The sequence below is a fragment of the Mizuhopecten yessoensis genome, unplaced genomic scaffold (genome assembly GCF_002113885.1).
Source record: "Mizuhopecten yessoensis strain PY_sf001 unplaced genomic scaffold, ASM211388v2 scaffold8393, whole genome shotgun sequence".
Taxonomy (NCBI): Eukaryota; Metazoa; Mollusca; class Bivalvia; order Pectinida; family Pectinidae; genus Mizuhopecten; species Mizuhopecten yessoensis.
The window spans coordinates 532,494-601,725 of record NW_018407525.1 but is presented as its reverse complement, the minus strand read 5'-3'; the positions used below and the strand labels follow the sequence as shown (position 1 = coordinate 601,725).

General features: G+C 36.5%; 3 protein-coding genes across 8 annotated transcripts; 2 read left to right on the top strand and 1 right to left on the bottom strand.

The window, feature by feature from the left end:
- Positions 1-12,569: 12,569 nt before the first annotated feature.
- On the top strand, positions 12,570-26,792 carry LOC110455884 (cholesterol 25-hydroxylase-like). 4 transcript variants are annotated; one of them, XM_021506303.1, is made up of 3 exons: positions 12,570-12,666; positions 23,028-23,126; positions 24,573-26,792. In XM_021506303.1, the coding sequence occupies exon 3, from the start codon at positions 24,576-24,578 to the stop codon at positions 25,557-25,559; it is 984 nt and encodes a 327-aa protein (XP_021361978.1). In that variant the 5' UTR covers positions 12,570-12,666; positions 23,028-23,126; positions 24,573-24,575; the 3' UTR covers positions 25,560-26,792. The 4 variants fall into 4 exon arrangements, with proteins under 4 accessions (XP_021361978.1, XP_021361976.1, XP_021361975.1 ...); XM_021506301.1 differs by lacking the exon at positions 12,570-12,666 and adding an exon at positions 13,096-13,357; XM_021506300.1 differs by lacking the exon at positions 12,570-12,666 and adding an exon at positions 14,738-15,043.
- An 8,897-nt stretch (positions 26,793-35,689) lies between these two features.
- LOC110455882 (neurogenic locus notch homolog protein 2-like) lies at positions 35,690-53,809 on the bottom strand. Of its 2 annotated transcripts, XM_021506296.1 has the most exons (17): positions 53,689-53,808; positions 50,541-50,647; positions 49,984-50,085; positions 48,131-48,207; positions 47,485-47,644; positions 46,741-46,887; positions 46,004-46,144; positions 44,400-44,606; positions 42,451-44,022; positions 41,966-42,199; positions 41,425-41,538; positions 40,865-40,978; positions 40,246-40,380; positions 39,605-39,693; positions 39,209-39,356; positions 36,572-36,781; positions 35,690-35,830 (listed from the first exon to the last, which is right to left on the bottom strand). In XM_021506296.1, exons 2-17 carry the CDS (start codon positions 50,611-50,613, stop codon positions 35,793-35,795), a joined length of 3,561 nt encoding a protein of 1,186 aa, XP_021361971.1. In that variant the 5' UTR covers positions 50,614-50,647; positions 53,689-53,808; the 3' UTR covers positions 35,690-35,792. The 2 variants fall into 2 exon arrangements, with proteins under 2 accessions (XP_021361971.1, XP_021361972.1); XM_021506297.1 differs by lacking the exon at positions 36,572-36,781 and having other exon boundaries at positions 53,689-53,809.
- Positions 53,810-53,864: 55 nt separating this feature from the next.
- On the top strand, positions 53,865-64,273 carry LOC110455883 (ATP synthase mitochondrial F1 complex assembly factor 1-like). Of its 2 annotated transcripts, none has more exons than XM_021506298.1 (10): positions 53,865-53,964; positions 55,194-55,544; positions 56,347-56,503; positions 57,781-57,843; positions 58,312-58,362; positions 59,541-59,588; positions 60,454-60,549; positions 60,971-61,037; positions 61,566-61,606; positions 63,825-64,273. In XM_021506298.1, exons 2-10 carry the CDS (start codon positions 55,228-55,230, stop codon positions 63,996-63,998), a joined length of 1,014 nt encoding a protein of 337 aa, XP_021361973.1. In that variant the 5' UTR covers positions 53,865-53,964; positions 55,194-55,227; the 3' UTR covers positions 63,999-64,273. The 2 variants fall into 2 exon arrangements, with proteins under 2 accessions (XP_021361973.1, XP_021361974.1); XM_021506299.1 differs by having other exon boundaries at positions 53,945-54,028.
- Positions 64,274-69,232: the final 4,959 nt, after the last annotated feature.

Here is a 69,232-nt window from a genome sequence, read left to right as displayed (position 1 = left end):
GGGTGCGACGTTGAGACAAGACTTCCCAACCAGTTTCGAAGTAAAGAGACGCTCTACTAGCAAAAGATGGCAGGCCGGTGACAATACGCGCCGCTTCTAACTGGAGTTTTTCAAGTTTATTTGCATCGGCAGTTGTACAACCGTCCCAAACTTCGCAACAGTATTCAAGCAGAGGGAGTATAAAAGTAAGATAAATTCTGTTTAATGTCTTGCGATTTAAAGTATATTTTAACTTGCGGAGAATTCCTATTTGTTTCGTAACAGTTTTACAAATGTTATCAATATGGTGAGTCCATTTACAGTTAGCATCTAGGAAAATGCCTAGATGTTTATGATGTTCGATAAAATCAATATTAACATTATTAAAAATGAGATTGACATCAAGCTCAGCATTGGTATTTGAAATTAGTAGCGCTTCAGTTTTATTAGGATTAAATTTAACAAGCCAATTTTCTGCCCAGTTATGAATTTTTTCAAGATCTCGGTTAGTAGTAGTTTCTAGTTCAATTGCGGAAGGAGAAGAGACGGATAGGGAAGTATCATCAGCAAAAAGACGGGAAGGGCTGACAAGGTTATCAGTTATATCGTTGATATACAAGAGAAAAAGAAGCGGACCTAAGACAGAGCCCTGGGGTACACCAGCATTAGTTGTTTTAGTATGAGAAGTAACATTGTGGATGAAGACTTGTTGATGGCGATTCTGTACATAATCGGATAGCCAGTCTAAAAGATTTCCATTTATTCCATAGCTTTTTAATTTGTGTACAAGACCTGCATGCCAAACCCGATCAAAAGCTTTGGAAATGTCGCAAAAAACAAGACAGGTATGATGACGGTTTTCTAGATTTATGCATACATTATGATAAATTTCAATTAGTTGATGTACTGTTGAGTGACCTGGCTGAAATCCAGATTGGTATTTATATAACAATGAATTTTCTAATAAATAATTATGCAGAAATTTTGTAATAACTTTTTCAAAAACTTTCCCTACAGTGCTTAATAAAGCTATTGGTCTATAATTACTGGGGCATTGTTTATCGCCTTTCTTAAAAATGGGCATGACTAAAGCTTTTTTCCAGGAATTGGGATAAATTCCTTGATCAAGAGACTTTCTGAATATAAGAAATAGCGGAAATGAAACATAAAGAGCTGTGTTTTTAAGCATTTGGTGACTAATTTTATCATATCCAACAGCTTTACCTAATTTAAGAGACTTAAGGATGTCAACAATATCAGCTTGTGTAAAAAATATATTATCTATGCGACTTTGGGTTCTCATATCAACTTGTGGTAAAGGTACACCTGAGTCGTCTATAGTAGAGATAGACACAAAATAGTCATTTAAAATATTAGCTTTTCGTTCATCATCTACTGCAGTAGAATTAGTAATAGGGTCTTTTAGAGGAGGTATAATGTAAGATACATCTGCACTTTTAGTTAATCTCCGAACCAGTTTCCAAAAATTCTTTTGATTAGTTTTTGCATAGTTATCTAAAAGTCCATTAATATCAGCATAAAAAAGTTCTCTTGTTCTACGTTTGAGATTGTTGACATGATTTCTATGTTTTTTAAATTTAGCTAAATTCTCTATAGAAAAAACTCTTTTTAATTTTTTATGCAATCTATTTCTAATTCTAATTTCACGACGTAGTTCAGTAGTAAACCACGGTTTATCATTTGGTCTAACAGTAATAACCTTAGTTGGAATACAAAGATGAGCATATTCCAAATACTTATCTGTAAAAATCGAACACATATCGTCGCATGTGTAAGCATTTCTAAATACCTATTGCCAATCGGTGTTTTGTAACAGGTTATTAAATTTAGGATAGTCAGCATTTTTATAACACCAAATCATACGTTTAAATTTGTTAGTAAGAAAAATGTTTAGTTTAATTTCAACGAGAGTAGCGTCATGGTCCGAAATGTCCCTGTCAATTTCAATAACATCGGAAAAACCAACAACGCATGTATCGCTCACGAGCACGGGGTTTCTATGACGGACAAGCGTGAGTCTGCAAATGTTATGAAAAACTCAAAACAGATGTGGTGTTCGATATTCTAGGTTCGTATTCATTAAACCGTTCTCGTGCTCAAGCATTGATTTTGTGCTCAAACCAACTTTTTTTGTAACTCACTTAAAGCATGTCAAAGGATCAAAAAGTGAAATGTAAACATTGAAAACAGTTTTTGGCTTAAAGTTTCTTCATATTTTTCTCTCCACATTAATGACAAAATTAGATTTTATTATTATTTTATAAACGGAACAAGAAATAAGGCTTGAGCACAAAACTCATGCTTGAGCATGAGAACAGTTTCATGAATACGGGCCCTGGAGTCTAGCGTAGATGTTGCAGCACGAAGCAGTTTTACTATCAACTTAGAGAGGGGTCGTAACATCCTTTATACCAGCTGAAGTTTACTTGAGATATAGTTGGCTCAGTATTGGTTGCTCATCATACATCAGCAGACAACATACGCAATCCCAAACGAGAAAAGGATAAATCATCCAGATCCAAAAATGCGGAATCTAGCAACATGGAAAACAGTGACTCAATAAAGAACTTTCACCAAAGGTTGCTGGAATTGTGTCCGCTGCAAGAAGACGAAGTACAACAAGATTCTATTCCGCCAGAATCAGCTTCTGCATATATTGGTACAATGGACAGAGATGTATTCTTGCCACGGCCTATAGAGAAGGTATTATGGATTTCATGTGTTATCTTTTCAGTGAGAAAAAGTTGTGTCTGGCTTCTAGCGCATGGTATACATGTATATCTGCAACTATTATCCAGCTAAAGAATCCGGAGTCGGTCAGAAACGATCGAGACATTTCCTCACTATTAAAGGGTATGCTTAATACAACACCTAGCGTTCAACTTATGCTTACTTCATTGGTTTGAATAAGCTTCTAATGGCGCCTTTCGTTCCAAATGACTACGGGGAGCTTAAATGAGTAACCCTTAAAATATGTGCTATCGCTAGAGACAGTCGCAACAGCTTGAGTGAGTGAGTTTCACGCTCAAAGTTCCGATTTTCAAAACCTTCTCTAGGATCTAGCAGTCAGATGCGAGTCTCCTTCTAGACTTTTCCATTCTGACTTAGAAAAGACTTTGCAAGGCTTTGGATCCGCCACTTTTACCCAAGTTTGAGGAGTTTGCGAAAGATCCTGCCTGTCTATGAGTGTACCCTAATAAGGTCGTACGAGACAGGCAAGCTATTGCTGACAAATCAAAATAATAACACTCGTATTGTTGATAATAATACTGTTTCCACATGGATTGATCCGATAGTTCGTTTCTGCTGTATGGGACATCTGACCGAGAATTTTCTGTTGAAAGCCCTTGACACTAGGATTTTTTCACTCAATGAGCACTTCTAACCAGGCGTTGTAGGTGACTGACGTTTTGAAAGCCTCTCACTTGGCCTTTAATACTAGTTACATCCTTCTATCGTAAGGACTTGAGTTCAGTGGTACTTTTAATAGGGCTGTTGTACTGGAGAGCAGAAAACCTCACAGAAAGTTTCGAAGAAACGGCATTGAGAGTGAATACCTGATTAATTCGTTTTTGTTATGATTAACGATAGCATTCCCACCAACGGCACTTCATTTCCTGCTTCAATTTTTTTATTTGCTATATAGAAGTAACTTAAAAGATTGAAGCGAACCGAAAGTGTTCCTGATTAACTATAAACCATTGTTTGTTAGATATTTTAACTTACATCTGTTTTCATATCAATCTTCGAAATTCCAGTGGCTACGCCCACTTACGTTCTCTTGCAGAGTACTTAAGTGGGTGTAGTCGTTGGGATTTGGAGAATGAAAGCCTGTGATAAATGTATTTTCTTTTCGCATCTCGTCGCTTATCTAAGATATCCTTTTTAAAATATAAAAAGCCATTTGGGTGCCTTGCAATCTAATTAAAATTATATCATCACATCGCTCCCGTTTTCTGATATGTCGCGTTGACATATCAGAAAACGGGAGCGATGTGAAGATATAATTTTAATTAGATTGGGTGCCTTGCCATCTCTAAAAGGCATATAAATGTTTCTCCTTCTCCGGAAATTACCTGTTTTGTGTAAACTTGCAACGCACGCTAGGGCAACATTGTAGTATCTAAGCGTACATCAAGGTCCACGCGAGAGCAACGCTTCTGTTTCGTAAAGTTGATTTGTGGGTGACATAAGTATTATCTTAAACGTCACCTGATGCATCCTGGACGAATCTAAAATAACTAAATCATAATGAGGTATAGTCAATGTACTGTCACTAGGTCCATTATGCAATGTTCGACGACTGTTGTCGAGGAAGATGACTGTGCGCATGCGAAAGGGGGAAATTGTACAACCTTTTAAGGAGTCAATTGGTATCAATTATGTTTTGCAATATTATGATGGGTATAGTCAAGCTTACTTTCTTTGTTAGTTTTAAAGGTGTTATTGATCTTGATATATGGTCCTTAGGGGCACCATTGATTGTATAGGGTCCTAATGGGGCACCATTGATATATGTATAGGGCTCTATGATACAGATTTAATACACAGACGTATATGGCACCACTGACATAAAAATGCATATATGTCTTAAGAGGTTTTGGTTTGATTTTTTGTTTTTGACGTCCTATTAACAACTAAGGTCATTTAGGGACGTGCCTCCATGTATGTAGTGTCTGTGAGCAATATGGATATGTTGATGTATTTTCCTCCTTGCGATAGCACGGATCTGAAGCTGACTTTACAGTGCTACCTTACTTGAATACCATGCCAAAGGCACCCAGCACCGGTATTCCACAAGGTCGCAACATACTGAGACAGGGTAAACCAGTTGTCGCGATAACCCTAAATACTGATCGTTAAGAAGGGAATAACAACTACCATTTTGAAGTAATTTTGTATGCCCCGGCCTTGGGACAACATATAATCACTTTTTATTGTACAAATTTACTATTCAGTTTTCTCTTGCCACGAATCTGATTTCAGGGTAAACATAATAGCAAATTATCAACGATACTAAGAATAAAGGGAGGTAGCTCCCGTACATTTGTTGGTTTATAAGAGATCACTGTGTTTTGGATACCCAGGCTGTAGCTGCAGAAATCAATGATATAACCTTACAGCATGTCATCTGTGATGGACAAAAATGATGAAATACTCAGGGCGGTGAAAGACAAACTACGTATTGATCAGTACAGTGGTAGATTTGTGAACGGAATAATACACTCAGATCAGGAAAGATATATAGACAAACCAATCATTGACAAATCTAACCAACAAAAAAGTTCACCTACTTTCACGCCTTACTATCAAATTTATTAATTAGAATTTTACATTACAGATGATTGATATGCACAATACATAAGTTTTTGCATAATAGACATTTTAATTATTTCTTTTATTTTCATATCAAAAATGAAATGGAGGATTACAGCGTATCTAGGTTACACTACATAACTAAATCGATACACTGTCATCAACAGGGACATTTTGTTCAAACATGTTAACTTAATGAAAGGGAATTAAATGATATATCGATGAAGAATCGTAAAGAAAATTAGCGATTCCAAAAGGGTAAAAAGACAATAAACTTAAACTTAAAATGTTGCAACGTTACTGAGACAACCATTCAAACGAGGGGCGTTATATCGAGGTTTTACAGTCTAAATTCTTGGGGGGGTTTCTTCAAAATGGACGAGTTTAATTTACACTCAGTGAGTTGTGACAGGTAGTCAAGTGGAACAAAATTAACATTTTTTTGCGCGTGACTAGTTACACATCGGTACGCCTGCCTGAACAAAATAATATCGTTTCCGGAAAAAGCAACTCAACAGCCTGCCCTCAAAGGGCCATCCTCGGTATCCAGGGGTAACCCTCACTTTTTCTCTCTACACCCCTTGAATCATCCTTGATATCCTGGGGTAACCCTCACATTTTCTCTCTACACCCCTGGAATCATCCTTGATATCCAGAGGTTACGCTCACATTCGCTCTCTACACCCCTGTATTGTGTCATAGCAATATTGAAGGCTCGGTGTGCGCCACCTTGTTGATGAGACAAGAAGACTTGTTCGATCATTGATATACATGAAAAGAATCTCGCGGTCACGTAACGGTAAAAATTGACAAGCTTTGTGGTCGGGCGTCTCTCCTTTGTTATCTTCAAAGACAGGTATCAGCCTAGCGGTTGGTCTTTTTTTTTACCTGAGACCAATCAAACAGCTATCTTCGTGCCTTCAATTTTACTATGACATATTCCAGGGGTGTAGAGAGCAAAAGTGAGCGTAACCCTGGATATCGAGGATGCCCTGGAATATGTCATAGGCATCTATTCGTGCCTTCAATTTTGCTATGACATACATTGTGTATTCCAGGGGTGCAGAGAGCGAAAGTGAGCGTGACCCCTGATATCGAGGATGTCAAAGGGCAAGCTAGTCCGAATTATTCTGACGTTTTATCGACTTTTTTTTATATGTGTCTGTCGTCAATTAACGTCAGAACTCCGGCCCTCTATAATATGCAGGAAATAAGCGACCCGCGCCCGGGTCGCACTTCGAACAGTTGTTCGGCAGAACTACAACTACCATTCAAATCGGTCGTTGAAGAGTTCAAGGTAGCAAAATGCAGGTTGGTGATGACTCTGAGGGACTCCAAAGACGTGAAAATCGGCGAGGCAGGGATACAGACAAGAACAGGGAGAAAGTGGTCAGCAAGCACTGCAGTTGGTGAAGCAGAGAGTGTGCTCGAGTTGAAGGATATCATCGGGAATACCTGCGTCGGAAGACAAGGAGTTGGCTTCTCTCATTTCCAGCAGGGGGAGAAAGCAAATACCCAAGAAAGACGGCAAATGGTGCAGAAAGAAATCAGAAGGATTGAGGAGTAAAGGAGGAGAGGGAATCTGTAGAACTCAGCAAACAGGGTGCGTGGACCAGATGGAATCTCCCAGAGAGGAAGATGACGTGGGCTGAAATATGGAGAATGGAGCCCTTCCGGATATCATTTCTGCTACGATCCGTGTATGACGCGCTACCATCTCCTGTTAACATGCATCAGTGGGGATTGACGGAGGATCCTTGCTGCAAGCTATGCGGATGAAGAGGAACAATGGCTCATATCTTGTCTTGTTGCAAAGAAGCACTACGACAGGGTAGATATCGATGGAGGCACGACAGCGTCTAGCGGGTCCTAGCAGATATCCTTGAAGTGGAGAGAAGGAAGAAAAGAACTGGTGTAAGAACAAACCAGGCTGGTATCAAGTTTGTGAAACCAGGGGAGAAAGCCACAGTGAAGCCTCGAAGCACCTCATCCATCTTGGAACGGGCGCCAACATGGGAGATGAAGGTTGACCTTGATAGGAAGCTTCTGTTTCCAGGAATAGTAGAAACAACACTGAGGCCTGACATGGTAATATGGACAGAGCAATCCCGACACCTCATCGCCATAGAGCTCATCGTACCATGGGAGGAAGGCTGCGAGGAAGCTCACGAGGAAGGACAGTATGGCTCTTTCCAGTGGAGGTTGGCTGTAGATGTTTCCCCGCACAGTCAGTGTGGAGGACACTATAGTCGATAGGACTCACTGGGAGGGCAAGAGCAACCGTCATCAGACGATTGGGAGAAGCTACAGAGAGAGCATCGTGCCGGCTATGGCACAAACGAGAAGAGCCGATGTGGAAGCCGACATAGACGAGTAGTGGTTTGGCAACCACTACTGACCCACCAGCCTGAGGATGTAGTGATTAAGGGTCGAAACATCTGAAGAGGGCTGGCCATCACCTGATGACGTCAAATGAGGCTTCGCGGCTAGAATGACAGCAGTGACGGACTACAAGTCAAGGATGCCACAAGATGCAGAATTACCATCATCTGTAAGCAATCATCAAATTTCGATTTTTTTTTGATTTTTTTTTTCAATCGGAACAAAATGAAACAAAATACATTTTATTTGATGCAACAATGGTTTATTAGAAATATAACACATAAAAAATAATAACAATGTCAATATTGATGAACAAAACACAAAAATACTGAGTAATTTTCTAACAATAATACTAAAACAAACATAAATGACCGTTACATGAATCAATAAAATTCCGAGTGCCAATGCAACACGTTTAGGACAACGAAAAGAAAATATAGGTGACAAAAAAATAAATAACTTGCGGACTTACTTATTATATCAAAAAATATAAAGATACAAAAAAAAATAAACAAAAAAGAGAGACAGCTCTTACATTTGTACAAATAATAATTCTAAATCCCAAAAAGTCATGTATACAATTTACAACATACAAATTAATACAATATAGCACTTTTTATATACGAATATAATCCAGTAGGCATTACCAACCAATACCATTACTTCAAATGTAATAACCAATATAACAAAATTGCACATTGTGTATGAATAACGTTATAACAAACAATGCACTTTACTGTGCAAAAAAATCACAATGAACAACAATAACAACGTTTCACATACTTTACAAAACAATAATAAATATCTACATAATGTACAAATAACATACTATGTTGTGATATAAAAAAATCACACTATGTACAACAAAATAAACTTTTACATTCGGAACAAAACAATAACAAACTTTCACATTATGTACAGATAACAACATACCATATTGTGATATAAAAAGAATCACACTATAATTATAGCAATAATAAACCTTGTCATTATATACAGATCACAACATATATTGTGGTTTAACAAATATCACACTATACAACAATAATACACTTTCACATTATGTACAAATAACAACATACGATATTGTGGTATAAAAATATCACATTGTATAAATAACACTGTTGTATGTAATATAAGAAATGAACTTGAAATTAGGACGTATTAGGCATGTACATGTAATAACAAATATAGAATAAAATCCTGACTAGTGTGATGTATAAAATACTTCCCAGGCAAAAATGTCTTTCCTGTTGGGTATTGCACAACCGTAGCCTAGTACCGCCTTCCTTACAACTTTTCTGGGCCAGGTATTCAGATAACATCGCGAGTCCTCATCGGACGTCGGTGTCAGCTCATCAGTAAAATTGTCAGTAAGCTTAGTAGGGGCCTCAGTAACCAGCGTCTCTTCAATGTGTGAACGAGTGTCATTTGTTTCGTCGCAAAGTCGTGGTCTAGCAGTTGATATTGGACATCGTTGTTGTTATAATTGTCAGTTAATGCGTTTAGTTTACATTTAAAACGGCCGATTTAACGTCGGGCTTGCATGTCGGCTATCCTTGCCACGACGTTGTTTACATCGTTACGACAGCTTTTTTTTTTTTTTTTTTTTTTTGCCCACACTTTCGCGATTGGAGATTTTCAACAGACAGACAGACAGACATTCTTTATTTCTTCTGATAAGAAATTACATGGTCTTGTCGTTTTTAACAATTTCAACAATATACAACATGAACACTACATATTTATATAATACAACAGCTTCTTACTGTATTCTTCAAACTATGCTCATGAGCTAGAGCTGCTCTGGAGAAGTATGTTAATTTCTGTGAACATCCCAGCAAGTTTGTCACGTATAGCAACCATCATTTTGTCCCATTCTCCATCATCCAAAGAAATATCGTTCCTTCCACCAAGAATAAATGAACATTTTTCGTCTTCCTCTATCGTATTGTACATATTTTTCAACGCTTATAAAATTAACTATTTGTTCCAGCAAGATGTCTCTACTTTTGAATAATGTGGGACATTGCATATAATGAAATGTTTAACGTCATTGTTCGCAACTTTTTTGCACAATTTACACATCACATTTTGGAATTCAGCCCTGTAGAAAAGCTTGATTAATTCACAAATTTTCCATGTGCTTTTAGGAAATTTCAATGTTAGAGACCATAAGGGTGGGGTCCAATATATTGATGAACTGCCCTATAATATAACAGATCGGGACGATTTCTGCACATTTTACACCATACAGCACAGTTTGTTGTGACTTTCTTAAGAAACGATTTCCACCGAAAGTCTCTACAGCACGCACCTGAGAATACAAAATCAAAAAAGAATGTCTCGATGTTAAATTTCACCATTGTATGGAAGATGTCTACGATGAAGCTTACGTTTTAAATTGATTGTGAGGTGAACATGAATGTACATAAGCGAATAATAAATAGAGATTTCCAGACAAAAAAATAATTTAGCATTACACGGTTTGTTCCAAATGTACAGTTTTCTGATTTCTACATCAGACCATAAATCATCAGGTAAGTCAATGGCTCTGGTAGTTATGGCCGACGACGAAGTTTTCTCAAAACCCTGGCATCTTTGTGCAGCATACCGCATGGTTGTATTTAACATATCAATGAACTTCTTCGAAGCATTTGCCCAAAGTTCACATCCGTATATAACACCTGGTATGATAATTGCTTTAATGAGTTGCACACTTTTGAGAGGATTCAATCCGCCTGGATGGATACCAACACTCATTAGACTGTTAAGGTTCCTTCTACCGTTGTCGCACGCGCTTCAGCTTTTAGGTTTGAACAAAAAGTAATTCCCGCGTAAACCTTTGTACCAGTCGATTCGATAATCGCGCCTCCCAGAGAACATACAGCTGATGGTTTATTGACGATTCGTCTTTTATATGAAAATTCATTCAGCGAAGATTTAGCAGAGTTATAATTTAGCCTCCAAAGATTAGTATACGCATTTACTAATAAGAGCGTGTCATCAGCTAACAATACGCAGGGGATATGTAGCTTTTGAATCTTTAAACCCTGTTCCGCTTCATCCAGAGCACGTGCGCGACCGTTTCTCATAACGAGGAATAGCCAGGCTGATAAAGTTCTCCCTTGACCGACCCCTTGCTTAACTGGATAATCTTTGCTTATTTTGCCGTCACACAGTACACGCGAGGTCACGTTTTGATCCATGTGCGATATGTGTGTGAAAGTGACGATTTGTTTCTAAAATATCAGCTTGAAGGGCGACCCAGGCGCGGGTCGCTTATTTCCCGCATATCAAAGAGGGCCGGAGTTCTGACGTTAATCGACGACCGATATAAAAAAAATCGATAAAATGTCAGAATGATTCGGACTAGTCGAGTTGCTTCTGTTAATGCTTTACGAAAGATGGTTTTTGAATCCTTATAATCTTTGTATGATTTATTTTCTGTACCGCGCGGACGTCCCTCAGCTTTCCACACTATACGATACTGCCTCATTGACGTATGCAGTTCTTTAACACTTCCGAAGATCCAATATGGTTTTAAGTATTTACGATACTGCTTAACTGGCAATGTAACTTTCGCTGAATCCTTTATCGCGGAAACAATAATCTGTACTAAGCTGTCGAGATCATCTAAATGCTTCGCCTCGCGGAGTTTAGTAGTATTACCGATCATCTGCGCTACCTTGCCGGCATAAGCAACCTTTTGCTCTGAAGACACTTTTGTCCAATTAACGGCCTTTGACGACAATCTATCTCTATGCGTTATTCAAACGAAATATATTCAAGGGAAGGTAACAACATTGTCGAAATGGTAATCAGGGGAAGGTGACTCTAACACTGAAAAACGACAGTGGAATTCTTTAGTGTTTTGCTCTGGCTGGGACGGGGATCCTTAATATTTGAGACGCACGAGATATATGTACTTATATAGCAACTCGAGTTACTTCCCTTAGATCAGTAATACCAAAGTACATGTTGATGGGTAAAAGGCTCGAACACTCTGTCGTTCATATTTTAAAGATATTTTTGTTTACTCTTCAAATGCTGTGCATCTGTCATAAAACTGCGTTCTATTAGAGGACCGCAGGTCAAACAACAAATGGCATGGATGACAGAACATCTGGATTTCTAACTGGTTGAACAAGGACAGTTTTGATTCTAGGTCGTTTTCTATAAAGTGTATGCACATGACGAGTTCCCTAAGGTGACGCAGTGGTTTACTACACCGAGTGACTGTCGACTTTTGTTATGTACAGTGGACAGAGACCTACTTTATTGGGCATTTTCTCAATGCCCAGATTACCAACCGACGGCTAGTCAGTCTCACAACAGAGGAGAATATAGTGAACATATATATATATATATATAAGCATTTGATCATAATGCCATTCATTACCATATATATCTCGTTGTACCAATATTGGTCTGGGTCTCTGAAACCAGAATGCGCTATATACACTGATCATTTAAGAGCTCATGTCACCTTAAATAAATAGTGATAGAAGAAAAATCATCTCGAAACAGCGCAGTGTCGGAATTAAAGGGAACACAAAGAGCGCCGGCAACAGTGTAGACTGTTGCATTTTAAATTACTCCTCTTTGGCGTCTCACAACTTTCCATTTTTTTGATTTGGGAATCTCGTTTTGATGATCCTGCACTTGCAAAGGAAATACGTTTGGACGTTTATTGAAAGAAAAAAAACAATCCGACGGTTAACGTTTTATACCTGTGTAGCTGACATTAACCGTCTTTTTATCTCTTTATATCTGAAATGATGTGATAATCTGTATGACATTGTTTTCCTATTTACTAAAGATCTTACGTCAGTCCAGTGTGAGGGCGGAGGTAGTAGTGAAGGCTGCATGTCATCTTCGGCCGGAAGGGGGTTGGTCGTTCCGGAAATCCAGTATTAGAGGCAATAAGCATGTATACACACGTATACACATGTATACACATGTATAGTGAGTATTTCCTCTGCAACTATAATACAATTATTTTGAACTTCAAACCAAAAAGTGTTTGATATTGAACCAGATACAGTGTTACTTTCCAGATCGATCAACATATCGGCAATTAAGCAGTTGATAAACAGTCAATTAATACCAAAGGAAATATGTAACTTGAGCTTCAAAGTTATTGTGTTTTTGTAACGTTAAACAGGGTTCTATAATAGGTACCCTCCTTTTAACTATTTTCTAGATATTTTGAACACATTAGACACTGATATATGTATTGATTTGTTGCCTGTAGTACCACTTATGAGTCCTCAATGGACGAAATGGTGTGGTATGTTAAAAAAAACACTTTCTGTAGCATTTTTTTGGTATGTTTCCTTTCTTCATATTTCTTGTGATTATTTGACTTAAATACGAACTTACAGTGTATTTTACTCAATATGGATTTATAGGCATGGGATGCTATGTACTTGAGGAAGACGAATAAAGGAAAACCGGAAGTATAGAGCGCGGATCACCCACGTGTAACACATACAATAATACACATGTAACATATACACATGTGTCCACAATAGCTGATCATATAACAGTAGTAGTGATTTGTGTGTTTGAATGATTACTCGTAGATATTTCTATGGATTCTTTTGTCGTGAAATACATGTCTGTGTAGTTAACACTGCATTCAGATCGTATCAAGGTATGTTTATATTTTCATATTTCTTTATTTGCTTGTTTATTCTTATTGTCAATATTTTACATGAGATTTAACTGAACTGAAAGGTCAACTGCTACAGATGGCGTCCTGCTTTTCTTTTATTGAAAAGCCAGTTTCTTTTTGATGGGCGATTTAATCAATTTTATAGAAAATGCTGGACGTCACCCATAAGAATGTTTAACCAAGGGAAACTTAACATCTATTTTTATCGCAAATGTCTCCTGTTTGTATTTGTCCCTGATGTTAAGACACCGTCTCCCCTTATGCGGAATAAATGTCTTGAAATCTACTGTTACGCCGCGTCCGAGAAATAATATATATCACAAGGAACAGGGGCCTGATAATTTAAAATATCTATATTTGGATCTAACTAAGATGTTCATAGTACGAACATGTTTTAGGGGTTAAGATCGACTTCCGGTAAAAATGACACCCCTAATGATTAAAGATATGAAACCTCTAAAACATGTAAAATTACTATGAACACCTTAGTTAAGGTCCAAATATATTTGTAACAAATTCCCTGGTCCCTGTGGCACAAGGCACAAACGACGAGCTTGCTTGTCAATATTTATCTATGAGATACAACAGAACTGAAACGACATATAAGTAACTGGAGAGTAAACGTTTCAAAAAAAAACCGTAATTTAGAAATAGATATTGAATATCGAAAACCGCTTGGGATATGTGGGTATATACGTATCTGCATATACATCTGTACATGTTTGTAAACATCGTGAAGATTCGGGTATTTGGCGGGCAGGTATTGTAACTAGCTGTCACGTAGATTGACTCTAAAGAACTGAGTATACATGTATATGAAATACAGCATCGGTTACTATATATTTTTTACTGAAACTTGGTAAATGTACATATAAGGTGCCTATACGAATTTTATCATTAAACATACCTATGTTATTCAAACCATAAAGTGTATAATGATCTTTCCATTAATATTAAATGTTGAATTTAACTCGTCATAAAACTATAAAATATTTCAACACTTCTTCAATTCTGGAATATTTCGAAGAAATGTTTGTACTTGAATGAATAATCACTCCATTTAATGTCAGTGTGCACCCCCAATGATTAAAGATTTGAAACCTCTAAAACATGTAAAAGATATAGTCGCTGTGCTTCACATTGCGCTATGTATGCTGAACCATTCCAATTAGCACATCGATATGATCGATTTGCCATCAGACCGAGGCGATCTGCTTTACATACTTCTTCAATAATAAAGTAGTCTAGCATTTCAGCACACTCCCAGTTCAACATGATCCTGTGTCCCACCCGAGTCACGTTTCGCTTGGTTTAGTACCGGGTTGCTATCGCCGGGTTACTGTATGTGTTACCCGGAAGTGGCTAAAAACAGGCGAGTGAAAGAGTACATGTTTACCGAACGTGTTGAGCTACGTACGGTTGTACCTGCTACGTACGATTGTACCTGCGTAGCTTATTATGCACATGTAAGAAAGGCGTGTACTAACACACGTGTTTATATGCATGAATTATACAGCATATATATATATATATATATATACTCCACTCATTTAGTGTCAGAGGGCGGGGCTCATGAGTTGACAATATTTTTACAAAGTCGATCCAGAGCCGGGTAGATGATACTCATGACATGAGCTGGATTATAGCGGTTGATCTCCCCATCAGGTAAGCGTGTATACGTACTAAGTTCTTGATGTCGGCTTGCATAACCGGGTACATGTACTATGTTACCTGTAGACAGGTGTAATATAAACCTCATAATCACTGTGCTTCACATTGCGCTATGTATGCTGAACCATTCCAATTAGCACACACATATATATATATATATATATATATATAGAAAGGCCTAGCGGACGATCTGAAAAATTTGTTTTTATTCTATATATATATATATATATAACGAAGGATTTAAACACCCGTCGCTTGTGTCCATGCACGGTCTTTTATATAAATTTGACTATTATAAGAACTGTATGTGATATACTGTGTCTCTGTTGTATTATATGCATGGTGATGACAACATGGCATTGTCACGTCTGTCGCTTCTGTGTAAATTAAATACCAGGTACAGTGACGCACAGATACCTGCTTTGACTGTGTTGTGTACTTGTGTGTACTGTTCGCGTCAATTACCACCGAAGTATCATAAAAGGTAACGTATCACATGGTTAGCATATTTGTATAGGATATTTCGATCATACTCTGATATCGTGTAATTATGTTGTGGCAGCTGCCATGCACACAAGGGAGATACAGTAGGTTCGTGCATGTATAATTCATTCTACTGTCGGTTGTCGCTTGTAAGCAACAGAAAAGTGAAATTTTGCACAAAACGCCAGTGAATGGTCAGATAAACCGGATTTCTCGTCAAGTTCAGAAACGTCATAGAACAGCAAGGGTAAATCAAGGACAGTATAAGCTTAGCTAAGGTCAATTAAGGACGGTTAGTTTCAGAGGTATTTGGCTTAGCGTCCTATAATATAACAGGTAAGGGCAATTAAGGACGGTTAGTTTCAGAGGTTTTTGGCTTAGCGTCCTATAATATAACAGGTAAGGGCAATTAAGGACGGTTAGTTTCAGAGGTAGTTGGCTTAGCGTCCTATAATATAACAGCTAAGGTGAATTAAGGACGGTTAGTTTCAGAGGTAGTTGGCTTAGCGTCCTATAATATAACAGGTAAGGTCAATTAAGGACGGTTAGTTTCAGAGGTGTTTGGCTTAGCGTCCTATAATATAACAGCTAAGGTCAATTAAGGACGGTTAGTTTCAGAGGTATTTGGCTAAGCGTCCTATAATATAACAGCTAAGGTCAATTAAGGACGGTTAGTTTCAGCGGTATTTGGCTTAGCGTCCTATAATATAACAGGAAAGGCCAATTAAGGCCGGTTGGTTTCAGAGGAATTTGGCTTAGCGTCCTATAATATAACAGGTAAGGTCGATTAAGGACGGTTAGTTTCAGAGGGATTTGGCTTAGCGTCCTATAATATAACCGGTTAGGTCAATTAAGGACGGTTAGTTTCAGAGGGGTTTGGCTTAGCGTCCTATAATATAACAGCTAAGGTGAATTAAGGACGGTTAGTTTCAGAGGTATTTGGCTTAGCGTCCTATAATATAACCGGTTAGGTCGATTAAGGACGGTTAGTTTCAGAGGTATTTGGCTTAGCGTCCTATAATATAACAGGTAAGGTCAATTAAGGACGGTTAGTTTCAGAGGTATTTGGCTTAGCGTCCTATAATATAACAGGTAAGGTCAATTCAGGACGGTTAGTTTTAGATGTATTTGGCTTAGCCTCCTATAACAGGTAAGTTCAAATAAGGACTGCTAGTTTTAGATGTTTCACATGACTGTAATATGTAAATAAGCATTGCATCGACTTTTGTATCGTGTTACTACACGATTTGATGGAAATATCCACTATCGGCAGGTGTCGGCCTAGGTTATTTCAGCGGGTTCAGCCCTATAACACATGGAAAGTCGAGACAGTGGCGGAAAAGTCTAACGTTGCATCACTAGGTTTCATGACGTCATAATTATGATGATTCCAACTAGTCCCAGTGAAATCAGCGGTTTTGAACCGCCCTTTTGTTTCCATAGACACACTTAGACCTCGGTTGGAAGGTTACGGCAGCTGTGAAGCGCGTGTTCTGTCCTTTCAAAAAACCTAGATCCGCCACTGTCTGTTAACCCAGTGACATTTTTCCCAGTTGGAATGCAAAATTGGTGCTTCGTGTGTCCATAATTGTACACATACAATATCAATATTCGTTAGCTATATATATCTACACACATTTTTTTTTGTACCCGGTATTTCATCATTTCAGACATTTTGAATTGATTAATAGCGCGCTTCATAGAATTTTTCATTTCCATTTTGCATTCATATTGACCGACATGAACAAATGAAAGCAGTTTATTTCTTAACTATATACTTATATAAATACAAAGTAACCAGAACATCTCCATGGCCATTGGTCTGGTACAATGTGATAGCCATGTGCCTGCATATGAATGTATTAAAAACTTTGTATACGAAATATTAACTTAATATATTTTACAACAATTTAACTGTTATATCAACGTATATGATTACTCTTGAGTTACGATTATCGTAAGAGAACTCTTAATTAAGTCAGTTTCCAGAAAGTAGTCATAAGGTAAAAAATATTCGGAGTACCCGGAAAAAACCTCACGTTGTGACCCCCTTACTTCGGTCGGGGAATAGAACCCCGGCCGTTTTTGTGACAGGCAAGTGCGCTATCCACTGCACCACCCGACAACCCATTAACTGCTACCAATAAGAACCTTGAAAACCATGCTTATTTACGAGACCTGTCTGTATACTTTAAATTTCACATCGTTTAATATTGACACTCATTCCGAAAAATGTATTTGTATTTCGAAATTTGGTAAAAGCACATACAATTGTGAAAGATGCCAATAATAGGAATTTCACCCCTGCAGGTTAGGGGAAATTAGAGGCCTTCTATATCCAAGTGCATATCGTTAGAGGCGGCTGGTGTGGGTCTCCTTGAAGAATAAAGAGAAGGGATAGAGTTTGGGTTCTATTATTCCTTCTGCTTATTAGGGGACCATAAAGAGACAAAATCGATCTGCTGCTCCCAATGCAACACGCGGGATGTGTTTCTCACCTTTTCTCACTTAACTATATAGGTGCCTACTCGTTCATTGTAACGCTGTCTCTATAAGCACACTTCAAATGACGTTGGCTGTTGTGAGCACGTTAAACCCGAGCAAAACAAACAAACAAACAAACCAAATAATAGGATTGTAACTCGAGCAGATGTTTTTATTTTTGATCTAAACAGGCGATACTCACAACACACGAATTGGCATGTATGGTGATAGCATGCATGTCTGACTGGTTATAGGGGCTACCTAAAACTGATTATCGTTGTGACTATGCAAATAACACTTGTATTACATACAGGGCCATATACATATATATATATATATATATATATATATAGCGGCACGACCTGCGTAGAGGAAGCGTACAATTGAGATGCATGAAGTCCCCTTAACAGCTGAAGTAAAAAAGATACTGAAAATTGAAATTGAAGGATAAAAAACAAGTTTTTGTAACAGATGACATGCTTATAATGACTGAAACATTAAAAGCCCTACATCACACTGCGCGCAGTCACCATATCTGTTTTAAAGTTGTATTTGTGGCCATCAGGCTGGTAAGATAAATTCTAATTTGTGTAAGTTACATGTTATACAGCTGTTAAGTTGTATTTATGGTAAACTGTATGCGTTAGATTGGCTATGGATTGCATAAGTGGTTAACACATGTGTTATAAAGCTGTTAAATGGTTGTGGTAAAATGCATGTTATAAAACTTGCATGTTGGATAAGTGGTTTGTACCTTAAGGCAGTGTATGTTATAAATGTATGTTAGTGTGTGTCAAACGTTTACTGTGTAAGGTCGTTTGTACCAGAAGTAGTGTTTACCATACATGTCTGTTTGTTTTTGTACAAAGTCTTCTGCATTTACTGTACAGTTTAGTGCGTGTCGGAAATTCATTGCGTAGGACGTCTGTACCGGAAGTAATATACAAAATACATTGATAGCAGTCTTCTGCATCGGGACTTCTGTACCGAAAGTAGTGTTAATTTTATTTTAATGCGTGTCATAGGTCCGTTGTTTTAGGCCTACTCTGTTGCGTAATTGGTATATACAATTCACTGAATTGGTATCAAAAGTCTGCTGTTTTAGGAAATCAACACCGGAAGTAGTTATTCCATGTTGAAGTGTCCGTTTGAGGAACGTATCACACCTGACCATCTGCTGCCCGTCTATCATAAAGTTATATACGAGTAGGTGTGTACTCGGGAGTGTTAAACAGTGTATAGTATCTAGTATATAAATACACTGTGTCAGACAGCTGTAAGCTGTATTAAAAATAAATATAATGTAGCTATGTACAGGTGCATTCATGTAAAATCAATATTGTTCAGGTAAAGGGGTAAACATGATGTTTAAATAGTGTGATCCTGTCTGTTAATCCCCTGTATATATATGTTAGGAGGAACGTGGAACGTCAAAAAATGTCAATATGAATTGGAAACATTTTTTACTGACAAGGCAATAATATAAATAATCCTTTCCGAAAAGAAATCAAATACCTTGCGAAACTGTTTTTATGAAAAATAACCAAAAAATGATAGAAAAGATAAGAGAGTAAACATGGTACAAGTATCGACCGGGATTTGAACCCGGAACCTGCGATCTAAATCGGTTGATCTACCCATTTGTGCTTCCTGTTATTTCCTGCACAGTCCTACTTCAGATATTTCAACAAAAAAAAAAAGACAGGTTAATGAATGTATGCAAAATCTACAGTGACATTTTCTTTTTTGCGTGTAGTGGGGCAGATATCCTGAACTCTCGATTTAAACTAAAGTCGCAGCAACATGTCGCCACGTCCGCTCGTCCGTCTGTCGCAGCAACATGTCGCCACGTCCGTCCGTCCGTCCGTCCGTCCGTCTGTCGCAGCCGTCTGTAGATGGAACCTTGTTAAGATAACTCTTTCAGCAGTTCTCATCCGAATTCTAGTACCATTATCTCACTGATGTAGTCACATCGCTCTGAAACTGTGTACCGGCGCTGATATTGTCGACCCAGCTTTTTTTCGTTGGGTAGAAGCCAATTTACACAATTCTGAGTCAAATATCATTTAAACCTCATGTAGCATCATTGATGTTGTCACCACAATCCGAATTTGTGCACCGGGAATTATTTTATGGGAGTTATGGACTAGTTTACAAAATTAATAGCCGAACTTTTTCAGACAACTTATTTACAATGTTCATGACATTCCGATCGGTGGAAATAGTTGGTGGATGAAGTACCCTGTGTCATTACAAAAGTTCCTGAGTTTAATGTGCAAGTTGATGTCATGGGGATTACCCAGCCGGACGTTTAGGTGTTAGAAAGCTAGTGACCACGAGGAACCGATTGCGAGTCGGAAGTCAGCACTTAATATGAAAATGTTATAAGCATTTTTTTAAATTTTAATAATAGTACAATGGTGCACCATTCATGTATTTTTTATTATTATTTCTCGCAACTACGTTATCTCGGAGAAGGGGAGATAACTATTCTAAGAAACGGTACTATGCGTAGTAATATGAAGTGGTCAGTGTGTGAAATCATCTGACAGGTTGCACGAGAATCGTTGTATTTAAAGTGTATTCATAGTCTAATGGCAGTTGTTTTCAGTTGGTAGATTCATGTACATAACAAACATCAAGAATGTCGATATATCGCTATGGTAGTTATATCCGTTATATCCCTATAGATGTGAGTTATCAGTTGTCCATCTTTTGAACAACTCAACGGTAATTCGCATGCTACTGGATTTATATTATGACCCTATCAGTGAACTTCTACCCCTTTTCTTCAGGAGTTTGTGCCTGGTATATAGGCAAAATGTCACTTACATAAACCATGAGTTTGGTAAAATAAAGTAAATTATCTAAGAGAAGAGACTTTAAACGACACCACGTTCACTCTAAAATCACTGTCTACGCTTCCTGTTTAATTAGAAGCTGTGAAAAAAGTTAAGGGCGAACCTCGTACCATTACACACATAAATATATAGGCCATGCTATATGTATCCACAGGCACTTACTTCGTGCACGTGACATCAAGATAAAAATCGTTCGTCTGAAGCGAGGAATCCGCGCTTGCGCAGTGAAGTTTGTTCACAATTTCACATGCAGGCTTTCTAAGGGTAATATACTTACCTACAATAATGTAGGGGTATTGATCCTTGATCTGATCTGGTGGAGCGAGCAATGATCCGTAATGTGCTATCACAAGAACTTGTCTTTATATGAGTCACGAACGCAGAAAAGGTGACTGAAGTGAGTGCTTGAACGTTGTGTGACGCGTTCCGACGTACGCGTTACCATAGAAACAATTATGCTTTTCGCTTGCGTTTCTTTTTTTCCCTATCATGATAATTGTTATCTTGTATCTTGGAGTTATTGACCAGCAACAGACTGATAGCTACAAGCAGTTTAACTGCAATGACTAATAATCATTCACACTCTTTAAACGCTTAGCATAGACACAAACACAGAGTTTTAAAGTCAATTTTATTGGATGCGGCACTGGATGGTATTGCGAAAGCTGGCTCCGCCTGTATTAATTAACCGTGCGATACGTAGAAACTGTTTTCCTTTTCTTAACTCATTTTCTTAAAGGCAGAAAGACAAGTGATTTAGTGTTACCTTTTTGATGCGATCCGCAAAACTGACATGTTTTCTTTTCAATTTCAAGTATTAGAAAAGGTTATGTCTTTACAATATTTGTCCCAGGACTAAGCTGTTTCAATCTTCATTAATATAAAACAACGTTACAAAAAAATCATTAAAATCAAAAACAGAAATATACAAGTTTCCTTGGATTCAAACTCATCACTTTTAGATAACACAAATATACAGACTTTTCAAAAATATTCGTATTTACGTATATACTCAAAAAAGATCATTGGAAAATCTGACGAGGCCAGGTAATAAACAGGTACGAGATCTGCGTTTGTCCATTTCACGCTTTTCGCATTTAAAGGCCTTAATATGTGAGCCATACTTTGTTATGGTCAATAGGAGGCGGGGGATGGCTTACTGTCATATTGAAACGATGTTCAATATACTTCAATTGAACTTCATTCCTAAAAACCAATTGCTAATGCGATTACTTATCCAGTTATTTATTTGTCGAGGGAATCACAGGGACACGAGAATATGTAACTAGTATGCAAGTTTGTACCTATCCTGATGGAGTCACAGGGACATGTAACTAGTAGGTAAGTTTGGACCTATCCTGATGGAGTCACAGGGACATGAAACTAGTAGGTTTGTTTGGACCTATCCTGATGGAGTAAAAGGGACACGAAACTAATAGGTTTGTTTGGACCTATCCTGATGGAGTCACAGGGACATGTAACTAGTAGGTTTGTTTGGACCTATCCTAATGGAATCACAGGGACATAGGGATATGTAACTAGTAGGTATATGTGAACATATTCTGATGAAATCACAGGGACATGAGTATACATGTATGTAGTTAGTAGGTAATTTTGGACCTATCCTGATGGGAATCACTGGGACATGAGGATATGTTACTACCAATAAATTGTAAGTTTAGACATATTTGTGGTACCTCTAGCCGCTCCCACTCATACCCCCACCCCAACCGATAGTATATATACTAGTGAATGCCTTCATTGGGGATGGGAATTTTCCCAAGTGTTGATTTAAACCTTTAACATCAGAATAGGTCTTACTGTGAGAAATGTTCATGTCCCTGTGGTAGACAAATTTACAACTGCCCCTATGACTATCAACCCTGAAGTGTAGGGTCCCTGTGAATGTCTGTAAGCCATCCTTGTTGGTATATCTTTTCTCCGTGTTAACTGACACGAATGACACCTATTGTGTGTATCGTCAGCGTAGATGTAGTTCACACATAGTTCGTCACCTGTCATCGCACTATACAGTCACTAATGATTCGGCTGATTAGATCACTACTTTGTGGAAGGAACCTGTTGGGATAACGATACATGTTAGAAATGCGTCATAGAGATATTTTTTTCATCTATTATCATCTCTTCAGGTTGATGTAAGAAACCACTAAGGACCCTACATCCGTTGGTTGTGATGGCAGAGTATTGAGGAAAAATGAACGGACCCGCGCACATCCAATAATCAAGAGGTATGTCGATGAAACTAATATGGTAATGACTGTGCTATGTACGACACATATTGATTTTAACAGGATTCGGTGTTTCCGGTGATTTCTAGTATCGTCCTTTTTGTCCCTAAGTGATCAAATGCCCTGTGTACCTTACCGTATGATAAAAACATAGTTTAAAAGGTCATACAACTGTGTGGTATTTATGGATTTCTGTTTGGGGAGCTAGCGCATATTATATTCAATACAACAGACACGGTATCTCTTCACAGCAAATCAACCCTTTATTTTTAGTGTTACAATTTGCAGCAAAAGATAAAAGACGTTGAGATGATCTTACTTCGCCCATAATAATAATCCGGTGGTAATGGAACACCTTGAAAAATAAACTGATTTTAGCCACAGGGACATGAGAATTTGTTACAGCTGTATTGGGGACTATATTAAGGTGTTCTGAGTAATTTGACATATTTTAGGGGTTAAGATCGACCTTCGGTAAAAATGCCACACCTAATCGTTATAAATGCATTTTTACCGAAAGTCGATATAAAACCCTAAAACATGTAAAATTATTCTGAATACCTTAGTTTAAATCCAAATATAGCTGTTACAAATTATCAGGACCCTGTGGGGTTTTTCTACCCACGAACAGGTTGTGTCTTGACCCAGCGTTCATTGACCTTGTGGTGTTGAAGTAAGATTTATATACCTCTACTGAATGTTCCTTATGTATACTGCATCTGGCATGGATCTCCTTGGGCAAGGTGAATCCAAAGTGGTGCAAATAAAGGACGTGCTCCTCTTTTGGCTACGGGGTCCACGGAATGGGTTAAGTTCGGCGTAACTCTTTAAAAGACTACATCTTAGTTCACATAACGGAGAGTTTGAGATGGAATGGCGTAGCTCTCCTTGACAATAGAGGGGCGTGGCCGAGTAGGGGATGTAACGAAAAATTGGTAAACAAATATCATCTCATGATTGAAATCAAAGATGGTTTCCTGGTCTCTGATTGACCGAGACCACAACTTGTTCTCGGCTTTTCCCAAGCCAGACAGTCTTGATTTTGGTTATGCTCTTTCCTCTGGCCCTAACACCAGACATAACACCAGATGTCTGGTGTCAGGGCCAGAGGAAACTCGAGCTATCTTGAAATGGTGCTGTTATTTCGGGTTGATACTCAATTCAGAATTGCTGATTGGTTGAACAATTTAAACCAAACGTCGTACAAATATTTCTTTCAATTCTCTTAGGAAATGGTTTTATTTTAATAATTTTGGTCAATATGAAATCTGAATAGTCGTCATGTTCTCATTTCAACATTTCAACAACTTGTCTAGTTTAGATAACAGAAGAAATGTTTACTTTTTTATACGAAAACAATATCGAATGATAATTTTGCACACCATGTTGGTCCAAGTTTAAGTCCTTTTAAAGAGTAACCCTGTCCGTCTGTTTGTACCTTCACAGATAATGGAGAAGAAGGAACTTGCCAGCAGGGAGTCGATGGCGGAAGTGAAGACGAGGCCATTGGAGGGATGGGACCGCTGCGTTCCATGGATCATGAGGGCTGTAATTTTACTTGTGGTCATTGTTTTAAAACAGAATTCCGACACAATTCAAAAATGGATTGACAGTACCTGGAGTGACCTGCTGACTTCGTGGGTTTTCAACTCAGTGTACTTTGAGTCTTGGCATGCAACGTTGACCTATGCAATAGTGATACCGATATATCCATTCGCCTTACATTACATTCCGTATTTTGATAGGTACAAGGTGCACCCTTCCGTGACATATGTACACACTACTGGGAAGGACTTGTTAATGGAGGCCGTTACATATCTGACCCCTTTAATGCTATTAGACACGTTCACAATTAAGAAGTACGTGGGAGTACATCCGTCCGTCATGGCGCAAAAGCGGCTGAGTTTCATCCAGACGACACGTCCACTTCCGATTGCGCCACCTACCGTTGGACAAGTGGGTTTTCAACTTATCTCAAGTGTCTTGTTGTTTGACTTTATGTTCTTTTGTTTCCATCTGTTGTTTCACAAAAACGCATGGCTGTACAAGACTGTACACGCGCTGCATCACAAACATGACGTCATGCACGGCCGCGTGACTAACTTGCTGACCGTCCCAGAACGGATAGTTCTAATTTTGTCGGCAAACTACGCGCTAAGATTCATGGGAAGCCATCCCATCACAAGAATGCTGTTCGTACCAGTGTTTATTTTCCTCTTAGTGGACAATCATACTGGATATGATCTTCCGTTCGGAATACATCGGATAGTTCCGTTTAATTTGATGGGTGGACCCGCCGCTCACATGGCTCATCATTTCAAAGGCACCACACATTACCAGCCATTCTTTACTTACATGGACACACTGCTGGGCAAATATAATTCTTACTCAAGTAACGTAGGTAAGAAAGTTAAGGAAAATAAGATTGATTAGGAAATTGGTTTATGTCTACAACAAAGATCATTGTATCACCATTTGTCACTTGACGTTTGGTGTGATTGCAAACAGAAAATCAAAACAAGTGGTCTTAAAAAACATGTCAGCGGTAAGTCTTGTAATAATTGAGAGAAAAAATAAAGAGGAGTTTCAACGAGGTTTTGCTATATCCTTAGTATGATGTAAAACTAAAAGTTAACCAGAATGGGTGTTCTGTTTTAATATCAGCCTTACTTCGGGAAAAATAAGATGTATGCAGTAGTAGAATCGAATCACGCGGAACCGGCCACTACTTTTGATGACAGCTTCATTTGACCTAGCTTTCAGTTAAATATACAGTAAAACCTCGTTATACTGTCACCAAACTTAACTATCGCGAAATATTGGCGTTATCAAGTAGTTTTGTGGTACATGTCATGGAAGATATATAAAATAATTTTAAGTAGAAGGAGGTATTGAAACCTTGAAACACGTTGTCGATAGGTGAAGTTACATATCAAACAAATGGCATTATATCGAGATAGCTCTGTATGTCATTTTATCCATCCTACATACGTAACACCGTAATGACGCAAGAAACACACCTCACTGTGTGGTCATATTTAAACCTGTAACACAACATGCATGTATATGTTTTGTAATGATTGTTTTTTATTATTATTTATATAACGTTTGATGAAAAGAATATATTATTTATGGTATTCGGGTAGTTTTAACTCTAAGTCAAGTTTGAACGTATCTGTAGGCATGAGTGATCCAAGAACAGGTATTAGTATAATCAAGGATTATATTATAGGTGTATTGACAGACGATGCTAGTACCTGTGATCCAAGACCTGCGAGAAATCCATTTATTTGTGTAGAAGAGAGAAGATAATTATATAGACCGGAGAAAAACGCAAACTCTCAAAACGTGTTGTAATTCAGGAAAATATGTTACATGTGTCCAAGATCTATTACAATAGCATACATGTATTTCTGGTTTGCATAGAATTTGGACTAAAACTAGTCAAGTATATCACAGGCACTTGAATTAACTCGAATATATGGGATAAGAATAAAGAATAAAAGAACATCGGCTAAGACGATAATCATATATTTATTTTTTTAATTCAAGACGCTGTGATTTATACCAAGTTTTCTAGTTGTTACTGATATCCTTTACAACTTTTTTAAAATATACCACCTGTCCTAAAATATACCACCTGTCCTAAAATATACCACCTGTCCTAACATGCCTATCTACCTCAGACTCGTGGCTCTTTTATACATAGCTAACCTGACATTCAATCCAACGGCAACGAGACAAAGCCCCACTGCAATCGTTATATGCATGATCGTATATCAAAGTCATTTTGTAGAAGCGCACGCTTTGACGACGACAAATCTCCCCTAACTTTTTAATAAAGACAATATTTTCGTATATCTTACACAAGCAATAGGATTATGACCAATAGGGGGACACTCTCTATACAATTTAATATAAAAAAGACATGCGGAAATTAAGGCAATTCTATTACAAGTGAACACCATTTAAAAGATATTACATTACATTCAACAAAAATTCTTTAACTTGTGAGGTAAAATGTGCAAGGTATGTTTTCTCTTTTTCACTAACATCAAAGAATTCATAGTAATACAACACAAAGCATAGTCTCATGTATTTTGTTACAAGAAGGAAGTACTTTACTGTATAATACAGTTATAGCTGGATGATACAGGCCCGTGTGATTAGAGTATTTTGTTACAAGAAGGTAGTACTTTACTGTATAATACAGCTATAGCTGGATGATACAGGCCCGTGTGATTAGAGTATTTTGTTACAAGAAGGTAGTACTTTACTGTATAATACAGTTATAGCTGGATGATACAGGCCCGTGTGATTAGAGTATTTTGTTACAAGAAGGTAGTACTTTACTGTATAATACAGCTATAGCTGGATGATACAGGCCCGTGTGATTAGAGTATTTTGTTACAAGAAGGTAGTACTTTACTGTATAATACAGTTATAGCTGGATGATACAGGCCCATGTGATACTCTTCCAGTACTTAGTCATTTCCCATCAAGTTCTGATGTCAGATACCAGATTTTTATAAAACAAAAAGTGAGTATGGCTCATGTGCGCAGGTAGACACTGCTAGTTTATAGTACGTAAAATGTGTGACTACTTACGGTGATATAAACACCTACGTGTATCTTTCATGTATCATGTGCACAAGCCCTATCATTCCTAGGACCCTGTAATCATCAATCAATCAATCAACTTTATTGCATTTTACATCCAATTTCCAAGGATCATCAAGACTTTTGAATATTATTTATGACGTCTTAAAGAAATATGATGAAAAAGGCTACAAAGATGACATTATGAAAAAGTTTTGAGAACACTACCAACTAAAGTATATTCGTATACAGGTATTCATTTTAGGTGGTACTTGACAGAAGTGACAAGTATTATATTTTGTACGTTAAGTGGTACATGTCTGACCATGAGCTAAGGCGTTAGGCGGTACTCAACATTTGGGACCAGTTGTACGTTAGGCGGTACTCACATTTGGGAACAGTTGTACGTAAGGCGGTACTCACATTTGTGACCAGTTGTACGTAAGGCGGTACTCAACACTGACGACATCAAATGGTTAGAAATGTACTGAATATACTACTGTAACTGAAAACTTTTCGAGCAATGTGCACTTGCGATTCAATCGCAGCTTATATTTGTCATTTATCAGGTGTTGTACAATATCGACCAATGTAAAAGGAGCAACGACCCGTAAGTGTTATGTACTTCTTTTATAATTAAATATCATCCAAAAACAAATTTATATTAGCTTTGCTGATTTTTTGTATCATCACAATAGTAATATGTATTGTTATTTATCAGGTTTTTAATATCAAGCAGTTTGGTGCAGTGTTTACTTTTTGCAGTGTTTAGTTAAATATTGAAAATCGTGTATATGTCGTAACAATGATATAGAATAGTATAGTATATACCGAGCAGAGACTGTAAAGAATTCCAGATGTCTGATGAAAAGGTCATGCTATATCCAGAAGGATATATGTAGATGTCTAATTCATACTTAACGTAAGATGGTCATTTAGAATATATGGTCAAAATACGGATGATAACACGCAAACAAGGGAGTATATCACCACAACGGCTAAGGAATGTTTCAAACATTTCCTTGTTGTTAAAGAAGTGGTTTTTCCTCATAATAAAATTATCTGAAGAATAAAACAAAATGTGTAGATTCGTGCTAACAGTATTTGCCATTTTATATTCCCAACGATATTTTGAATGACCATCACCATGATTCATGCAGTGTTATTTGAGTCCATTGACATGCTACTGTACTTTTACGAGTATGATTGTATGTGTACGCCGGCTTCTGGGTGATCTCATTCCCGATGGTCCAGGAGTTACGCTCACTTTCGCTCACTGCACCCCTGGAATATGTCATAGCAAAATTGAAGGCTCAGTGTACGCCACCTTGTTCCTGTGGTACAAATTGACTGAGTTTGAAGTCGGGTGTCGCTCCTTTGTCATCTTCAATGGACATGTACTTCTTACCCGAGGCCTATCAAACAGATGTACTTGTGCTTTCATTTTTGCTATGACATACTCCAGGACACCTGGAGTATTGAGGATCGGGTGATCTAGGCAAATGTCCATTACTCCAAGGTGTTGGTTTGGGCAAGAATAATACATGTAATGCTGGTACAACCGCACTACAACATTTTGAAGACAATCCTCGTCACTCCAGGGGTTGGGCTCATGTCATAGCAAAATTGAAGGCATACGGTGATCTATTTGATTGGTCTCGGGTAAAAGAAACAACTGACGAGTCGCTAGACTGATACCTGTTCTTTGAAAATTACAGAGGAAGTTTACCCGACTTCAAAGCAATCAATTTTACCGTTAGGCGACTACGAGATTCTATTAATGTACATCAACGGATCGAATTAGTCTTCCTGTCTCGTCTACAATGTGTTGCACACTGATCCTCCGATTTCGCTATGACATATATTCAAGGGCATCCTTGTTATTCCGGGGTTACGCTCACTTACGCTCTCTGCATCCCTGGAGTAAGTCATAGCAAAACAAAAAGCACGCGACTAGCTATTTGGTTGGTCTCGGGTAAAACAACCTGACCAATTGCAAGACTGATGCCTGTCCTTTGAAAACTACAGAGAAGCAACACCCGACTTCAATGCCAGTCAATTTTACAGTTACGCGACCGACAGATTCTTTTGATGTACATAAAAGGATCGAATTATACTTCTCGTCACATCTACAAGGTGGTGCACACTGAGCCTTCGATTTTTGTTATGACATATTCGAGGGGCACAGAGAGCGTAACCCCTGGAGTATTTAGGATGGGATAACGTAGCCTTGCTGAAGTCCAAAATGTTTTGAAAGGCGAGAGGCCAATCGATTGCGGTCCCTTGCTTGAATAAGAGTTCCTACTATAAACGATTTTTATGAATTGAGTTGGTGCTTCATAGATTTGGCTTGCGTTTGGTATTTGTTTTGCCACACTCAACCAAATTGGCATACACAATTGATTTCAAACTGTGTGATATGTACAAATATTACACATGATAATATGCAGTGGTGTTAATACGCTACCTGGCAGACGGATAAGGTATGACGCGTAATTGTTGACACTGTTTATTGTCCAGAAAGATTGGGTATGCTTTAATGTTTTTAGGGCTGTACCATATAACTACCAGTTTACATAGCATAGACCACTATACAGTTGATATCATTATTTTAAATGTACACAGCTACAATGTATGTAGATAAGTGGACGAACGCTAACATGTCTGACTGCTCAACGTCGTTTTATATTTTCAACTATTTTTTCATATTTAATTTACGTTCACCTTATGTTTTAATTAGTAAAATTATCCAAAGTGAAACGTATTCGACTTTGTTGTCATTTCTTCAAGATTTTTTTTATTGAATTATATAATTGTTCACTTGTTGTTTAAAAATTGCTATTTAAATCCCTGACGGGTTCCAATCCCGGCAGCTTCAAAAGATTACCCATATATTTCTCTTAATGTATTTCTCCTTTAATAACAGTTAGAACATGATACTCAGAGTCATACCCACCAATTATACAAAATTGAGACCCCTTGGTCCAAGGATGCTCCAGATTAAATATGGAAAAAGTCCTTTAATCTCGATGGTCGAAGAAGGATTTTAAAGGTTTTACCTCTATTTCTCCTATTGGGCCCCGCCCTTCTGCCCCCTGGGAGACCACACCCACTGCATATACAAAATTGATCTCCCTAGGCCCAAGGATACTCCAGACAAAATTAGGATAAAATCCCTAAATCCCTATGGTAAAAGAAGGATTTTAAAGGTTTTACCTCTATTTCCCCTATTGGGCCCCACCTCTCTGCCTCCAGGGGGGTTAGACACACCATTTATACAAAATTGGTTCCCCTTCACCCAAGGATGCTTCAGACCAAATATGGAACAAATCCTTTCTTTCCTACAGAAGAAGGATATTAAAGAATTTGCTATATTTCCCCTATTGGGCCCCGCCCCTCAGGTCCCAGGGGGGCCACACCCACCGTTAATACAAAATTGGTTCCCCTTTACACAAGGATGCTCCACACCAAATATGGACCAAATCTTTTCATTCCTACAGAAGAAGAAGGATTTTAAAGAATAATTTGCTATGTTTCCCCTATTGGGCCTGCCCCTCAGGTCCCTGAGGAGCCAGACCCACGGTTTATACAAAATTGGTTCCCCTTCACCCAAGGATGCTTCAGACCAAATATGGAACAAATCCTTTCTTTCCTACAGAAGAAGGATATTAAAGAATTTGCTATATTTCCCCTATTGGGCCCCGCCCCTCAGCCCCCAGTGGGGCCAGACCCAACATTTATACAAAATTGGTTCCCCATCACCCAAGGATGCTCCAAACCAAATATGGAACAAATCCTTTCATTCCTACAGAAGAAGAAGGATTTTAAAGAATTTGCTATATTTCCCCTATTGGGCCCCGCCCCTCAGTCCCCAGTGGGGCCAGACCCAACATTTATACAAAATTGGTTCCCCATCACCCAAGGATGCTCCAACCCAAATATGGAACAAATCCTTTCATTCCTACAGAAGAAGAAGGATTTTAAAGAATTTGCTATATTTCCCCTATTGGGCCCCGCCCCCCAACCCCCAACACCCACCGTTTATACAAAATTGAGTCCTCTTGGCCCAAGGATGCTCCAGACTAAATTAGGATAAAATCCTTTAATCCCTACAGTAGAAGAAGGATTTTCAAGGTTTTACCTCTATTTCCTTTATTGGGCCCGATCCCTCTGCCTCCAGGGGGGCAACACCCACCGTTTATACAAAATTGAGTTCCCTTGGCCTAAGGATACTCTAGACCAAATTTAGTCAAAATCTACATGGCCGTTCAGGCCTAGTAGCGTTTTAAAGGAAAAGTTGATGGACGGACGACGGACGGACGACGGATGCTGCGGTATGGCATAAGCTCACCATAGTCCTTCGGACCAGGTGAGCTAAAAACTGTAGTTGAAATATTTAAGAGGAAAATTGAAATTCTCTATAAATACTATAAAGCGTTTCATTTTTAGAAAATTGCACACTTTTAATAAAATAATACAAGAAGAGAAATACGTAACAAAAATAACTTTATTAACACCTTTCAAGATATCTAACCATCTTGACAAAAAAATCGGGTTCTAAATTTAGACATTTCCAGTAAACGAAATCACGTTTAATCAGCTTAATTTCGTTTCTGATTTTGTTTTTAGAGACGATAAGTGTCTCTCTTTAAAAAGGGAGGGAGCAACATCGGAGTTAGATGAATTTGTTGGAGGTTATTTTACACATATGTCATTAGAATCCAAGACAACTTTCAATAGTTGTCCAGTTTACCGTTTATGTGCTTATATCAAGCACTTGACCCAAATCAGGGACATTTTACCATGAAACAATTCCATGATTACGATGACATTGGTAGAAAAGTCTGGTGTTGCAAAAAAATTGGATTTCTCTCGTTGTTATGCAGTATTATTTTCAGCTGTAACCAACAAAATAACAAATGTCAACTTAAAACAAATTTCGTTTAAAATAGCCGTTTTAGAGACTGAAGTATTTGGTCAAGTAAATATTGTGCATAGCTACATTGTACATGTACATAAGACTGATCAAAATTGAATCCATATAAATAACATAAAAACAATACAAACAACAGAATAAATAAATAAAAAAAAAAAATTAAATCAAAAAAAAATTACTGCGGTAAAATTAAAACTATGACCACAAAAAACAACATAAGACAAAAAATGTATACCTCATAAAATGTAAAACAGGACTTGGATTCAGGATGGCGTCATTCATTAAAATTTGGCATGGTCCGATATGAAATGGTATTACTTTTAGAGCATTCACATAACTTTTTGGTTAAATAATAAAAATGATCTTAAATATATTTGCTTTTTCGTTTAAAATGGATGAAATATGTAGCAGGTGTGATTTTGTTCAGGACTGCAAAGCTAAACTAAACCAAAGCTCCATAAATTGTATATGAAATGGATACCAAGACCCCTACTGCAGAATATATAGTGGAAAAAAAGACTCACTGTACAGTGTGTCAACACAATAAAAGTAACATAATTTGACAAATTAAATGCTGTTAACAAAATAGAGTACATACATATACTTAAAAATCAACCCAAAATGTTCACGAACAAATGTTCCATACATTTGTTTCAATATACAATACGCAGGTTAGCATATGATAATTTACACGAATACAAAGAGCTAGCGAAAAATACATCTGGAAACAATCAACACTATTTCACTATATTTCCAAAAGACAAGTACAGGATGTGTAGAGCAGACTGCCATTGGTGCACAAAATGGTTTCAACCCACAATTAGATACAGGGCTGATGCATCTTATTTGCATTGAAAGTTTGTTATAAATTACTTTTGGTTTTAATTTGCTGCTCTCCGATTGATCAATTTAAAATGATATGTAATACCTATATCTTTCTGTATCAAAGCCATTCATCTAAATATATCTCTTTATATATATTTGAATATATTTGACACAACCGGGAGAAGTTCCAGAGCTATTGGACCATCTTATTTCTGAGTACATCACCAGGACAGCTTCATTTAATCTGTAGCACAGCTTTAGAATCCAAACATCTGCACCTTCATCAATATTATCATTTTTCCTTCTAAATCTATGGATGGAGATATTTTATTCTGAAATAGTCACTTAAATAGCAAATATAGATATCTACTTAATTTTCACACCAACTTTTGTCATTGATAAAAAAATGTATACAAGTGTGAACAGGGTACATTAAACTGGAATTGTGTATTGAATAAAAGATCATCAATGTAAGAATACATTATGCAAAAATTCTCTTAAAAACACAGACCGTACTTGTGAGACAGGAAATCACAGAATTGTATAAAATTATGTAATATATGCATCAACTAGAAACGAAACAAGTCCTTAGTTCATGTGTCCGGCCCAGCCCCTATGATATTACCCCCAAGTATTTATCATATACAAAAAATTCATAAATATATTGCATAAAACATCAAATTCATTAAGTATTGCACATAACTTTATATACATGTTGTAAGTCAATCACGATTTTAGCCCGATATTCACCACACTGCAATATTATACAAGCTATATAGTAAACACAGTAAACTGATGTCGGTGCGCTCCACAAATTAAATCAATTTTGCTCCAATCAAACCGCTATAGGAGAAATGTCTCGTACTAATTTCTGTTAACTGCCAAGTTGATCACAGATGCGTATTTTCAAACAGAAACAACACACTGCTTGCTGTACCCCCTTGTCCCCCTACAAAGGTACTTCCCTCGACCAGCTCCTGAATGAATCCACTCTGATCAAGGACTAGCTACACCCCTGGATCATAGCAAATGGTGAAATCTGCCAGTAAGCTCAGGAGGTATATTTAAAAAAAAGGGTTGAATGGATCAGTATCTTACACTATATGCTAGAAAACAGGCATGTTTCTAGACAAGATCGGATTTCTTTTATCTTTTTAACAAGGCATTGACATCACAGATCTATAGTTAGTAGTATAGTGTGTTATACAGTACAACCAAACAGATAGACACTACATACATTTACATAGGACAGTAGTAAGTAGTTGAAAGAATAACTATCCAAACTATTTATGAATAAACTACCCTGGAATGGTATGGTCCTGCATGCATAGTACAAGTTAACTATCTGACATAATAAGTGCCCATGATTCCACTTTTGTTACTGCTAGGAAACGTCATACCAGTAACCCATAAAAGAATAATGTTTTAATACAGAAATATCAGCCATGTCAGAAAAACAAAAGTTGGCGACCTGCCAGGGGTGAAGACAGCTTAACATGAAGTAATGTTACACTTGCACTGAGCATCATGACTGTCTGAACACAGTAATACATATAAAAATACATAGTTTATATAGATAACCAAAATAATAATATATTAATATGTATATGATCTCTTGTGGAAAGTATACATACAAGCCATTTTGTACAGTAATGGTAAAACAATACTATACACGTCCATGTCATGGTCATCTCTACCTACTGATAACTCTACTACTACGTCCGGACTCGTGTAGTCCTTGTGGAATCCGTCTGCTGGGTAACACAGAACTTCGCCTACTGATAAATCTACTACTACGGCCGGACTCGTGTAGTCCTTGTGGAATGCGTCTGCTGGGTAACACAGAACTTCGCCTACTGATAACTCTACTACTACGGCCGGACTCGTGTAGTCCTTGTGGAATCCGTCTGCTGGGTAACACAGAACTTTGCCTACTGATAAATCCACTACTACGGCTGGACTCGTGTAGTCCTTGTGGAATCCGTCTGCTGGGTAACACAGAACTTCGCTGAGCTCTTTTCATGGACGTTGGATCACCCACTCACCATATTTTTCAATGTTTAATACAGTTATTATACATCATGTATTATATTGCACATAACAAAGAAAATATTGCACTGCGTGGAATGTTTCAATCATAATATACATTTAAACGTAAGAATTAATTCAATATAAAATGGTAAATATTAACAAACATTCACATTTTACTTGTTATGCTAAAGATGTCTTGCATTAACAGTACATAATAATAGATGGTAGCAGTCTTCTTTCTCCTTTGATTATCTGGGGAATCTTTCCTGCCATTTTTACTGGAATGGTGTCTCACAATGTCTACCAGTGTATTCTGCAAAAATATAAATAACATTGATATCTGTTATAAGGTAATCAACTTGTAAAATTCTCCTTCAATACATGTAATTAATATAAAATATGTTATGTATACACATACAATCTGTTGTGTATACAATCTGTCGTTTATTCAATCTTCAGTGTATACTGCCTGTCGTTTATACAATCTACAATCTCTATACAACATGTTGTTTATACAATCTCTATACAACCTGTCGTTTATATAATCTCTTGTTTAAACAATCTTGTTTATATAATCTGTTGTTGATACAATCACTATACAACCTGCTTTTTATACAATTTCTAGTGTATATATACAACCAGATGTTTGCCAATACATATGAATCCAGTTGCATAATGGTTTTACGTAAAACGTATAGATTCTTCAGTTAAATTTTAAAATTTAGATTTTTCAAATATGCAGGAATGTGAGTAGTTACACTAATAGAGAAAAATGTAAGATACATTTAAGACTGACCCCCGTCTCCAGAATACTGTATTATTCAGTAAAATTATACAAACAATTCTCATCACTCGGATGTATGTTTCTCAAAGTAAGGGGGATAAGCAAGTATTAAAATTTAGCACGAAAATTCTTCAAAACTGGAAGCAAGTCAAAATTTGTTTAAGAGATGATATATTTACAAAACATTTTGAGTCAGACTATTTCCATAGGAGTTTGTCGATAGGTGCAAAGTCAACAAACATGTATAAATAGCATTCATTCTATACCTACCTTGTGTGCATGTGCAGGTGTAGGAAGATATGGCCGAGACATTGAATATACAAATACCAGCATTCTGACAGCGAGCAATTGTACCAGAACATGCATGATAGGCCAACTCACAGTGCTGACCTTTGAACCCAGGTGGACACATGCATCGATAGTCATCTTTTACAACCTGACAGTGGCCCCCATTCTGACAGACTGACTGACCGAGGTGTGCTGGTGAGGAAGTAATGATAAACACAGAACATGCATTAACCGAGCCTCCGTAAGTAACCTCTTTTACCCTATGGACACATGTTTTGGTGCTAATTTTCAAAATGGTAATGATCTTGGGGAAATATCCAATAGTTAAGAAGCTGAAGTTTCCTGACTAACAAGGCTCTGGTGTGTAACATGCAAACACTGAGTGGTACATGTAAGTGACACATTCAATACCTAATTTTATGAAAGTAATGTTTTTTTCTTTTTAATATCTGAAATGTGTTTGTTAATTATTCAGAATTGGGTCTATTCTAGAGAAAAAAAAGAACAGAAAACTACCAAACCCCAGAATTCCAAAATCATATGATTTCTACCTATGGTTGGGATTCCTTTTATTACTAATTACTTCTGTACAAAAATACTGAATCAATTCTATGGTGGTAACCTTATACAAAACTGAGGGTTAGGTACCAGAAGATGTTTACTGAAATAGCCCCATTGCTATTTTCACATGTATTCTAAAGAAGAATCCTATTTCGTTTTATCATGTTTTGTTTTTGTTTTTTTTGTTTTTGAGTTTTCGTTTTGTTTGCTTTCTTTGCACTGTTTCAAAAACTATTAACAATTCAAGTCATGGGAGGCTATTTTTCTATTATCATCATTATTTTGTCTTTATCTACCTGGTTTGTGTAAAATTGTGTCTTTATAATTATCTACCTGGTATGTATATCATTTTGTCTTTATCTACCTGGTTTGTGTATCATTGTGTCTTTATCTACCTGGTATGTATATTATTTTGTCTTTATCTACCTGATATGTATATTATTTTGTCTATCTACCTGGTTTGTGTATTCTTTTGTCTTTATCTACCTGATATGTGTATTATTTTGTCTATCTACCTGGTTTGTGTATTCTTTTGTCTTTATCTGCCTGATATGTGTATTATTTTGTCTATCTACCTGGTTTGTGTATTATTGTGTCTTTACCTGGTTTGTGTATTATTTTGTCTATCTACCTGGTTTGTGTATTTTTTTGTCTTTACATCTACCTTGTATGTGTATTATTTTGAATTTATCTACCTGATATGTACATTATTTTGTCTTCATCTACATAATATGTACATTTGTATATTGTTTTGCCTTTATCATGTTTAGAATTTTGTCTTTATTTACCAGGTATGTACATTATTTTGTCTTTATCTACCAGGTACATATATTATTTGGTCTTGATCTACCGGATATGTATATTAATTTGTCTTGATCTACCTGGTATGCGTATTATTATGTCTTTATTTACCTGGTTTGTATATTAATTTGTCTTGATCTACCTGGTATGCATATTATTTTGTCTTTACCTACCTGTAGGTATATCAATTTGTCTTGATCTACCAAGTATGCATATTATTTTGTCTTTATTTACCTGGTATGTATATTATTTTGTCTTTATCTACCTGATATGTATATTATTTTGTCTTTATTTACCTGGTTTGTGTATTATTTTGTCTTTATCTATGTGGTTTGTGTATTATCTTGTCTTTACATCTACCAGCTGGTATGTGTATTATTTTGTCTTTATCTACCTGGTTTGTGTATTATTTTGTCTTTATCTACCTGGTTTGTGTATCATTGTGTCTTTATCTACCTGGTATATATATTATTTTGTCTTTATCTACCTGATATGTATATTATTTTGTCTTTATCTACAAGCTGGTTTGTGTATTATTTTGTCTTTATCTACCTGTTTTGTGTATTATTTTGTCATTATCTTCATGGTATGTATCATTTAATTTCATCAGGTATGTTGGACAGAATAGCTAGATGTCTAAAGATATTGAAATGGATGAAGATCATATTTAAACATTAAATGTATACACACACAGAGCTAAACAGTTATACTTTAACAACATATTGTCTACCAATACTAACAATAAAAACAAAAGTTAGTCATCATCGTGTGAATTGTTGACACCCAGTTCAGGATAGGTTTTAACAATGTATGTNCCCCCCCCCCCCCCCCCCCCTACCAAAAAACAAAAACAAAACAAAAAAATCCACAAAATCTAGATCCAGGATGTAAATTTTAGAATTTATGTAACTACATTACTTCCCAGGTTAAATTGTCTGAAATTCTCTTGATTAAAAGGTGTTTTAATGCACTAGTGAACGACTTAACATTAAACGATTTAGTTTCTCAGGTTTTGTATCTGTTAATAACTTGCATTGGCACTCTGAATAAAATGGAAAAAGAATTTTGAAAATTGACGAAGAAAAATGTTGTTGACAATCTCAAAATTGGGAAACAAAAACAATTAGGGAATAGATCAGTATCTTCATATAGATTGTTTATCTTGTTTACAGGACTGCTGTTATGACTCTAACAATAAATGTGCAAATCAAGTGACAGTCAGTTCAGACACACTATACACCCTGTAGATGTACTTACGCCCACAAGGATCCAGACTCTGACATTTGTTCCCCACAAACCCTGGTGGACAGGAACACTGGAATGCCCCCGTAGCATCCTCTGAACAGGTGCCCCGTTTACAAGGGTCCGACTCGCATCCCTCTATGCTTTTCACACAAAACTCTCCCTGTTAATTATTCAAATTGTTGACAAAATTACCATTGCCCAATATTTCAAAGAGTATTGAGATTTAAAGATTAAAACTTTCAAAAGGAAACAGAAATATTATATACATATATATATGTGAATTTGTTTTTATTTTTACTCAAGATATTTCCAACATGAAATACATAAGATCTAAATTTTAACTGTTTAACAATATGTACGTACAAATGTTACTTTTGATATTCAAAGTGATACATAATTCATACATACTGAATATCCTGGTTGACAATCACAAATGACTTTGCTTTTGTCCTCCCAACAGTCACCGTGCTGATTACACATATCTGCCGCACAGTTGTCTAATTAGAAAAAAAAGAAGTAAAAGAATATATAATTATCCTTTTTGTAAATCTGAGTAATAAAAACAGAATTATGAATATCCACAGTAGCTCTGATGATCAGGCAAGTCATGTGACACCAACAGATAGTAATAACTAACAGAAGATATACCATTGACCTAATACACAAATTCAGTGTTACTGTAGCGTTTTCTTTTTCATGAAAAAATGACATTTACAAAGAACAAAATCAAAACTGCAGTATATAATATTACATAATAACAAGTTACTGAGAACAATGATTAAGAAATAGTAGACAGATACTTCAGATCCCCTAAGATTGAAGGAGTTATCCCTCATTCTAATTTATCTCCTCATGATTAAAACAAACAGGTCGTTTAATGTTCATCACATCTTTACATTAAAAATAAATTATGATATTGGTGTAAACCTGATTCATTTTACATTCTTTTAAATATATTATTTCACCCATCTCAATCTACTGTTTTCACAATGGCATTACTGTAAATTGATCACGTTAGGCAAGTTTACTACATACACATGTACACTTACCATTAATTTGACAGAACCAGCCAGTCACTCCAGTTGGACAGGTACAGAACATGCCGTACTCATCCATGGAACATTGTCCACCACTTTGACATGGATTTGGGTCACAGGAGCTCACCAGTGTCTCGCAGTACACCCCTGGACACGAAAACAGAAACAGCGGTTATGTTAAAAATACATATAGAAGAAGTTATTGAACATATATGGAAGGTGACAATTTATTCCAGATTGTATATTATGTGGGCAGTCCTTAATTTTTGCCTATCAGACAGGAACTTCAAAAATTTAAACCATGCTAAAATATTCTATTTAGCCCTCACAGGTCTGGACGGCAGGCACATTCTGTACGAAGACAGTGATTGTCAAACCAAATTACTAAAACTATATGTGACTGATGCATTTCTGTGCTAGTCTGCAAAATTTGCTAGCAAAACAATCTTACACCCGGCCCATGTGTGATGTAAGATGGAGAATACCCAATAGCTGGGGTGGGTTAGGATCTGGAGGAACCCCAGAGAAACTTAACTCCGGCAGTCATACTTTAACTCAGCTATCATACATGTACTTCACCCAGTCTATCTATTACTCAGTTCATATTGAATCAGTGTCTTGGTCAGCATACCAGAGAAGGATGGTGGACAGCTACATACAATCCCGGTGGACGAGATACTACACACGCCATGGTTGTGACATGGTTGGCTCTGGCAGTCATTTACACCAAGCTCGCATCGCACTCCTACAAATGTAATAAGGACAGGTATATAGTATTACATCATCCCTCGGTACTAAATTATTTACAGGAGCTAAGATGTATCAGAAGCACTGATTTTAAAATCAAAATAGTGGTGAAGAGAATAGGGTTGAGTTCTTTTCAATTTATAATCAGGAATATAGTCAACTTATGTCAATCACTAGAATACTAAAACAACTGTAACAAATAATGTTATTAAGACAACATTTTGGAGAAACCTGTTACTTCGAGTCTTATAAATTACTAGAACATTGTAATTGTCTAAATCATGTAATGCAGGGAGCAAATTCTTTGTGTTTTGATTTTGTTTTTGATTTTTTCTTTGTTTATTCCTATTATTTCTATCATGAATATTCTAAACACTTTCATTAATTACAATAGTTTTCTGACAAGGGTTGACTAGAATATCTAGTTAGTCTATCAGTGTATACCTGAAAATCCTGGCGGACAAATACATTGAAAGGTTCCATTTGTGTCTTTACACTGAGCTTTGTTCTGACAGGGAGACTGATCACATGGGCTCATCTCCTGTTCGCAACGACTTCCTGCCAAAAAACTCCATATCATTATCACTTTCTGTAGGATGATATATAGATAATTAGAAAAATAACAAATGGAAATCTTTTGACAAAATCTAAGAAAAGCAGTACCATTTAGTGTTTTTGTTACCTACATTTTACAACAGCCTATTCGTTTATGAAATGGGAAAATATAGCATTATTTGTATTGAAATTGGGAATATGTTCCTCAGTTTCTGGCCATTTTGGGAAAATAAAACACTTTTTGGTTAGGAGAAACAGCCTGTATTCGGCAGTAAAACTGAGCGCAAAAAAATCAGTTAAAAAAAAAGGTTTGCAAAATAATACAATTTAGTTTTTACAATCAAAATAAAGTGACACTGTTGTTCAGGAAATTTAATCACTCACAAAAATTCTATGTTAGTTCAAAACCAACTGATAGTTAGGATCTTACCGCTGAAGTCTGCTGTACAGAGACATTTATAATTGTCGACCATGTCCACACAGCTACCTCCATTGTAACAGGGCTGGGAGTAGCATGGCTGGATACGTGTCTCACAGTTGGGCCCTGTGAAACCTGATGGGCAGTCACACGAGTGTGTTGTCATTCCAACAGCTGACTGGCAATATCCGCCGTTTTTACAAGGGTTAGTTTTACAAGGGTCTTTTATCTGGGTACAAGAGATGCCTGAAATCAAACAATTTAAAATAATTTTGTTTTCTACGCATTACTTAACCAACTTAGTTGGATCCCCTTTCCATCAAATCATGAATATAGCCACAGTGAAAACAAATTTGTAGGAACTGCCAAAATCAGCAAATATGTTTTGGATGTTTTGTAGCATTCCAATTTTGACTTATTGTTATAAAATCATTCTAATTTGATACTTGTCACTTATTAATTAGAAGGTGTTTTAATCAGTTTCTATCACTACTTACCTGTATAGCCTTGGTTACAGATGCAGACAAAGTGTCCATTCTGTGATATACAGCTGCCGTGAATACAAGTGTCTGGACTGCATGTTGTCTTGGCTTGGTCACATGACTGCCCAGTATACCCTGCATCACAGATGCATGTTCCTTCTCGACACTTCCCATGGACACAAGGGCTGCCCCCACAGGGCAAACGACTCTCACAGCTGTCCCCGGTAAAACCTTCTAAACACCAGCACTGGAAAGTGTTAGCTTTGTTCAGACAGGTGCCCCCATTTTGACAAGGGCTACTGCCACAATATACATAGTTCTCACAGTCCCGACCTACATAGTTTGATTGACAGCTACATGAATATAACCCCACCCCTAACTCCTCACATAAGCCTCCATGTTGACAGGGGTTTCTGATACAAGGGTAGATAGCTGTTTCACAGTGACGACCAGTGTAATCGACAGCACATGAACATTTATAAGAACCGTTATCATCAGTACAAAGACCAGAATTCTGACAGGGGTTCCTTCCACAAGGTGAGTAGGTTTCACATTGTAAACCTTCATAGGTAGGTGTACAATTACAGTGAAATGATGTCCCGGAATTGGTACATATTCCATCGTTAAAACATGGCTTAGTTGTACAAGGGACATAACTCTCGCATACATTTCCAGTATACCCAGGAAAGCAGCTACAGTTAAATGCTGATTTGTTAATAATAGAATTAACACAAGTCGCGCCATTTTTACAGGGCTGACTTAAACAGGGGAGCACTGTCTCACAATTTGGTCCTGTTACACTTTCAGGACAAATGCAGGAATATGTACTGTTTGGAAGATTCACACATGTGGCATTATTTTGACAAGGATGTTTGGAGCATTTTAAGAAAATTTCACAATTTTTGCCTTCAAATTCTGGCAGGCAGTTGCATACAAAAGAGTTGTTTGATGTGTCTATACATGTAGCATTATTTAGACAGGGCGAAGGTTGGCAAGGGAATTGGATTTCATTTTGACAATTTTTACCAGTAAATTCCTTAGGACAACTGCAAACATATACTGTTGTTGATCCATTTGAAATGCAAGTCCCACCATTGTCACAAGGAAAATCAGAGCAGGGAAGTCTAGATTCACACAATGTTCCTGTAAAACCCACTGTACAAGTACAATTGAAATCTAGGCCTGACACCTGTTTACAAATGCCATCATTTTGACATGGTTGACTTGTGCAGGGATGGTCAAACTCACAAAACTGACCAGTGGTATTAGAAGGACAATCGCACACTTCTTCACCTGCAATAACCACACAAGTCCCATTATTGCAAGGATTGGAATGACATGGGATGTTGAACTCGCAGTAAGTTCCCGTGTGACCAGGGTCACAGTCACAGGTGTAGGTTGTTCCTGTCCCCACACAGCTGGCTCCGTTAACACACGGCTGGCTAGCACAGGGCAGAGGTATATCACAATGCTGACCGGTAAAGGTCAGTGGACATGTACAATGGATGTCTCCATCTGACATAGAACATAGGCCGCCGTTCTGACATGGCTGACTGTAACAGGGGTTGGACACCTCACAGTGACGTCCTGCAAAGTAAAGGGTATGAATAATACATGAAAATACTTTCTGTTCAATGTCTATCTTTCACACTCGAAACCACATTCTTATTACCTGACCTAATACCAATTCTGTGATAAAGTTTTGATTAGAAACTAAATATTGAAGACTTTAAGATTTTGGTATATAAGTCTACCTCTAGGAGATTGAGTGAAACAATAATGTATCATAGTGAGATCTGACAGTTTGAAGGTTCTGGACCTTTGGAATACATGTATCAGATTGCTAAATATGATATGGAAATGCTGAAATGCTGTACTGGATAACATACACATAATGTACCAATTGTTTCGTTAGTGTATAACTATAGATATCGAGAGAAAAACTAGAGATTAGACAAACTCACCACTATAACCTCCAGTGGAATCACAGTAGCACTGGTACTCCCCAAGACCCAGACCTACAGGGCAAAACAGCTTGTTTCTATGGCAACACTGTCCTCCATTTTGACAGGGAGAAAGGTCACATGGGTTGACCTCAGACTCACAGGTAAGCCCAGTGAAATGGTCTGAACAAATGCAAGTGAAGCCATCTACTCCATCCACACAGGTACCTTCAAAATTGCAGAAAAGCCAAACAATGAAATATGATTAATACATATATGTATATACAGCGCTATAAACATGAGCAGAGAACTGCTATATTTAAAGAAAAGTTGTCTTTTTGTTCAAGTTATGAGGCAAGAACTACAGTTGTGTGCATGTAAATTACCTGTAGATTACGAATATGGCAATAATTTTAGACATACATTTCTGTAATTCACAGATTACATCAACTAGAGATGTGAAACCAACTGCCTAGTAAACAATAGAAATAAAAGAAGTAGTAATACTGCAGTGATTGGTATGTTTTCACATTGATTTATATATTAAAAACATTCCACCATCAGATCAGGAAGTCATCAAAATTTAGCTAAGGAGCGCATATTCCTCTCGCTCTGAATCAAGGGAGTTAATCATACAAAACATGTCATAGATTTAGTGAACATATGTAGAAGGGCAAGTTAGCAATTCCTGTATATACAAAGTTGTATTGTCGAAGTATACTTAGTCAAGTAATCTATTTATTTGAAATACATTAGTACATAAATTACCATCAGATTTTACCACAAGCTTTCATTTTTTTCTTTAAATTTAATACAGAGTACCGTAATATGTTTGCCACTGTTATAATATCTGCCTGTTTTGCCCTCCATAGTGAGGGCGAATTTATCATTACAGCAAACGTCACAGTTAACAACATAATGTACAAAGTTAATATTTCTATATACATGTAATTAAATGTGAAGGGTAAAATCCATACACAGGCGAAAGTGCGTTTTACCAGTGAAGGGCAAAAGTTTGACTGGGCGAAATTTCCTGGTATTCAATACTCAAGGAATATTTCAAACTTTTGACCATCTTCATTCCATAAATTGATTGTTGTTTATGTAATAATGTTTCCTTGCATATCAGTTATAGTGGTGCCACTTTCTTTTGATGTGTATCAAAATCAGTACCCCCGATCATGACATCAACTTGTCATCAGACTCTGATCAGAGGAGTCTGGAGTACATCTCATACTGCTATCAGACAACATGCAATGGTACTTAGGCTAATCATTGTTGGATTCTCACTATTTCTTCACTATTTCTTTTTACCGGAAATATTGATTTTTCTTATACTTTCTGGACACTTGTGAAATTTAGGAAAATATTGTATAATTGTTTTCCTTGGGACAAAATCCCTGTATTAAGTATTATAACAATGTATAATATTTGAGATTTTCCAAGTTGTTGTGATGATTTAAGAAAACAAGCTGTATTGATTTTGCATTGAATTGGGAATAGGTTTCAATATCCTTCTATACAATCTAGTCAGATTCCTGTATTGTAACTGATTGGTACAATGTTTTCCAGATTGAATCTGGAATCAATAACATCATTACACTTAGAAGTTTTTAATTACTTACCATGACCACTACATGGTGATGTGGTCAGCGAGCACTCATTGATATTGGTCTGGCACCGGTCACCTGTAAAACCTGTCAAACAGTGACACAAGTTGGCCTGACCAGTGGGAATACACACACCATGGTTCCTACAGGGGTCATCTGCAATTAAAGCCACAATAAGAACAGGAAGTTGAAAGCTGCTGATCATGACAGATCTACATAGTACAGCTGATGGACAAACCTGGTTAACTACACAATGGCTATGACCAGTGTCAGTCCTAGCCACAAGTTTCATCTAATGATGATAACCATTAAGTAAACATTCATGTTTTCTACTTATATCACGCTTTGATGCCGAAATGTATATTTGGTTTTCAAAAGGCAATATCAGATGAGAATTAACCACTAATCAACAAGTATTTGAGCTTTGACCTGTAATTGTGATATTATTGATTTGTATACAAATATTCATCAGAATATATATATTGTGTGTCTTAAAATAGCCGTCCTAATGATATTTTCTGGTCTGGAGAATACTGTTTACAAGTCCTATGACAATCAGTTTATGTTTAATATGATAAAATATAATCAATTACCCACATCATTTATGTATTATACAGTCTATAAGATCTAAATATTAATAAGTATTGAAATTCAGTCAAAGAAATTCAATCTCAAAATATTAAGACTGAGTATTTTCAGACCAATCTCTCTGTAAAGTGTAACAATAACACCTAAGTAACAGGAGGACTTACCTAGGCAGAGTTGTTCCCTTTCACACGCAGCACCAGCTCTACCCGGAGGACAGACACAATGGAAGTCATTCCTGTGGTCCTGACAGGTCCCTCCAAACAGACACGGCTCAGACTTACAGTTGTCTATGTCAGTCTGACAAGTCTCCCCTATTTATTGTAGACAAAGCGCATCAACATACTGAAGCAAGGTTAGCACATAAAGTATTGACAGAACCATCACGAACTTGCACATTACTCATTCAATTCATAATTCCTTTGTACTCTTTCTCTTGAAAATAGTCTCTCTATCATAGGTCTGTAATAAATTTAATAACAACTATACATGTATCATTACAACAATATTAACAATGGACTGAAAGATCACATAATGTTCCTCACTTTTTTTCCCTACAATGCTAACTTTGTGATTTAAGGATTTCTGTTTAACATAAAAACCATGTTTTATGTCAAAAGAAATCCATAAATCAGTTTTGCTTTGATGAATAGGAACACAAAAGGGTGTAAACTCAAAGCGAGAGAGATATACATCAAAACTTATATATATTTTTTAAATTTTAAATTTCAACTTTATTAAAAAAAATCCCACATGAATGTTTTACGCTTTTTTTATGTTTTTATCTACTTTCTTCTAGTCAGATGAACTTCAGTTTCTTACATAGGGATCAACTTAAAGTTTCTCATATAAACACAAAAATAAACCCCACTGTAAATTTAGTAGTACTGATGGATAACCTATCCACGTACCTGTGTACCCTACTGGACACTGACAGCTGTATGCCCCCGGTCCATCATTACAGGTTCCACCATGTTGACAGGGAAAACTAACACACTCGTCCAGCTCCTGTTCACACTGCCTTCCCACAAACCCATCAGCACATTTACACATGTACCCCGCCGCAGTCACCTTAAACAAGCAAAGCACTCTCTATAATCTAATATTCAGTATTTTACAGCAAGCCAGACACTTTATGCAAGAGTTTGACATCTACAGAATGAAATTTCTATTACAAAATCAAGAAATGTTGTATTTCAAAATCGTTATTTCACATGAGATTCCACTAGAACTCTTCATTATTATTATTGTATTTGAGGAACTCTGACAATACGTATACATATACATGTACAACCATGTACAGATATTATAATTTCAACAGATTTTTTTGATTTTTTTCACTGTACTGTAACAGAGGTTATTTTTTCGATGCCTCCACCGGGAGTCTAACTGGGGACCTCTGGTTTACAAGTCTTATAACGCTCTACCAAACGAGCTAGAGAGAAATTCTCCCAAGCCAAATTGGTAAGAAGCAGTTAGTATTTTACTAGGGTGACAATAGTTATATCTTTTCTGAAGTCAATCAGTTTTAGCTACATGTGTATGATATTGACTTACCTGGCATGTGGCCCCGTTCAGACAGGGATGTGTTACACATGCGTGGAAAAGAATGTCACATTGACTGCCTCCATATCCTATCGAAATTGAAAAGAAAAATTGATTAATATTAAAAAGATTGTTTTCTCAATGGATTATTTTTTAATAAGAGTTTACAGTTGTCACATTATATATAACCAGGGCCTGTATTCATGAAACCATTCTCATGCTCAAACTCAGATTTTGTGCTCAAGCCATAAATTGGTTGATCCTGTGATAATTGTTGCGCTGCGTATATCGTGCTGTTCGCGTAACCATGTGCTGTGTACGATCACTGTGCCGTCTACCTATGTTGTTTTTGTACACGTGAGTCTGTTGTCACATGTCTTTCCTTGTTGCGTCCATATAAGGTAATTGTTCTAAATATAGGTGTTACCTCGTTTTGGTCAGTGGTCAGTTCAGGTGTCTTTGTTACATATTTTGGCGCAGTTTTTAGAATTCATTCATAGATGGACCTAAAGGATGGATGTAGTTTATATCCAGGAGTTTCAAGCCCTTCTCCAGATCTGAGATAATAGAGTTTTCGATAGAGAACAGACTCATACAGAAACAGGTCATTCTGTGTAAACCCCCGACCCACAGTTGGGGTAGGTATTTTAATATTGTATATGATAATGTAAACACGTGTCAATTGATAAGAATAATTGTATTCAATATATGTATAAGTAATTTGTGTAAGTACTGTAATTTCTACTATTGATTATGATGAAGTCAGTCTTTGTAAAGTTAAAGTATTATTCCTATTTTGAATAACCTACTGTGTGTGAACGTACCAAATATGTATGCACTGAATGCACATCATGTTAGGAGTTTTATGTAAGCGCTGTGTTTCATATATATGTAATCAATTGTATTGTGTCCTTGTAGGGTTTTTATTATGTTCCACATATTGTGGAAATAAACATGTGAACCAAGAGAAATCTGCGTCGACCTTAACTTTCATTCAACTTTACAAAACTAAAATACTTCACATTTTGACAGTAATTTGGAAGAAATCTGGAGAGGCTTGAAGCAGAACATTGTTTTTGAAGTTTTACACCTGACTTTTTACCGTGTTATTTGATTGAAGTGAGCTACAATTAAATTGGTTTGAGCACATGTACAGTCTCCATTTTTGAGCATGAGAACGGTTTCATGAATACGGCTCCAGTTGATTAATCATCCCTTGAAGTATTGAGGATGTTGATTAGTATGCTCATACCATTTAATGCAAAAAGACAATGACAAATTGATTGAAATTTCAAGAAAATCTGTAATACTATAAATAACATTTTAGGGGACTCTTCTGTTAGATAAGATAGATAAGATTTAATATTTTAAATTTCTGATCTGACCACGTTAACAATAGTACCACAGGAACGTAGCAAAATACGCCCCATACCAAACTGAAGAACTTGAAATCCTTCAGACACATTTTTATATTAATATTGTAATGAAAAAAGACATAACAACATTCTACTGTATTATTCTGTAGAAATTAATTACTTCTGAGATGCGGTGATAGGAGAAAACATTGTTGTTTTACAATATGTATTTACTTACTTAAGCAGAAGGAATATCTATATGTCAGATATATTTAATACATTAGCTGTTGTGGTATTAGGCCTTCATATGAAGTCTGAAGTTAATATGTTGATAATTACCCAAGATACTGAGCAGAAACTGTCTCAGTAATGAAATAAAGGGCCCTAACTCTGTAAATTACAGCAGGATAATTGAGGTTATTCAATTCCTTATGCGTTATATGAAAAGTGTGTTTTAAAAAAAATGCCGGGAATGATAATGGGCACCAGTAAGTTTTCCTGGTTAATTACCTGATAAGCATGTACAGTAAAACTTGTTCCCACGTAAAGGTGTACACAGGCCATGCTCACAGGGGTTAGGACTACATACTGCTTCTTCTACTGGGGGCAGGGCTGGTCCAAAATACAACAGGATGAGTGTACCACACAATACAATATCTATTAACATTCTATATTTACATAATAATAGACCAATACAAGAACAACATCTAAACATATTAGAGTAATAACACATATATATATTTATTGGGTTTTTATTAAGAATTTATAATTTATAATGAGCATTTATTTTCTTAATCATCCCAAAACTATATGTATAAATACAATTAACAAACACATCTCAAACATATCTGAATTGAGGCATTGTATTAAATTACAATGAAGTTTTTAAGTACATGTATTTGGATAGAAAAATTCAATTTACAATATGATGGAATATATAACATACCTTCACCTAACCAACTCATTTTACTATATAATGCAGTAAAAGATTAATCAATTGAAAAGTACCAACAGGAAAGCAAACAAAGTACCCTATATGCACACCATGAAATTATTGGAAGACTTACATGTCGAGTAAGATGTCTTCAGTACTGTTAAAATATACAGGATTGCTTTAGCCAGCCAACAGCTGGACTTCATCTTGTTTACCTCCTACATCTGTACAACTTGAAATCTGAAATATAAACCATCACCTGTTAAAAATTCATGGAATGTGCCGATACACTTTAACAAGAGGCCCAAGGGCCTTAGCGGTCACCTGAGTTATATCATAGATACTGGTAGCTTTATTTTATTGTTTAGATGTGATGTGGAAATCAGCATGTAAACTAAGTGAAATACAATACTTGTCATGTCATCAATGGATAAGAATTTGAAAATATTGGTAAATGTTCCCTTTGGGGCCCCGCCCTAGCCCCTGGGGATGGGGCAGGAATCCTAATTTTACAAAGTAAAACTCTCATTTACCCAAGATGATTCTGACTAAGTTTGAGCAATTTTCTGCTGAAAATGGATAAAATATATACCGAAAAGTGTTATTTCCCTATATAAACTATATTAAACGTTAACCCCTCCCCAAGGGAGAACGGATAGCTCGGGGTCCTGATATTTTCAATTTAAATAAAGCCCCTGATGATCTTTCTTTCCACGTAAAGAAAATCACTGTAGTACCTCTGAGTCTGGAGAAGAAGATTTTTGAAATATTGATTAATTTTCCCTTTGGGGCCCCGCCCTGGCCCCAGGGGTCGGGGTAGGAATCTCAATTTTACAATTTGAAACCATCTACCTCCAAGGATAATTCTCACCAAGTAAAAATAATTTCCTACAGAAAGTTGTCAAAATATACCCAAAAGTGTTATTTCCCTATATAAACTATAGTAAACTTTACCCCCTCCCCAAGGGAGAACGGATAGCTCGGGGGTCCTGAAATTTACAATTTAAGTAAAGCCCCTGATGATCTTTCTTTCCACGTAGAGAAAATCACTGTAGTACCTCTGAGTCTGGAGAAGAAGATTTTTGAAATATTGAATAATTTTCCCTTTGGGGCCCCGCCCTGGCCCCAGGGGTTGGGGTAGGAATCCCAATTTTACAATTTTGAAGCCTCATCTACCAAGGATGATTCTGACCAAGTTTGAAAAAAATCCATCCACTGGTTCTTGAGAAGAAGTTGAAAATGTAAAAGTTTACGCACGACGCACGACGGACGACGGACGACGACGGACGAAAAGCGATTGGAATAGGTCACTTGAGCAAAGCTCAGGTGACCTAAAAATACATAAAAAAATTCAAGTCATCAGAACTATGCAAGAAGACAACATCACTGCTTAGATATTTATTTACAACATATCATCTGGAAACACACAACTGCATAATCATTGTTTGGTAACCAGTACATGTATATATTACAATTTTCATCATGACTTTTACTAACCACACAACATGAATTGATGATGTTGATCGAACCTACTGGCAGTCTGAAACATGTAAACCTTGGACTAAAGTAGCTGATACACCCTTTTTGAGGTTGTTGTAACACTTTCTTATAGTGGTTTTATTATTCTTATGGCTGAGCTAGTTCATTCAATTTAGGAATCCATTGAACAGAGTATGCTGAACTTCACAAAACCTACTATTACAAGCAAGCAGACAGGCCTCATGCTTCCCTGTGTTAAAAAATTTGTACAAAGATTTGATAATTTGAACTCAATTAAGCTATCTGACTACTTTACATGTACCCTTGCCCAAGTAATACTAAAGTACTTACAAGCTACACTCTTTGCTTGACAAAGGAAACAGATGTTTTCAAAAGCTCACAAAACAAGTTTTCAACTCCTGTTTGTGTTCAAAACAAACTTAAGACTTTATTAATCATACCTTACTGATGAATCTTATTCTGAATAATACTTCACCTAGTTTTCTTTCTCTGGGATGACTAGCAGGGTTTAAAACGATCAAAATGAGCTGAGAGTTTTGGAGAAAAGTATTAATTTTACCCCTTCATTTATAAATTCTGTGCATAGAATATATTGTGTACTCATACTTGCTGTCATAAAATTCAATTTATATTTATTATAGAAGTTTAATTAGGAAATGAAAGTTAAACTGCTATAAAACAATCTTGTATAATCTATGAAGTATTCCAAACTGTGTTTCAATTCTAGGGTGTCCTGGATGGTTGATGACAGAACTTTGTTCTGCAACTTCTGCCTAAAAAACGGTTTGCCCACTGGACTTTTCGCTGAATTAAGGAAAATATGATGGTACCTTGAAGATAACAACTTATATTATGATTATGGACAAGGAACGTTAAGGACTTATCATGATCAGATGTATGGTACAGCAGAATGTACAGAGATAATTACCAGAGTGCAGCAAAGTTTTAGAATAAGGACAAACAAACAAATTTCAGAGGAAAACAGGTTATAGGATACATATAAGGATCAACTACATGTAGAAGCCACTGGTCAACATATTTTCTACATACCAGTGTAACAGGAGAAAGAGAAAATGTAACGCCCAGAGCAGGGTTTGAACTTGGGACTATCTGAACTCTAGACGGATGTTCTACCAATTGAGCTACATGGTTGCCAATGATGGACCCAGTCTGCGATCCAGTTCCTCTACATTCCTCCCTCATTTTTCTAAGTCTCGCCCCCAAAGACACAACTACTTACAACCAACGTTCGAGAATCCCCTTGCTAAGCATACTCTAGATCTCCATGTTTGAAGTAAGAGTTGGCAAGCTCGCCAATTTTGTAACAGGAGAAAGAGAAAATTTAACGACTAGACCGGGGTCAAACCCCGGACCCTCGTAATTCTAGACGGACGCTCTACCAATTGAACTACCTGGTCGCAGATCTAGATAATCGATTCAGTCCAGTTCCGCTTCACCAGTAAAAATTATACAGACCGTATCTTGGCAACTTCTAAAATTTTCTAAGTATAACTGTTAGTATATTGTGAGGGTTAATTTATCTTTTATGCCAAGTCTAACATTTGTATTGAGCGAAACAAGATGGTAATGAACTCACTGTCACTGGAGTAGCACGCACTAATATTGACACTTAAAAAATCAACAAAAATGGAATTTTTGGAAACATATAACTTGCTACGCATTCTTACATTGTTATTCAACTTATTGTATGATTTGAAACAATCCATGCCATATCTACGCAGCATCATTTCCCTTGCGACCATATTATGAAACCCTCTTACCTACAATATGTCTTGTTGATGGTTTAATGTAGACAATGACCATTAGTCACAATACTATCTTAGTTTACTTTTTTTTCTTTTTCACAAAGTCTGCTGCCAGCTGGCCGATCGAAGTCAAACAAATGCTTAAGTATCAGGGTCCCCTAAGACCTTGCTTTGATTGGTGATTTACTATCGAACTTGTTCAAGCGCTTCACCTACACATACATCGCTCGACCTACATGCTTTTCAGCTAAATAAGTAGACTCGCTGTGTACCGACCTACAACGAATCACTGTAAGCATTTCCAATTTAGAAGTTGCACTCCGTTTTCTTTGTTGTTCTCTTCAAACTAGCTTGAGTGAGTCTCTACATTTTCTTAACGACTAAACTCGTCCGATTTGTTTACAATTGNCCCCCCCCCCCCCCCCCCCCCCCCTCGAAAACACACACCGGCCGGATCCTCGGCTTATATTTTTGTGAAATACAGGGAGGCATACTTGAGCGCTTGTTCCTAGTATTTCTAACACATCCACGACGTACACACCTTAGTTCAAAGTTTATTTTGGATTTTTTTAAGGAAAATAAAAGTGCCCATGCTTTTTACAATTCTTTTATATTTGATTAGAAATTAGCTGTCTTAGTATATGTCTGCATACATATCAAATCAATATTATAACACCTTTCAATTATTGAACAATTGACACCATCAGTATGAAAAGTACACTACACACGTTTCTTTTGTGGCTGATTTTAATTGTACATATAATTACTATTGCCTTCTAGCTTAGGGCTAGAGGAAATTTCCCTTTAGCTCCATGGTAGAGCCTTCGACTAGGAAGTCTGGGATCGCAGGTTTGATCGCCAGTGTAGGCACACTACTCTCTGTACTGTTACAAGTGATGTTTGTGGCCCTTCCTGTGGTGACAAGTAGTTAGAAACCGTGTTGTTGTGGTGTTCGAGGGCGAACACATTTAAAAAGGAGGGAGTAGTGTGGCAGATATTAATTGTACATAGAATTACGGTCACCTCCTAGCTTCAGGCTGGAGGTAATTTCCCTTTAGCTCGGTGGTAGAGCATCCGATAAGGAAGTCGGGGATTGCAGGTTCAATCCCCGGGGTAATCACATTGTTCCCTTTTCATGTATCGCTTTAATAAATGTTTTTATATGGGTCAAACAATTAGCTGTTTGTAGAATGTTCCTGGTAACATGAAAATCAGACACTTTGTTTTTGCACTTACTTGGTGGATTTTTTATGCAAGAAAAAAGTGATATAAATGTAGAATTACAACATTAATTTCCCCAGAGTAAAATTTTAAGGCAATATATACATTTAAGTAATTTCATCTCCAATGCATAAAACAACATCGAGAGGACAAATACTTGTCAGGATAATTCAGTTCTCAAATGACATGCAAGGTTTAATCAAACATTAAGAGCTGTATACTTGAAAAGCCTGACCTGACTGAAGCTGTCATTTAAAAAGAACTGCATGTAACTTTTTCTAGTGTTTTTGTTTTTACAGACCACATTGTCTTCATGTATTAGCTGGGACTCTAATGAACTACAGCATTGACACTGGAGTAATGCCTCGGATTAACTTGTTGCGTGTCTGTCTGTCCTGTTGGTCACGTCTGCCAAATCGCCACATATCGTCAGCTAGTAGCCTTGTCTCCAAAAGTACAAGCATTCCGACCTTGACCTGTTCACCCTCGTGTGGTTTAAGATGGCCAACCATGATGGATCTGGCAGGACTTCCAAAAAAGCCTTTAGGACGACAGTACAGCAATGAAAGTGCACCAAAGCAATCAGCGCTGGAGTTAGAGCAGAATGCATTTTTTGAAAAGTACAGGCATAAACTGAAGCAAAAACAAAGGTTAATATACTAAGGGGTGTCAAAATACGCCAAGAGTGTATCCCGATATATTGCAATACAGAATGAATATATTGCGATATGGATCCCGATATATATTGTCATAGGAAGGATGTGCTCAATTTTATAATAAGTTGTTGTCAGAATATTATCAGACTTAATCATATAATTTGGATCACATCAATTTAAAGTTTTTGTCAAACCAACCATCGATTACAAAACTTTAACTTATTCCCACCACTATTAAAAGCCCATTTTATGCTTATTGGCATATCTGTTAAAATTTGCAGTAATTTGCAAAGTTAAAACACAAAGCAATATTTCATCTCTGTATTGTGGTACGATATGATATACATGTACCCATGTATTGCAATATACCTGTTTTCCGATATATTGTGACAGCCCTATTGATACTAAAGGTAATCAGATAATGGTAATTTGTCTTTAGTCATATGAATGATGCTTAACTTTGAAATTGCTTTCTTCTTGTTCTGATAGATAATTGTCTTGTTTTAAAATGTACTGTACTTAAAAGGTTTTACATTGAAATGTTTTGAAATTATTTGAAGCAGCCAATTCAAGACATTGCTATATAAATGTACTAAAATACTTTTGCTTAATGAACTTGCTTAATGAACTAAAACAAGCTGGTTCTAATATGCACAAGTAAAAAGTTTGCAAAACTGTTATCGGTATGAAAAATAACAGTTGTGGTTACATGATTTTTTTTCAATTTAATATTTCTTTTTGCTTCTGATAAAAACATGCTGAAATTCATATGTGAATGAACGGTATGTATTTTTAGCGAAGCACCAGAGGAGTACCATTCCAAGTTAGAAGAAATGGAAGCAACAAAACAAGCTGAGCTAGAAATGTTTAGGAAAGACTTAGCCCCACCTCCTGCTAAAACCAAAGGTGATGAGCCAAGAACAGGAGCCATCCCTGTCAGCTGGCCCCCAAATGTAAGATATTCATGTACTGTGAACTAATTCATTTTCACAAGTATGTATTTTTGTGATTGTATTGCAAAGACCTTTCTCCAAAAGACTGTTATTTGTGAAAGGTGCAATACCTGATCTATATCTATTGTTCTGATTCCATGTTTTCATAAATATTTGAGAGGTATTTTAATTGTTACTCACTGATACATATATCTCACAAAATGTAGGTGATGTAAAGCAGGAAGTGAAACAATATAAAAAGAATCATTTCCTCAAGGCTTTAATATCATGGACTTTTTTTTTTTTGCATGATGTTATTTATTGTATTATTGTTTCTTAACTGCTATTAAAGTACCCTACTTTGATCGATTCACAAACAGATATTCCTGTTTGAAGTTAGTTTATCTGGCTATTGAGTGTGACTTATGATTAAGTATATGATCACAGTAGTAATAGTTAGCTCCCCTTTAATGATATTATCTAAAAAAAATCAGCACACAAGCAAACTAAAATTTAATTTCTTTTTGTTTTATATGTGCATGTGGTATTACCAGAAAGTTGATCACTTTTGCTATGTAAGAAAAATAAATAGAACAGTTATCCTACTGATAAGTAAAAACAGCCAAGATTAGCTGTATGATATACTTTTAAAACTGCCACTGTCTCCATGAATACATTGTCAAAGTTCATCACATACTCATGGCATCGGACCGGCAATGGGTATCATTCCGTATCAAAGACAACACAAAGTTATTGTTGTATATAAACAAGCTTCTGTTTAGAAATGCCTGGGAGATACTCTCTGTAAACATTGTGTTTTAGGTTTTTTTGTGCTTAATGGAAAGTGCTAAATTGTGGCATCTGCCAAATATAAAATCACTGTTCATATATATTCCTTTAAGTTACCGATACCAAAAGCATTTAAAGCATGTAACTTAAAAACTGTTTCTGATGTCAGTATTATCAATAAATTTTAAAAGAGGTGGTTGACTTGAAAAGAATAGCCGGTTAAACCTATACATACTCGGAAAAAAATAGCCGGTTCAAAGTTGATGAATGGCCGGCTACTTTTGCCAGCATCTGACGTTTAACAAGAATGCTGGATGTACAGGAATTATGAGTGCAGTGATACAACTATTAAATATTCAACCCTTTAATAAACACCTTCCTTGTATTGTTTCGTGGCTTTATGATATGTAACATATGTTTATAAGAATGATCTTTTATTGGTATGACAGTATTATTATAATAATATTGTGCTGTCATTTCAATGATAATTTCTTTTTGTATTTTTTCAGAGTTTAAATGAGATAATGAAGATGGACCTGCTGAAAGACAAAACACCAGAAGAAATTACACATGTAATGTTTAAAACTCCAAAGTTAACAGTTCAAAGATAACTTATTTTTACCAAACATTAAATGTTTGGGATAAGTATTTTCGAATTAGAGAAGTTCAGTGTATAATAAATACTATACATGTATAAGTATGTGTTAATGAGAGAAGAATATATATACATTAACTGTAGGCTTTGCCTGTTGTCTTATCCCTTTGTTTTTAAACAATAAGATATCTTGAATGTTAAGAATATGTTGTAAAACCTATTTCATCTGATACGTGATTGTATTTCTCAGACAAAAATATCATATTAAAATATGGAATAAATAAATTAGAATAAGGGCAGTGAATTCAATGTTTAAGATTTAATAATTTTTTAAATTGAAATAAATTGTACAAGAAAAGTCAGTTACATTAAAGATATTAAATCAGGTACGTGTGAAAAATGAATGTTTTCAATAATAAAACAATGATTTTTTTTTTTTTTGCAGATTTGGAAAGAATACCATGTATCAAAAGATTGTGTATTTGGAGTTGTCAAGGTAAGCAAAGATTTGTCACTACTTATCAAGATATTGTTTAAAGATTGGAAGTTAGATTTATTTCCCCAGTTTTGAGGCTTCATGTCTTTTTTATTTCTCCACTTTTTCATGATTTCTGTGGTGAGTAATACCAAACACATTTTTTTTTTAGTCAATTTGATGCAAAAAAATGTGAGTCGAATTCAATCTGAAAACAACAGTCATGTATATCAAATATCCTGAAAACCATTGTCTAGAACATTTGATATACATACATTTAAATACTAATAAAGGGACACTTTATAGTAAAGCATTTTTTTAAATATTTTTTCACTAAGTTCTTCGTGATAATATAGTTTCAAGTTGAAAAATTGAAAAGAGACAATGTTTTCTAAGCATTCTTAATCAGTAATGAAGAATCTTTAACTGTACAACCATACGTTTTAACGGCAGCTGTCGGTGAATTTCTAACTTACAAATATATCTTTCCAGCTAATGAGAGAAGGTAACCTCTCACTTTTTTCACTTAACCTCTTTGGAATAGAAGTACCAGTATTTAATTTGAATCAATAGCATCTTCCAAACAACACCTCAACCATCGTTACACATGAGTTATTCATTTTACATATAAACTTACATATATCACACATTGTGCGGTTTGAAATTCTCCCTGTACCTGCTTGCATGCATACTCTAATTAAACCTGTCTAGTTTTATTCAAATCCAGCTGTGAACAGAAGTATTTAATTAGATTTATATATTATGATACACCTGTACTTATAATTCTTGCTTGCAATGTATTGTGTAAATTCAAAGCGACATGTGTAATGTGTGAAATCAGACTCACTGACTCTGTGTTGTCAGTCGACAGTGTGGTACTGTACATATTTACTTCTCCCTAAAAGGCCTTGATATTGTGCTTTTTTTGGTCATAGCTACATTGTATATTACTCATCAGCTTTCCCATAAGGTAAAACTTACAACACTGGAAGTTTGCCTCAGTTCATGTCATTATCAACTATGTAAAGTTTCGTTAGGAGATATACATTTCCAGTATCTTATCCATTTTAAGGGTGTTATTTTACTAAATAGTCCCATTCAAATTTCTCACCTTATGAATATACATGACTTTTATATTTGCAAGAAAAAAAGCAGTGTTTTTTCTGAAGAATAACATCTTTATTGGTTGCATCTTACAGGAGATGGACTATGAGTATCTGATGGAGAAGTCTCGAGTCTGTCCTGTTGTAAGTATTGATTGACAGTGGTAAGTAATGTATTGTGTTACTGACTAGACATGGTATGTATCTTGTTAGTTGTTACTGACTAGATATGTTATGTATCTGGTTAGTTGTTACTGACTAGAAATGTTATGTATCTGGTTAGTTGTTACTGACTAGACATGGAATGTATCTGGTTAGTTGTTACTGACTAGACATGTTATGTATCTGGTTAATTGTTATTGATTAGACATGGTATGTATCTGGTTAGTTGTTACTGACTAGACATGTTATGTATCTGGTTAGTTGTTACTGACTAGACATGGTATGTATCTGGTTAGTTGTTACTGACTAGGTATGTTATGTATCTGGTTAGTTGTTACTGACTAGACATGGTATGTATCTGGTTAGTTGTTACTGACTAGACATGGTATGTATCTGGTTTAGTTGTTACTGACTAGATATGCTATGTATCTGGTTAGTTGTTACTGACTAGATATGCTATGTATCTGGTTAGTTGTACAAGTCAAGCCCAGACTATCCAATCAAATTGATATAAACATCATGCTATATCCAGTCAACAAAACACTCTGTAAGAAGATTATCATATCAACTGCCTTGCTAGAGTTTGTTCATCATTTTAACACATGTTGACATTGTTTTAAGAACAGCATCAGTGGTAAAAGTGTCAACCGTTTGATTTTGAGACTGTATCTTATTAGGGCTGTTCCAGAATTAACCATACATGAGTGTAGAGCAGTACCATTCAATCTTCATTTAATACGTCAGATCGTCAATTTTTTGCAAAAATAAGAAATATAACTTATGATGTACATGTGTAGTTGGAAGCGTGAAATGTGTGTTGTCACTGACAAGTGTGTTTACATTACAGTTTGTGTACCCACTGCCACGTCAGGATGGATTCGAGTTTATTTTGTCACAGTTCAATGGAAAAGAAGTGTTCTTCACCCCTCTTATTATGTACCAGGTACAGTATCACAAGATCTCAGACTCAGACCTATCATGAGCAGATAACATTTAATTATGGACACACAAAATTAAGGCAAATCCGTTCCACTGTATGAGTTTTATATAGTAAAAACCATGTTGGTAAAATGAAATTTTTGATGAATCAAGACAATGTCATTCCATTTAGTATTAAACTGATTTTAGTAAAATTAGTGTCAATAATAATAAAATGAATATCAACCTATTTTGAAAAATATTACAAACACTGCGTACAATATTGCCAGTCCTTTAAATGTGCGAGTTCTTTTTAGAAAACAGTGTGTTAAAGTATTTTTACCATACACAATATCTTGAAATGTATATCAGAATTATCAATAGAAGAATGTTTATTTACTTGTTTCACAATCACGGTAACCTGCGATATATTCTGTTTTATACAGACACAGAAAGAGAGCGCCTTATCTTGTCTTACACTAACTCACTTCCAGGACCTTCAAAAGGACAAAGGTTTGATTCCAATTTAATGATTTTCCATTTAAATTCTTTGAAAAATTGTTGATTTTGACAACAGCAAAATAGAACTAATTTAAGAAATTGGATATCATAAAAGCTACAAATTAGGTTAAAATTTAGGTACCTATATTGACTTAATATATGTAACTGTTGTCCTTGCAGTAATAATACTGGTTCTTTCCTCATTTGATTTCCAAACCCAGTTCAATATTCAAAGTTTTTGTACCCAAAAAACCCACTTGCCATTAAAAATAACGTTGTCCTGTCTATTGAAATATTCATTTGTTCCAAAGTGCTTCCATTGTCATTGTTTATAATATTTTGTTGCCAGATATACATTTGATCCTATAGCTAGAATTCTGCATGATTCAATATGCTTCAATAGATAAGAATATCTAAACTAGTAAATAGGTTGCTTGATGCTCTTTTTGTCTTTCAAATTGACAGATATTAATTTGGAAAACCCACTGATATGTCTTAATTCATTCGAGATGCAAATTAATAATTATGATTTCCTTTCAGGTATAGTTCTGATGGCAGGCCAGTATAACAGTGATATTCTGGTAGGTTGATTTTCAATCACTGCAAAAACATATAGTGGTGCACCGGTCAAATAATTCGATATTTAACCTTTCAACATTTCAGAATATCATCACTATTGTATTAAAGAAGATTTTTTAGTGAAAATTAATTTGATTCAGTTTGAATCAATTGTTTTGATAATTTGAAAAAGTACTTTAATATATATCACAATAAAGTTTTCAGTTGGTGTTAATCTGGGGAAAAAAAAACATATTCAACATAGCCAAATTTTCTGTTACCGGTAAGAAAATTAATTTGTGATACTATTAATATACTGATCATTTATCAGAATACTCTTTTTTCTAAACATTTTCTTCAGGTTGGTAAGTATGGATTATATTATAAGAAGTTCTTTTTACACTACCAATAAAATTTTCTATTTGACGTTTCACTCAAACTCGAAACTCAAAAGTTTCTGACAAGTTTCTCGTCCAGCCATCCAATTCGAAAATGAAAGTTTGTTTTTCAACTGTTGGGTCACTCTGTTGAGACCACTGAACAGTAAAAACATCATTATAACGTTTTAATTTGTGATTAATGCTATGCCGAGGCTCCGGATTAATGGTACTGGTAAGGGCCAAGCCGTTGTCTCTACACGTTTTTATGTCCATCGAAACACAATCCAGGATTTGTGGAGACGACATCAACAGTTTGGCCACGTCACAATTGACCTCGTGCGTGACGTCCACCTGTGACGTCGCGTCAACAGGACAACCAAATTCGGCTTGTCCATTTGAGAAATCGCTTCCAAACGGCAAGTTTGACTGCACGGACAATCCTTGGGTTGCTACCAATAAGCCCGAGAACTGTACGGAACCGATTGCGTGAACGAGCTCTCCGTCCACGACGTCCTGCAATCCGCCCAGTTCTTCTGCCACGTCATCTAGTAGCACGTCTGGACTTGTGCAGAAGGCATCTACGATTTACTTGACAGGATTGGGCAGGCATTTTGTTTACGGACGAGTCATGAGTCCACTTGCATAGTTGTGACGGATGTTCCAGAGTGTATCGTCGCCTTGGAGAACGTTTTTTCGTGACACGTGTGTGGTACAACGACGTTCTTTCGGCGGAGACAGCGTTATGATTTGGGGCGGCATCACAGCCGACGGGAGAACGCCTCTGGTGGTTGTTAACAGGAATTTGAACGCTACGTTACCGTGATGAGATCCTCCGTACCTACGTTGTTCCATTCATGCTAGGGCAGCAACGTCATATTAAGCTACAGCAGGACAACGCCAGTCCACACACAGCTCGTGTCGCTATGGACTTTCTGGCCCAGCAGAATATTGACGTGTTGCCCTGGCCTGCTGTATCCCCCGATCTGTCGCCCATTGAACACGTCTGGGATGAAATGAAGCGCAGATAACAGGCATTACCTAATCAACCGGTAATGTTGGCTTATTTGCCTGCAGCGTTGGTACAGATCTGGAATGTCATCCCACAAGCATTCTTGAACCGTCTGATAGGCTCCATGCGTCGACGTTGCCAGGCTTGCATTCAGGCAAATGGTGGACATACGCAGTATTAACTTTGTGAACACAGTATTGATCCCTGCTGTGTTTACGTCACTCCTGAGCGGAATTTATTGGTTCCATAACGTGAAAAATGGAATGCAACTGTTAATAAATAACAAATAAATTGTCCCTGAAAACCTTGTTGTTCTACGTCATACACATTTATTTTTATACATTTAACACATTTTAGGCATGCACAGTTTCTTTTTTCCGCTAGTATATAACAACTATTGTACATACGTTTCCAGCGTAGCCGAAATGGACATCGTTTTTATGGACAACTCATACACATTTTACACCTTTGTGTACATACGCTTCTTTGGTCATTTGTCTGATGAAGGTGACAGTGTATATATCGCACTAGTCATCAAAACTTTACATAGAAAATATTATTGGTTGTGTAAAAAGAACTTCTTAATATAATACAATTTTACAGTACATTTGTTGTATCTACTTGCACTTAATACTGATCTGAATCTAAATCAGATATATTATATGTTGTATTACAAATTTAACATATTATGAGCATTTTAACTACCATGTTCTATTCTAAAGAATGTTTCATTTGTATTATTTAAAATTGCACTCAGAACTGAAGATCACAAAAACTTTAAAATTAATCATTTAAAATGTTTTCATTATTTCTATGCAAGGAATAACAAATGTTTTATTTGCTTCATTTCAGACAAAAAGTGAAGCCCTTATTTTAGTAAAACAGATGACAATGTACTATTGTCAGCCTGGTATGGAACGATTCAACCTGGTTCGCTTGTTCAACCATATGCCCGAGAAATTTCATTACCAGGAAATTATATCAGAATATAAAAAGATGAAGAAAATGCTTGAGATGGAGGTGTAGCATTAACTGGTTTATAGACATTATTTTGAATATTGACGCCATAATTGTACATATTAAAGACGGAAAACGTGTTTTTGATTGGATGTTGATCACTTTACGTCTGTTGAATACCCCCTGGGGTCTGCATGTCAGTGTATCATTGCACTGTGTAACATTTTCAATGTAGACACATATCTTACAGTGCTAACAACTAAGTGTATTGGAAAATACTGATAAATGATATTTAATTAATTCAAATTTTTAATTTAGAATACAATAAAATAATGGAGATTTCTTTTTAAACGTTTCAGGTTTCATTATATGTTTTGTGCTGTTTAAGAAATAATCAACACATGGCGGAATATATGTAACCACTTTGAGAAAATGTTTGAATTTTTAAATCTGTGCTGAATATATATATATTCCACCATAATATACAAACATATGTTGATTATATCTATTCCACCACGACAATATACTTTCGTGTCTACTTTCGTGTCTACTTCTGTGCCTACAAGGCAGTGTGACCTAGATCATCTAGTTAAAACTATGCTGTATTTCAGCACATGCAAACAATTGACACATGTTGCCTCATTTTCATTGTTAAGGCTTTAGAAAACGTGTTACATATGCATGGAAAATATTACATGGTTTTAAAAAAAATGTCAGTTAAAGTGTTACGTGGTAGAATCTCTAACATCCGTTGAATTAAGTTTGAATACATTATTAAAGTTGTCAGGATTACCTCTTGATCTGTTATTAACCTAATCTAATAAAATTAAAGTGTGTTTTTTGTTTAAAGGGCCTGTTTCCAGTAATGTTAATTCTCCATAGGAGCCTGCCCCCGTATAATTTCTTATCTAGCTCAACTACTGTTTTTTTCTTTTCCGAAGAATAATTTTACACCTTTCCGACACCCAGATTTCATAATTTCAGTGAAAATGTATTTTTATAAAGTTGTCAATTTCAGCATCAAAGACATAAGTTCGTAAATAAAAGAAGGTTATCTCGAAATTGTAATTCGCAACATAGTATAAATTTCTTTTGATAAATATTTCCAAAACATCGTGTTTATTCATAAAACATAAAAAAAAAAATTCTCGGATGAAAATGCACTTGCAGAGACACAATTATGAAGAAAAATGCCATAAAATTGCAATTTTCTCCCGTTATATAGTTTTGGATGCAAATTTCCATCAGAAAATCGGATAGAGCTTTACTTGTTTCATATGTGTACCAAAAATCAGCTAATTCCATGTGGTGGAACGTTCTCATATCGCCGCCTGAATGTGGTTGTAAATTGAAAGAAAAGGGGAAATGAGTAACAACCTTGTCTGAAACCCTATTATATAGCTTATTATATACAAACTTTTATATTGAATATCAGAGCGGATATTTTCATGACAGTTTTATGATGTGTAACGACTAAATAAACAGTATCGATATAAAGATTTACACTGAGGACACCCTGATACATGAATACTGTTCTATCTCAAGTTGTCCTCTTCTGAATTTTCTGATCGTGTGGCCTTGTACATTTATCCGTATCTTCTTGTCTTTGTCTATACGTTTACGGAATCATTGACTCGACGCTAGCTATTCTTGTCTCACTTTCCTTGTTTTATTGTCCCATCTCCAAAGCGTTGTGGCTCTGTCAGGGTTGGGACCCTGACTTGTCTCACTTTCTTTGTGCCTGCCGACCACGCCACATCGAATAGATAGATTATCCATATGAAATACTTTATTTTGTTCTAAGTAATCAATCAATTCTGCGCTTCTTGGAGGTATTGAATGTGATTTATTATATTGTCTTGTTATTTTGTGTAATTAGTTGTTCGTTATTTATCACACATTTTCGCATAATTGTACCAAACTACTAAGTATTAGCTGTTTACAGCAATCATCGGTGGCTTGCTATTTTGTTACTTTATCGACGCTTCATAAACCAATCGTTATTGTTTCAAGATGGAGGGTAAATGTGTTGGAGAAGGGTGTCAAGTATACTTCAAGAAACGTAGTGGCAATAAGAACAGAAGTGCACGCAATGTAAATAGTCCACAATATAAATGGCTCCTAGATACGCTGGTGCAACAAGGATTGATGTCAGCAAAGGAACAAGCACTTATTTGCCAGAAGTGCTACATGAAGTATCTTCGGAACAAAAATCAGCCTGAACCTGAACCCGAGCAGAACCAGGAAATAGAGGAAGAAGACGACTCCCCGTCCCATATCCTGCCGTTGCTGACCCTTCATGATCTTTTGAATGGATCATCTTCACACAAAAAATGCTGTCTCTGTCTTGTTACCTTTGCAAGAAATGGAACAAAATCATCAGTCTTACCAAAACGTGCAAGACATCACCTGATCTATTCACACAAACTGTGGTGTCCCACCTCATCCCGCGTCTGCTCCATTCACCTTATTGGTAACGACTTAGATCCGTCTACAGAGGTTGTCCTTGATGGTAGAGGTTCCTTGGAATCTCAGTTACCATCAAAATCGTCCGAAATCATTAATGACCTCCTAGAGGTGTCGCACGTCCTTTCACAGAACCAGTCTGCGTTTACAATAAGCTTTTCTTCTCTTGATGACTCGGCATGCATGGCCTGGACAGGTTGGTCCAAAGATCAGTTCCTCGAAATCCACTCGCACTGTTCCCCATATCTTTCATCTGGTATATATACCAAGACTACACACGATGCTCTATTACTGTTCTGGGTAAAACTGAAAACCGACATTTCCTGGAGTCAGTGTTCTTCTCTTTTTGGAATTTCCAAGTCAAGTGTGTCCAAAACTTTCCACTCCATAGTACAGGCATTAGACACATCGATAGTCCCACAATTTCTAGGTCCGGATCACTTGACAAGAGAACAGTTGCTCGGGCACAATACTGTCTTTTCAGAAGCATTTTTTGGAGATAAAGCCACTGCCATATTAGATGGCACCTATATTTATATCCAGAAAAGCTCCGACCACAAGCTCCAGAGAATGTCCTACTGTGGCCAGAAGAAGAGAAACTATCTCAAATTCATGAGCATCGCCTTACCAGATGGCTACATTCTGGACACAGTAGGACCATTCACTGGCAGCGAAAATGATGCTACAATTACAAAAAAAGTCATGGACAAGCTAGTTACTTGGCTACAACCAGACGACAACGTTGTCGTTGACCGAGGTTTTAGAGATGTCCTACCAGTTCTCGAAGCCTCTGGCCTCAATGCTAGCATGCCGTCATACCTGAAACCCGGTCAAAGTCAACATTCTGACGTCCAAGCAAATCTTGACAGAACTATCACCAAATCGAGGTGGATTGTGGAATCCTATCATGGTCGTCTGAAACACTGGACGTTCTTCCGAACGCAATTGGTGTCTAACAGCTTTATCAATGTCATCGAGGCTTTGCTTCGAACCGTCACAGCCTGTCTGAATGGTATTAGAGGACCGATCTACCAGAGATCTCCAGAGAGAGATGCCAAAGATAGGCTAATGGCTGAACGTATGAAGGACCGTTTGACAACACCGAATGGTTTAGCTCAGAGAGTCAAGACAGATCCGGATCTATCTAGACGGGCAAGGTCCGAGTTTGTCAAGATGGATGCATCTTCCGTACTGTTTCCCCGTCTCGATCTTGATTACTTGAGAACCATTACGTGTGGAACGTATCAGATATCTCTGGCTCCTGGTTACATCGCCGAACATTTAAGTGATGACGGAGACTATGAGGTGTGGCTTTACCAGCACTCCCCAGACCTTCTCCGATGTCAAATACATTCTCGACACAAAAGCCAAACGAAATATAACGTTTGGATACGGTTCACCGTTTCACCCGATGTTGAGGCCCCAATAAAGGACTACTACTGCCAGTGCCCAGTTGGAGAGAGAACGATGGGAATGTGTGCGCACATCTCCAGTATCTTGTACTACCTTGGGTATTACAGGACGCTGGAAAACCCTCGACCATTACAACCACAGGTAAAGAAATTCCGACAAAACTTGAAATAGTTTTCCATGCGGCAACGGAGTGCATATGTCGAAAGTATGTTTGGGGCTCGATATGAAAGATCCCCGTTACCATGTGACTAACCAAACTTATAAATATAGGTATTATACAATCGCCCGTAGCTATGAACACTCCCGTAAATGCGAAAACCAACCAAAATCATAAGGAACACGTTTTGTTTGTTGTTCTGTCTATTTGTCAGCCAATGTCTTCAACCACGGGGACTTGTGAAGTAGCCATCTTGGATTTTTTTTATGAAAAAGTGTTTCTCTCACTTTTTTTCATATCTGTGTACATATTCTCAACATACCGAGCAAATACTCTCGTTTTTTTGTTAATTATCTAAAGAAAGTCGAAAATCGGCAATTCAACCATAGGCTAATTCAACCCAACATTTGAAAATGTTCCACCACTTACATTTTGATGATTTTTCCTCTCATCAATAGCATATTACGTACTGTTTAATAGGATAAAAATTGGTTTGCATCCAACGCCCATAAAAGGGTGTATTCTCTAAAAAACACAGTTTTTGTGTCTAAAATGTTATCATCGAAAATGGCATTTTTGAGATTGTTTCTTCCATAAAACAGCCAAATGGCGCGATGGAAACATGATTTTTTGTCACAATCATGCCATGAATGTATTCTTTACGGTGACCATCATTTGATTAGATTTTCATTAATATTTTACATAACATGCACATTTTATCAACACTTCAGCTTCTGAAAGGTACAACTTTGAGGAGCCATAAAAAACAAACCAAGTGACCTAAATCTTTATACTTCATAGATTAGGGACCACAACGGCATGGGCAATGCACCACCAACAGGAAATTTGAATCAGAGAAGGGGCCGTTTTGGAAACCGGCCCTTAATGAATACGTTTGTGATGGAATCTGTTGGGAGTTGGAGTGGGTTACAATTGATTGTCTATTTAAATTAATCTGAAGAATTTGAATCATAATCCTTTGTGGAAGTTGTGTGAAATGATACAAAATATCAAATTTATGTATTTATCGTGCACTCACATTCTTCATAGCCTAAGGTTGTTCCAGAGCAAATTTGGAAAAATCCCTTTATTCCTATAGAAGACTTAATAAAGTTTTACCTCTACTTCCCCTATTTGGCCCCATTCCTCTATCTCTTTCCCCTGAGAGAAGCTGGCCTCCGTTCATAAAAAAACAAAATCAGTCCCTTTGAATGATGTTTTAGGTCAAACTTGTAGGCCTCCACCTGTACGGAAGGTAAAGGATTGT

Bases quoted from the DNA above. Each gene is read 5' to 3' on its own strand.
- LOC110455884 (XM_021506303.1), top strand. From the start codon at position 24,576: ATGGAGAAGAAGGAACTTGCCAGCAGGGAGTCGATGGCGGAAGTGAAG.
- LOC110455882 (XM_021506296.1), bottom strand. From the start codon at position 50,613: ATGAAGTCCAGCTGTTGGCTGGCTAAAGCAATCCTGTATATTTTAACA. The intron at 50,086-50,540 runs GTAAGTCTTCCA...ATTTTGGACCAG, and splicing joins GAAGACATCTTACTCGACAT to CCCTGCCCCCAGTAGAAGAA. The intron at 46,145-46,740 runs GTAAGTCCTCCT...CTTTAATTGCAG, and splicing joins AAGGGAACAACTCTGCCTAG to ATGACCCCTGTAGGAACCAT.
- LOC110455883 (XM_021506298.1), top strand. From the start codon at position 55,228: ATGAACTACAGCATTGACACTGGAGTAATGCCTCGGATTAACTTGTTG. The intron at 55,545-56,346 runs GTTAATATACTA...ATGTATTTTTAG, and splicing joins AAACTGAAGCAAAAACAAAG to CGAAGCACCAGAGGAGTACC. The intron at 61,607-63,824 runs GTAGGTTGATTT...GCTTCATTTCAG, and splicing joins AGTATAACAGTGATATTCTG to ACAAAAAGTGAAGCCCTTAT.